Below are 72089 nucleotides of genomic sequence, written 5' to 3' on the forward strand. Positions count from 1 at the left end.
TCATAGAGGGAGTGGCTGGAGAGAGGGGGCGGTACCCGTGCGCCCTTTTGGATGCACCGCCACTGATAAACACATGCATATTCACATACATACATATGCATACATGCACACTCGCATACATGCACACACACATGCATACATACACATACATATATGAACACACACACATACAAGCATGCTTACACATACATACATACAAGCATGCTCACACATACATACATACAAGCATGCTCACACACATACATGCATGCTCACACACATACATGCATGCTCACACACACACATACATGCATGCTCACACACACACATATAAAGACAAATACAGTAGATAGTCTTATAAAAAAAAAAAACGGCAGACATTTACCTTGGCTCTTCCTGCCGGGTACTGCAATGTAGGGGGAGACAAAGAGCACACGCTGTGCTTTCACTTTAGGCTAATGTGAGGAGCTCCCTGCATAGTGCCGATTTCAGTTCGGCTGATGATCGAGGAGCTCCTCTCAGCCTCCCCCCTATCGAAGAGTACAGGGGGCCCTCAAGGGCCCCCTGCAGGAAGGGGCCCGGTCGCCATGGCGATCTTGGTGACCCCTATAATTCCACCACTGTGTCTATGGGAATGTTTGACCATTCTTCCAGAAGCGCATTTGTGAGGTCAGGTACTGATGTGGACGAGAAGACCTGTCTCGCAGTCTCTGCTCTAATTCATCCCAAAGGTGGTTCTATCGGGTTGAGATCAGGACTCAGGCCAGTCAAGTTCCTCCATCCCAAACTCGCTCATCCATGTCTTTTTGGACCTTGCTTTGTGCATTGGGGCACAGTCATGTTCCCACAAAGTTGGGAGCATGAAATTGCCCAAAATGTCTTGGTATGCTGATGCCTTAAGAGTTCCCTTCACTGGAACTAAGGGGCCAAGCCCAACCCCTGCAAAACAACCCCACACCATAATCCACCAAATGATTTGGACCAGTGCACAAAGCAAGGTCCATAAAGACATCGATGAGTGAGTTTGGGGTGGAGGAACTTGATTGGCCTGCACAGAGTCCTGACATCAACACCTTTGAGATGAATTAGAACGGAGACCTTCTCCAACATAAGTGCCTGACCTCACAAATGCGCTTCTGGAAGAATGGTCAAACATTCCCATAGACACACTCCTAAACCTTGTGGACAGCCTTCCCAGAAGAGTTGTAGCTGCAAAGAGTGGACCAACTTAATATTGAACACTAGGGACCAAGACTGGGATGCCATTAAAGTTCATGTGCATGCAAAGGCAGGCATCCCAATACTTTTGGTACTGCTGCATGTCGTACAATCCCACGAACCGTCGTGACTATACATCCGTCCCTTTTAAGCTTGATAGCTGCACTGCGGGGGGTGCTGATGCTTGTGACTGGTGGTCGCGTTGACCACTGGCCACGAGCGATCGTGGGCACAAGAGGCAGAACAGGGACGTGTGTGTGTAAACACACACGTCCCAGTTCTGTGAGGAGAGAGAGACTGTGAGTTCCTACGAGCTAGGATCGCCCCTTAGTGTTAACCCCTTCCCTGCCAGTGACATTTATACAGTAATCAGTGCATTTTTATAGCACTGATCGCTGTATACCGTAATTTTCAATCGACCCAAAAATTTGTCAAAAGTGTTTGATGTGTCCGCCATAATGTTGCAGTCTCAATAAAAATTGCAGATCGCCACCATTACTAGTGAAAAAAAATAATAATAAAAATGGCATAAAACTATCCCCTAACTTGTAGACGCTATAACTTTTGTGCAAACCAGTCAATATACTCTTATTGTGATTTTCATTACCAAAAGTAAGTAGAAAAGTACATAATCAGCCTAAACTGAGGAAAAAATGTGCTTTTTGAAAAAAAAAATTGGGGCTATTTATTGTGTTATAAAATTAAAAAAATAAATAAATAAAATAAATAAATATATATTTATATATTATAAAATATACACATAATATTGTGTTTTTTTTCAAATGTGTCGCTCTTTTTTGGTTATATCGCAAAAAATAAGAAACGCAGATATGATCCAATACCACCAAAAGAAAGCTCTATTTGTGGGAAAAAAAGGACGTAAAAAATGGCCTGGTCATTGAGCAGCCAATTCTTCTGGGGCTGAAGTGGTTAATAAACAACGTTCACAGTAGAATTGTCCTTGGAGTTTTACATCCAGCTTTATCTTTATTGCTTTCACTTTGTGAATATCTGTTGGAAAATAAAACCGCTATATACAGAAATAGAACCGCATGCTGTAAATATACAATGAAAAGGCCTGGCCCCTCGCCCGTCGCCCACTATACATCATTGCACCCCAATGGATTTGCAGTCAGACACCCAACCAAAATCTAGGAATGCTCTGGACACGCAATAAACTTTTCTGACTTTCACTAAATCATTTCCACTCCAATGACTTAACAGCCTTTTTTTCCTCCTCCTGCTGGCTTGTGGTAAGAAAAAAAAATGCAATATATCTATGTTTTTGCTCCATTTGTCAGAAATAAAACAAAAAAACAGATGTGAGAGGTTTTATGAGTAGAGATAACTGGGGTTCTCTCAAGGATCATTTAAATCAAAGTTACTGCTTAAGGAAAAGTGCCGGATTTCTGGCAGGCTGCTTGTCCGGGAGGGAAAAGGCTACTTGAGACCTCTGCTGTGCAAGAACTTGGACAAAACAAACTCATCCACACCAAACTTCACAACATACACTTCATCTAAATATCCACTTACGTGCTACTTTTACGCTCCACAGATGGAAAAAGAAACTTCAAGTGATTAAGGGATTTTTTTTTAACCACCTCAATACCGGGTACTTTCACCCCCTTCCTGCCCAGGCCATTTTTCAGCTTTCAGCGCTGTCACACTTTAAATGACAATTGCGCGGTCATGCTACACTGTACACAAATAAATGTTTTATAATTTTCTTCACGCAAATAGAGCTTTATTTTGTTGGTATTTAATCACTGCTGGGATTTTTCTTTTTTACAAAAAAAAAAAAAAAAAAATATTTCTTAGTTTCTGTCAGTAAATTTTGTAAGTAAGTAATTTTTCTCCTTCACTGATGTGCGCTGATGAGGCGGCACTGATAGGCTGCACTAATGGGCACTGATGAGGCGGCACTGATAGGCTGCACTGATGGACACTGATGAGGCGACACTGATGGGAACTGATGAGGATGCACCGATAGGCTGCACTGATGGGCACTGATGAGGCGGCACTGATGGGCACTGATAGGCTGCACTGATAGGCTGCACTGATGAGGGGGCACTTATGGCCACTGATTAGGTGGCACTGATGAGGAGGCACTAATATGCTGCACTGATAAGCAGCACTGATGAGCACTAGTAGGTGGCACTGGTGGTCACTGATAGGTGGCAGTGGTGGGCACTGATGGCTGGTGCTGGTGGGCAGTACTGATGGGCACTAATAGGAGGCACTTATGGGCATTGATGGGCAACAGTGATGAGCAGTCCCTGATGGGCACTGAAAGGCTGCACTGACTGGCATCATTTATGGGCACTGATTGCTGACACTGATGGGCACTGATTGGTAAAACTAATAGGCACTGATGGGCACTGCTAGGGCTTTTCTGTAATCAGGGGTCAGGCATTGACAATCAGTGCCCTGATTACCAGCCCAGGTCTCCCCTGCGAGGAGATGCCGCTGATCGTCACTCGTTGCCACACACTCTGTCAGTGTGAGGAGAGCCGATTCACGGCACTTCCTTGTTTACATGTGACCAGCTGTGATTGGACACAGCCGATCACATGGTTTCAAGAGCTGTGGCCATGGCTATTTACAGAGATGAGGGTCGTGCCATGTCCTAGCAACACTGCGTGACCCCCGATCTCCGCACTGCATGCCCCCAGGAGGCCCTTCTGGGTGCCGTCATATGACGTCTACCCAGAATGAGAGCCGCACCGTTCCCTCCGTAATGTGACGGTGGGTGAGCGGCAACTGGTTAAATAACAAACATGTCATACTTACCTGCTCTGTACAGTCGTTTTACACAGAGCGCCCCCAATTCTTCTCTTCTCTGTCCCCCCCCCCGCTTATTAGCCCCTCCTTCCTGCCAAGTGCCCCCAGAGCAATTTGTATTCGAGACACCCAAGCAGGCTCATTCACAAGCCACAGCTCTGAGTGTCCATTCACACACAGCCACGGCTTGGCCTTGCCAACTCTCTCTCCTTATTAACTCACTGGCTGTGATCGACAGTCTCAGCCAACCCCTTCCCTGCCAGTGCCATTTATACAGGGATCAGTGCATTTTCTATAGCACAGATTAATGTACTGGTGTCACTGGTCACCAAAAAGTGTCACTTAGAATTTAGATTTGTCCACTGCAATATACCAGTCCCACTAAAAATCGCTGATCACCGCCATTACTAGTAAAAACAATAAAAATTTAAAGGAAAGTCCCTAAACATTTCCCCAATTTTGTAGACGCTTTAACTTTTTTGAAAACCAATCAATTTACGCTTATGGCAATTTATTTTACCAAGAATAGGTGGCAGAATATATATTGGCCTAACCTCCCTGGTGGTTTTCCCAAGTGTGGCTCGAGGTTAAATTTCAGTACCATTAGTGCTTACCCCGAGCCACATCGGGATTGCATTGCAGGATCCTGGTGCGGTATACTTACCTTGCCCCCAGGATCCTGCGTTGTCCCCCCTGCTGTGTCCGTGGGCTCTGTCCTCTGCCCCATGGCTCTCTGTGCTGGGCTCTGCGACGTCCGGGGGCAGAACCTGGTGGCAAATTCAAAAAAGTGAAAAATTATAATACATACAATACCCTGTAATCTTAAAGATTACTGTATGAAATTATTTTGCATCCCTTTTGTCCCCAGTGCTTTGTCCAGTGCCCTGCATGCAGTTTTATATTATATATACTGTTCTTTCTGCCTGGAAACTGGAGATTGTCCATAGCAACCAAAAATTGTCCCTTTACATCAAAAGTGGTTTTAGACCAGCTAGAAAACAGCGATAATAAAATAGAACACTTGCAGAATTGAGCGATAGTGAATCGTGGGAAAATTCATTTTATTATTATTATATTATTATAATTATTTATATATATTATAATTTATGACTTTGTGTTTCAAACTTTATCATACCCGAGATGTCTACTAGACTCTTGTTTGGACAAATTTAAGGGTGTTATATTGCTAAGAATTACAGGCCTACAATATAAAACGCCAAATTTCTATGCAAAATAATTGTACCGCTTTGAGACGCAAAAATCTGACATAATCATATCGCCAGGGAGGCTAAACTGATGAATAAATTCATTTTTTTTATTTATTTTTTGGATATGTATTATAGCATAAAGTAAAAGCAATTGTCAGTTAAAACGACGTAGTGCCATATCGCAAAAAATAGCCTGGTCATTAAGGGGGTAAATCCTTCCGGGGCTGAAGTGGTTAAGGTGAAAAAACCTTGAGGCTTTAGAACCACTTTAAACTCAAGGCCCAGTAATTTCCAGGCACAGTCACATCTAAGGGTCCTTTCACACGGGGCGGATCAGTTCTGATCCGCCCCGTGGATATCCGTTTGCTCAGCGGGGATCACTCCGTCGATCCCCGCTGAGCAGGCAGATGACAGGTCTGTCTCTGCACACTGTGCAGGGACGGACCTGTCACAGCGCCGCTCTCCCCTATGGGAGATCGGATGACGACGGACCGCAGTGCCCGTCGTCACCCGATCCGATCCGCAAACGGATGGAAAAATAGCTTTTTCCTCCGTTACACTTTTTCGGATCGGAGCGGGTCGGATGTCAGCGGACATGTCACCGCTGACATCCGACGCTCCATAGACCTCTATGGAGCACCCGTTCAGGTCCGCCTGAAAAACTGACAGGCGGGCCTGAACGGGACGTCAATGTGAAAGGACCCTTAAGGATATTCCCTATAATCCAGCATTTTTTTTCATGCTCCTATGGCTCCCCCGTCGCCACCTGCACTGCACATGCTCTGTTTTTAGTGAAGGAGGAAGCCAATAACATCCTCCTTTGTGCTATTGCAGTTGATCGTATGAGAGGCGCATTCGGGGGTGAATCGGGATGCAAGCTCTAGTCTGATGTATAGAAACAGAGTGATATCGGACAAATGGCTTTATACCTACCTTCCAACTGTCTCTGATTTCAAGGGACTGTTCCTCCTCCTGAACAATGTCCCTCTGTCCCTCTTTCCTCCTCATGTGTCCCTCATTTTGGTCTGATCTATATAGTTGTATATAAAATGCACTACTTAGATTTCAAAAAGTGTTTCCCAGTGCTGAACCTTTCATCCAATTTCTAAATTGCTGCATTTGTAAATTCAAAAAACAAATATAAAGGAATAGTAGTGGTAAAAAACCACTGGTGAGCTTAACCAATCTTATTTTGCACAACTCTCCTTTAGGGGGGTGTGATGGTGGGGGGGGGGGGGGTCTGGGGGTGGTTACTGTCCTATGCCTATGCTAATAGGTGTCCCTCATTCCCATTTCAGAAAGTTGGGAGGTAGGCTTTATATTCTGCTAAATTACCAAAATGGACAGACCTTCCAAATTTGGTGGATTCAGAAACACACAGAGAAGGCACTTTAATAATTTGATTGAGGAATTTGTCAAATTTGTTGCTTACTGGCCGATTGTTTCTGACACAAACCATACAACATGGCAACTAAATGTCCACAACCGTCCTTTCTGGATTAACATAAGTAAGCAAATAACCATACCAACGTACTGTAAATCACAGCGGTCCAAAAGTGTGAGAAGGGGGTCTTTTGGTGTCCACGTACATAAAGACCTAAGTAAAATCCAACCCCATCTCCACATCTACATCCTATTGGTTTCAGGAATCAGGATGGGTTCAAGAGATGTGCTTCCAACTTCCTCCAGGGGACCAAGCCAACCCCCCCCCCCCCCCCTCATAAGAACCACCAACAACTGGAGAAGGAGGAGCATTATAGCACTGGATAGGCCCAATTTTCAATTCACCAGCTCTACAAAGACACCCCCCAGCCCACTAAGCCAGCCTTTCCCAACTAAGGTTCCTTCAGAGATTGTTAGAGGTTCCTTGAGTAATGATCACATTTTTGCCACCAACCGCATTCGTATTTTTGTGGGGGGGGGGGGGGGGGAATTCTTCCCAATTGCCACAGATGTAAGGAGCATCCTCCCCAGTGACCATCACACTAATGTACCATTAGCCGTAGATAAAGGGATTATTTGCAGAGGTTATTGTGAAATCATACCACCATACTGTCCTATGTTTCCTTTACATTACCATACCTCCCAACTTTTTGAGATGGGAATGAGGGACACCTATCACAAAAAGTATACAGGAATAGGACACACCTTTTGCCACGCCTTCTTAAAGGAGAATTGTACACAAAAACAAGATTGGATAAACCCACAAATGTTTTTTTTACCACTAATATTCCTTTATATTGGCTTTTGGAATTTACAAATGCAGCAATTTCGAAATTGGATGAAGGATTTAGCGCTGAGAAACACTTTTTGATAGATAAAAAGTGCATTGTATATACATCTATATAGATCAGACCGGAATGAGGGACAGAAAGGCATTGCTCCAAATCAGGGACAGTCCCTCGAAATCAGGGACAGTTGGGAGCTATGCATTACATGAAGGTGGGCAGATAGGACATCTTCCTTCTCCAGCTAACCTTTCTGGAATGCCCTTCCAGCCAACATTATCATTCCAACCCCTGTGGCTCCACCCTACCTCAAACTGCCAATCAGGTATTGGTTATATATTTTTGTTTAACCCTTTAAAGTCCACATTTTAAAATGAGTTAGCGTGACTCAACAGTGGAGCAGAATGTTAAAGGGTTAAAAGAGTGGTGGTGGGTTAGAACCATCTGGTATTTTTTGATGTCCATGAACCCATCCGTGGATTTGCCTTCTCTATTTGTCCTGGTGAAAACTGTCACTGGGTCTGAAAGAGAAGGAACAACCAAAATTGTGAGTTGTTACCAGAAATGAAAAGGAGAGTAAGGGCCGGTTCACACAGCGAGGCGATGCGAGGCGACACGGCTCGCCTCGCCTCGCTCCCGCAAGTCGCCCCCGTTCTGTACAATGGAACCGTTCTGAGAGGAGCGACTCGAGTCGCTCCGACTCAGAAAAAAGGTTCCTGTACTACTTCTGGGCGACTTCGGGGGCGACTTGCATTGACTTCTATACAGAAGTCCTCTGCAAGTCGCCGCTGAGGTCCCCGCAGGTCTCCGACTTGCCTCGCCGCGCCTCGCTGTGTGAACCGGCCCTAAATCTTCCAGTGGCAACGCTTGTTACAATGATACACACAGTATCTAAACAGGCATTTCCCTCACTTTGGAGAGACTTCTTCTCCTTCCCTGCAGGGCTGGAATTTAAGGGAAATCTCCCTTAGGCCCCTTTCACACTGGGACGTTTTTAAAAATAGCACCTGTATAGCGCCTGAAAAAAATCTGGCCCCTTTCACTCCAGTGTGAAAGCCGGAGGGCATTTACACTGGAGCGGTGCCCTAGCAGGACGGTGAAAAAAGTCCTGCTAGCCGCATCTTTGGAGCGGTGAAGGAGAGGTGTCTTCACCGCTCCTAAACCGCTTCTACCCATTGAAATCAATGGGGCAGCGCCCTTTTTCGGCTGCTAGCGGGGGTTAAAACTGCCCCGCTAGCGACCACATACCGCTGCTAAAACGACGGTAAAGTGGCGCTAAAAATAGCGCCGCTTTACCGCCGACGCCGCTCCCGCCCCAGTGTGAAAGGGGCCTTATGGTACACAGATGGCAAAGAGTTTTAGTCTGGCCTCAACTTTTGCATTTTTTTAAATACAGGAAAATATTTGTGATTTTCAGTTGAATGAATTCGATTTATTTTTTGGAACAAAAATAGAGAGAAACTAGCATTTCTCTTCAACTGACCAACAGTGACATCTGCTGGCCAGTCTCTGTACTGTATATGACAGATCTTTAAAGGAACAAACCATAATGATATTGTATAGGCATTCCTCCCAACTTTTTGAGATGGGACCGAGGGGCACCTAATAGCAAAACAAGTATGTTGGCATAGGACACACACCCCTGCCAGGCCCCATTAAAGGAGAACTATTTTTAAATAGTTAAACCCACAAGTGTTTTTTGTTTTGTTTTGTTTTTTTACCACTACTATTCCTTTATACTGGCTTTTAAAATTTATAAATGCAGCAATTTAGAAGTTTGATAAATGGTTTAGCACTGGGAAACACTTTTTCAACCACTTCCATATCGGGTCAATTCTGGCATTCCTCTCCTACATGTAAAAATCATAATTGTTCTGCTGGAAAATGACTTAGAATCCCCAAACATTATATATATATATTTTTAGCAGAGACCCTAGGGAATAAAATGGCAGTCATTGTAATATTTTGTCATGTGGTATTTGCGCAGAAATTTTTAAAGACACAATTTTTGGGGGGAAAAAAAACACTTTCATGAATTAAAAATAAACAACAAAACACTAAAGTTAGCCCAATTTTTTTGTATACTGTGAAAGATGATGTTACGCCGAATAAATAGATCCCAAACATGTCACAAGTTAAAATTGCGCACACTCGTGGAATGGCGCCCAACTTCGGTACCTAAAAATCGCCATAGGTGACGCTTTAAAAATGTTTACAGGTTACATGTTTAGGGTTACAGAGGAGATCTTGTGCGAAAATTATTCCTCTTGCTCTAACATTTGCAGCGATACCTTACATGTGTGGTTTGAATGCTGTTTACATATGCAGGAGCGACCTATGTATAGGGTTTGCTTCTGCGCGCGAGCATGTGGGGTCTTTCTTTTAACCACTTGCTTACTGGGCACTTAAACACCTCTCCTGCCCCAACCAATTTTCAGCTTTCAGTGCTCTCACACTTTGAATGACAATTACTCAGTCATGCAACACTGTACCCAAATGAATTTTTTGTCCTTTTTTTCACACAAATAGAGCTTTCTTTTGGTGGTATTTGATCACCTCTGGGGTTTTTATTTTTTGTGCTATAAATGAAAAAAAAAACGAAAATTTTGAAAAAAAAAACGCATATTTCTTTGTTTCTGTGACATAATTATGCAAATTATACATTTTTCTTCATTAATTTTGGCCACAATTTATACTGCTACATATCTTTGGTAAAAATAACCCAAATTAGTGGATATTATTTGGTCTTTGTGAAAGTTAGAGAGTCTACAAGCTGTGGTGCGAATCATACAAAATTGATCACATCTGATGTACTGGTGGCCAATCTCATTTCTTGTGACCCGAACAAGTCAGGAAAGTACAAATACCCCCCAAATGACCCCTTTTTGGAAAGTAGACATTCCAAGGTATTTAGTAAGAGGCATGGTGAGCTTTTTGATGTTGTCATTTTTTTCCCACAATTCTTTGCAAAATTAAGATTTTTTATTTTTTTTATAATTTTTTCCACAAAATTGTCATTGTAATAGATTATTTTTCTCACATGGCATGTGTATACCACAAATGACACCCCCAAAAAAATTCTGCTACTCCTCCTGAGTATTACAATACCACGTGTGGGACTTTTTCACAGCCTGGCCACATAGAGAGGCCCAACATGCAGGGAGCGCCATCACGTGTTCTAAGAGCATAAATTACACATCTAACTTGTTGATTACCTATTACACTTTTGAAGGCCCTGGAGCACCAGGACAATGACACGTGACACTGATGACAGATGGCACTGATACGTGGCAATGGTGACACTTATACGTGGCACTGATGACATGTGGCACTGATGACAGATGGCACTAATATGTGGCACTGATGACAGATGGCACTTATACGTGGCACTGATGACAGATGGCACTAATACGTGGCACCGATGACAGATGGCACTAATACGTGGCATTGATGACACGTGACACTGACAACAGATGGCACGTGACACTGACAGGTGGCACTGATACATGGCACTGATGACAGATGGCACTAATATGTTGCACTGATGACAGATGGCACTGATGACAGATGGCACTTATACGTGGCACTGATGACAGATGGCACTGGGGACAAATGTCACTGACAACAGGTGGCACTGGGGACAGATAGCACTAACAGGTGGCACTGGGGACAGATAGCACTAGCAGGTGGCACTGGGGACAGGTAGCACTGGGGAGGATGGCACTGGGGAGGATGGCACTGGGTGAGGATGGCACTGGGGTGGATGGCACTGGGGTGGATGGCACTGGGGAGGATGGTACTGGGGCGGATGGAACTGGGGGAGGATGGCACTGGGGGAGGATGGCACTGGGGGAGGATGGCACTGGGGGCAGATGGCACTTTTTTTTTTTCACTTACAGCCGCTGCAGCCGTTCATCTCTCCCTTCTCACACACTGTCTGTGTGAGAAGCGAGAGCGGCGCTGAGAGATGATCTCATATGTTTACATATGAGATCATCTCTCATTGGATAGGCCGAAAGACGGCTTCAGAGCAGACGCCATCTGCCGGGAGGCCGTCTCTGGACGTCCTCCTGTTTACTTCCGCAATGCACGCTCCCAGGAGCGCGCATCGGGGAAGTTCTGTGCTGGCCGTGTCCCTCAGACACAGCCAGTCACAGATCACTGTAATCGGCCAATCACAGCGGCCGTTTACAGCGATCTGTGACTGGCTGTGTCCGAGGAACACGGCCAGCATAGAACTTCCCTGATGCGCGCTCCCGGGAGCGCGCATTGCGGAAGTAAACAGGAGGACGTCCAGGGACGGCCTCCCGGCAGATGGCGTCCACTCTGAAGCCGTCTTTCGGCTATAGGGCGGGCGTGAAGCGGTTAAAAGAAATAATAATTATTGTTTACATTTTTGATATTTTTTATGTTTACACTTTCACTTTAATTTTTATTTTATTTTTTATCACTTTTATTTCTATTAAAAGGAATGTAAACATCCCTTGTAATCACTTGTAATAGGAATAGGATATGACAGATCCTCTTTACAGAGAGATCTGGGGTCTATAAGTCCCCAGATCTCTCTGTAGCGGCCATAACCCTTTGCACAGCGGCCTTGACTTATTGGGCTTACCGGTTACCTCCGCTTGGCTTGTTCTTCCACGTCTAGGGGTTCCCAGGGTTGATACCCAACAACTTTGGACGCTGACACCAATAAAGTCCTTTTGAAAGGTTTTATTTTGCAGGGGTAACATCCAACAACACAGTCTTGTATAGGAACAGAGGGCAAGGGTGAAGAACTCAGGCACCTTGAACTGCAGACATAACAAAGTCTCTAATACCACCCAGAGAGTAGCCACTCACAACTGGGCGCTTCAAAGCTGAACAGATCTCTAACCAGAGATCATGGCAATCAGCACGTTGATTCAGAACTTGTAAAATCCTCTGACCTTGAACAAGTTGTAACTGAAAGTGAACAGGAACCTTTTTCCTCAGTACCTGGAACGTTCTCTGTCTCCTTGATAGTACTGGAAAAAGTGTGGATTTGTCAATGTCCTTCCCAACTCAGTAACCAGGCACTTCTCAGGATGCCACTTGTCGGCCCTCCTCCGAAGAGTCCTCCCCCGGTCACTTTCACGAGCTGCTTCTCCAAGCCGAGAGCACACCCGGACACCTTGAATCCTCCTTCAGTTACTGTGCCTCGGACCAGCCGGGTTCCGAGACTCGGGAACAGACGGATCCCTACCCCAGACCAGTCGGGTTTATTGGGGGTAACCGACAGAAGCATGTTGCGGGATGTCGTGACCGGGACCCCTCGCGGGACTACCCCGGTCTTGAAAACAAAACCAGACCACACGGGCCTCACAAACTCCTACTGAACACGTGACCTCAGCATCTTAAGTACCCTTTCCCAGACTCCTCAGCGGGGCCCGGCACACCCACTGACTGGTTCTGAGGAAGCTGATACTCAAAACGTCCAACCAGGCCTGGTTCTGGCTTGTCATGTGCACCTCACTGTACACATGACCAAGCAGAACTCACACAGCCCAGCCAAACTGATGTCAAAGTTAACCTACATAATTAACCCTCAGAACTCCACTACTGTTCTGAGGCAAAAAACTAAATTTACACACGAATGACACTTTGTCAAAAATGTCATCCGCTACATCTCCTACGCTGGAAAGCCTGTGATCAAAAAAAATAAAATAAAATCAATCAGGCTGGTCAGTACAAGACTTAATTTACATCTGACGGCACCTGAATGATGTCATGACGTCACTTCCGGCCTCTGAGGGTCATAGAGATGGACCATCTGGTCTGCAGTCAGCTCTATGGTAAGCCACCATTCCCGGTGTCCCATCATATAAGGTCCCCCATCAGATAGTGTCCGCTGTGTACTGCGCATGCGCAGTACACAGCAACACAGATTCCGAAAATATCTGAGGATGAACGGTGCCTGCGCCGTGAGTCCAGGTTCTAGCCCCACCATCCAAGTCGACATAGAGTAGGAATAAAAAAGAGCCGAGCGCAGCGAGGCCGAGCTCGAAGTGTGGCGAGCGAAGCTCGCCCGCGAGGGGCCCTCTAATTTTCACAACCCTATGTCCGCTTGGATGGTGGGGCTACCATCTCCACTCATGGCGCAAGCGCCGTTCAGCTTTGGAGATTTTACGAAGCTTTTTCTGCCCCGTACTGCGCATGCGCAGTACGGGGCGGACACCATATGATGGCAGAACACTATCTGCCAGAGCACCGGCAGTTTCATTCTCTGGCTCACTGATTGCACATGCGAGCTGGGAGTAACACCGGAGGGCGGTGGAAGGAAGGGGTCATCCCATCCCACTGCCGGTAAAAGCAATCCAGAAGCTAAACAGCTGCTGTGAGGGTTTTTATTTTGCAGGGAATCGCTGGCTGAAAAAAACAATATCATAATGATGCCTGCAGCTGCAAGCATATTTCAGATATCTGCACTCAAATTCCAGGACATCATATGATGGTTCATAGCGCATTTTATATACAACTATAGAGATCAGACCAAAATGAGGGACAAATGAGGAGGAAAGAGGAACAGAGGGACATTGTTCCAAATCAAGGACAGTTGGGAGCTACTGTATGGGGACCATAAAATCATTTATTTAAAACTGAATTTAACTTGGTATCAGGTTTTTGCAGTCCTTGTATAAACGGTCTGGAGAGAGAAGAAGCAGGGTTATGTAGCCATGTGCGGGTTGCATGCCAACCTTGTGCTCTGTGGTTGAAATGTGGGGAAGAACTTCAGATTTTTAATCTTTAACTGCCCGACCAGACTGTGTACATTCAGCCCTTCTGGGTACCCTACCATGGGGTGAAGACGTGCTGAGGACATTCGATATGGCTCTGAGCCTGTCCTAATCAGCATACCTGCAGCGGTCTGCTCCAAAATTCACTGGTTCTGGGACCATACCCCAATGCCGCCCAGCATGCATTGGTTTCAAAAAGATTCTTCCATGTACATAATCAGGAGTAGAGGGAAGTTCATGCCAATGATGGCTTTGGGCATTTGCATTAGTAAAGCATCATTAAACACAAAATGTTAAGGCCTCATGCACATTGGGAATTTTTACAGGTGCTGTTTTTGGCGTAAGGCATTTTTTTCTACAGCCAGTAAAGTCCCCAGCATGTTATCCCATGTGCCCATGCACACATAGGCTGCTATCAGCGTTTTTTTGGCAGTGATGTTTTCAGGCTGGAAAAAAAGAACCAAGACCTACTGCATTTGAAGCAGAGGTTTTCAGCTGTAAAACACAGTATAACGTGGCAAAACTTCGCTATCCAGAGTTTTTTAGCCTCCACCTTTTGTGGGAGTATAGCTTTGCTAAAAAATGCTTAAAAAAAAACACATGCCAAAACGTTGGGCGAATTCTAAAAAAAAAAAAAAAAAAAAAAAAAGATTTAGGCGCCATTTTGGATGAAGAGTATCTGCCAGGAGGAAGTGAAGCATCTCTTCTCGTGACCAGCCAGTGCATGGCCAAGAAATATGATGCAGATGCACAGACATGAGATCAGGAGGTGCATGCTGGGTAGCCAGCTGCACCAAATTGCAGAAAGAAAGACAAGAGGGCTTCAGATGGCCAAAACAGCGATGGACCCTGCCTGCTTCCGAGATCAGGTTCGTTTTTCATGATTATAAACAAAACAAGAAGGACCACATTACTGACAGTATCCAAATGTAACATAGTTACATAGTACGTAAGGTTGAAAAATACATAAGTCCATCCAGTTCAACCTGTGGTGTGTGCATGTGTTTATGTTAATAGTAAATCGTATACCCCTGCATGATGTGATCGCTAAGATTAGTATCTAATATTTTTTTTAAACTATTGACACTCCCTGCTGTTACCACTGCTTGTGGAAGAGAATTCCACATCCTTACTACTCTGACAGTAAAGAACCCCCTACACAGATTAAGGTTAAACAGCTCCTCTTCCAATTTCAGTGACTGGCCGCGTGTCTTATTAAATTCTCTTTCACAGAAAAGTTTTTTTCCCCCATGCTAGGGTCACCAGTAGGGATGAGCTTCGTGTTCGAGTCGAACATACGTTCGACTCGAACATTGGCTGTTCGTCCGTTCGGCGAAGTCCGAACATTTTGGTCCGTTCGCGCCAAATTCGTGTGGCGCTCACGGCCCACAATGCACTGCGATGGCGCAGTGCATTGCTGGCTCATGATTGGCTAAGCATGCACTGTGACCCCGCATGCTTGGCCAATCACAGCGCCAGCAGCGAGGAGAGCCACGATTGGCCACAGGCAGGATGCCTGTGGCCAATCATAGCTCAGGCTGTGTAGTGCACGCTCCACACTATATAAGGCCGCCAGCGCGGCGGCCTTGTGTAGTGTGTTGGCGTCTGAAGCAGTGGGTGTTCTGTGTACCTTCAACACAGTACACACCGATCGTTTTCGGCCGATTTTCGATCTTGCTGTTGTGTAGTGGTTATTGTCTGCGTGCCCTGACCGCAGTATACACCGCTATGCTCACCTCACCTATATAGCTAGTGATCTATCTTTAATAATAGAGCTTGCAGTCAGTAGTGTTAGGAGATAGTGCGTGCTGTCTGCGTGCTCTGTACCCAGTACATACCGCTATATCCACCTACATAGCTGTTCTCTATTTGAGCCCACTTGCCATCTGCAGGAGTTATTGGAAGTTGTGTGTGCTTCCAGCACAGCACAGTATACATCTGTATATACCCCTTTATCTCTGGTGTTCTATAATAAAGGCATCTGCAGGAGTTAGTGGGTGTTCTGTGTACCTTCAACACAGTACACACCGATCGTTTTCGGACAATTTTCGATCTTGCTGTTGTGTAGTGGTTGTTGTCTGCGTGCCCTGACAGCAGTATACACCGCTATATTCACCTCACCTATATAGCTAGTGATTTATCTTTTATAATAGAGCTTGCAGTCAGTAGTGTTAGGAGATAGTGTGTGCTGTCTGCGTGCTCTGTACCCAGTACATACCGCTATATCCACCTACATAGCTCTTCTCTATTTGAGCCCACTTGCCATCTGCAGGAGTTATTGGAAGTTGTGTGTGCCTCCAGCACAGCACAGTATACATCTGTATATACCCCTTTATCTCTGGTGTTCTATAATAAAGGCATCTGCAGGAGTTAGTGGGTGTTGTGTGCCTCTAGCACAATATACACTACCCAACTGCTTTTTTACCCAACTCCCTTCAGGCCATTACCATGTCTGGAAGGCCAGCAAGGAGAGGCAGACAGGCACGAGCCGATAAAAGAGGGCAAGCAGGCTCTGTGTCTAGAGACAACAGTGCTGGTCGTGCGGTGCATTGTCATCAGCACGTGGCCATGGGACACGCTTGTCCTTCTTTTCGGCAGCTGGACATGTTGAACCGCAACATGCCAACGACTTGGTAGAGTGGATGACCAAGCCCTCTTCATCTTCCTCATCCTCTCTCACCCAGTCTCAGGGTACTAGCAAAGCAGCTGCCAACGCATCGTCTTCCCTCCTCTCAATGTCATCATCAGTGACTCCTTCCCTAGACCCACCACGTCCTCCTGAGGAGTCTCCTGAACTCTTTGAGCACAGTGTTGGGTACATGCTCCAGGAGGATGCCCAGTGTTTTGTGGGCTCTGATGATGACACTCAGCTAGAGGAAGGCAGTAGCGTGAGCGCAGAGAGAGGGGATGCTCAAGAAGGACAGCAATCTGGCAGTCATGTTCCACAAGCTGCAGCATACTGCCAGGTTTGCTACAACGATGAAGAGGGAGGGGATGATGAGGGCACTGACTCCACGTGGGTGCCTGGAAGGAGAGAGGAGGAGGAGGAGGAGGCACATGTCCAACGAGGCAGGATGCCCTCCGGGGGCCAGCTTAGGGGCAGCACACCGACTGAATCACACCGCAGAGCTCCGCCTGTGCAGAGCGCTGCCTCTGCGCGTTATTCTAAAAGTTCTTTGGTGTGGGCCTTTTTTGAGATGAGTGCATCAGATCGCACCGCTGCTATTTGCAACATATGTCTCAAGCGTATCTCACGTGGCCAAAACATCAGCCGCTTGGGCACCACATGCTTGACCAGACATATGTTGACCTGCCATGCAGCTCGTTGGCAAGTGTACCTCAAAGACCCACACCAAAGAACAAAGCGGACCTCTCCTTGCTCCTCATCAGCTGGCATCTCCAACCCCACTAGACCTTCAGTCCTCTCTGAAACCTGCTCTGAGAGGAATGAAGGTGTAGAATTAGGTGTGTCACAGCCAAGTGCTTCCGGGAACTCTGGTAGCGGTACACCCACGTCCGATTATAGCAGGCAAATGTCCCTGCCCCAGCTGCTGGACCGGCGAAAGAAGTTCACTCCCAGCCATCCACATGCCCAGCGGTTGAATGCTAGCTTGGCTAAATTGCTAGCACTTCAACTAATGCTTTTTCAGTTGGTAGACTCGGGCCCCCTTCCGTGAGTTTGTACAATGTGCGGTTCCTCAGTGGCAGGTCCCCAAACGCCACTTTTTCTCACTGAAGGCGATTCCGGCTCTCTACCGTCATGTGGAAGGCAATGTCCTTGCCTCGCTGGACAGGGCGGTCAGCGGTAAGGTGCATATTACCGCTGACTCATGGTCCAGCAGGCATGGACAGGGACGTTACCTGTCTTTCACGGCCCATTGGGTCACTCTTCTGGCAGCTGGGAAGGATGCAGGAAAAGGTGCAGTAGTGTTGGAGGTTGTTCCGCCACCACGCCTCCAAAATGCTACTATTGGTTGTGACACACCTCTCTCCTCCACCCCCTCCTCTTCTTCTTCCTCCATGGCCTCTTCCAGTGCTCTGTCCTCAGAACCAGCGGTGCTCCGTAGGCTTTCCAGGGGCTACGCAAGTACGCAGGCAAAACAATGCCATGCTGTGCTTGCGCTGGTTTGTTTGGGGGCCAGGAGCCACACTGGGGCGGATGTTTTGTCAGCTCTGCAGGGGCAGGCTGAGAGGTGGTTGACGCCATGCCAGCTTAAGCCAGGAATGGTGGTTTGCGACAATGGCACCAACCTCCTCTCCGCCCTCCGACAGGGACAACTGACCCATGTGCCCTGTGTAGCTCACGTCCTTAACCTGGTGGTGCAGCGGTTCTTGGGCAGGTACCCCGGCTTACAGGATGTCCTGAAGCAGGCCAGGAAAGTCTGTGTGCATTTCCGCCGATCATTTAATGCCTGTGCTCGGCTGGCTGAGCTCCAAAAGGAGTTGAACCTGCCCAAGAACCGCCTTATATGTGACATGCCCACCAGATGGAACTCAACATTGGCCATGCTGCAGCGGCTGCTAACGCAGCAGAGGGCCATCAATGAGTACCTGTGCGACTACGGCACCAGGACAGGGTCAGGGGAGCTTGGTTTTTTCTCACCACGCCAGTGGGGCATGATCAGGGATGCATGCACTGTCCTGTCACCGTTTGAGGAGGCCACAAGGATGGTGAGCAGTGACAGTGCATGCATCAGTGACACTGTACCTCTTTTCCACCTCTTGGAGCATACGCTGCGTGGAATAATGGACAGGGCACTTGAGGCAGAACAGAGGCAGGAAGAGGAGGACTTCCTTGCCACAAAAGGCCCCCTTTATCCAGACAGTGTTCCTGCTGTGCCACCCATCACACAGGAAGAGGATGAGGAGGAGGAGGAGGAGGATGATTGTGTCAGCATGGAGGTGGAGGCTGGCACTCAGCATCAGCAGCAGCAGCAGCAGTCTTGTAGGGATGATTTACAGTCCCAAGAAACACGTGGACTTGTACGTGGCTGGGAGGAGGTAGCTGCGGATCATGTTGTCCTTAGTGACCCAGAGGACTCCGGACCGAATGCCTCAGCTAACCTACGCTGCATGGCCTCCCTGATCCTGCAAAGCCTGCGGAAGGATCCTCATATTCTTCGGTTCAAGGAGAGGGACCATTACTGGCTGGCCACTCTCCTTGATCCACGGTACAAGGGTAAGGTTGCCGACCTTATCTTGCCATCGCAGAGGGAGCAGAGGATGAGACATCTCCGGGAGGCCTTGCAGAAAGGTCTGTGCAACGCGTTCCCAGAGACTGGGAGGTTACAAACTCCTGGTCCTGGACAACGTGTTGCTGAGGCATCGGTCAGAAGGAGCGGTGGAGAAGGTGGCCGTCTGACTGATGCTTTCAGACAATTTTTTAGTCCGCAGCCCCAAGGTATGATCGGTTCCAGCACCCATCGCCAGCGTCTGATTTACATGGTGCAGGAATACCTAGGGGCAAGGTCAGACTTGGACACATTTCCCACCGAAAATCCTCTGGCTTACTGGGTCTTGAGGATGGATCACTGGCCAGAGCTTGCACAGTATGCAATTGAGCTACTGGCCTGTCCTGCATCCAGCGTTCTTTCGGAACGCACCTTCAGTGCTGCTGGTGGCTTTGTTACCGATCACAGGGTGCGCCTGTCCACCGAATCAGTTGATCGACTGACCTTCATCAAGATGAATCAGTCTTGGATCACCCACAGCTACCAAGCAGCTGAAGCTGATGTAACAGAATAATTTTTTTGGAAATATCACATCCCTTCAAGACTGCCTATGCTGATGCTGAGTGACTGTCCTGTTATGTTGATTGTCTATCCTCTTCCTCCTCCGCTGATATGTTGGAAGAACATTTCTGGTTCTGGTTGATGCCATCAGCCCAATTTTTCTGCCCCTGTTTAACAGGGGCGTTTAAGTACAATTTTTGATGCAATGCTTTGCAGCAGGGCTAATTCCTGCAATCAAACAAGAGTATATGGGAGAGGTTGCAGTGTGGTGGCACCAGCACCAGTGCCTAAGGCCCAATTTTTCTGCCCCTGTTTAACAGGGGCGTTTAATTACAATTTTTGATGCAATGCTTTGCAGCAGGGCTAATTCCTGCAATCAAACTAGAGTATATGGCAGAGGTTGCAGTGTGGTGGCACCAGCACCAGTGCCTAAGGCCCAATTTTTCTGCCCCTGTTTAACAGGGGCGTTTAATTACAATTTTTGATGCAATGGTTTGCAGCAGGGCTAATTCCTGCAATAAAACTAGAGTATATGGCAGAGGTTGCAGTGTGGTGGCACCAGCACCAGTGCCTAAGGCCCAATTTTTCTGCCCCTGTTTAACAGGGGCGTTTAATTACAATTTTTGATGCAATGCTTTGCAGCAGGGCTAATTCCTGCAATCAAACTAGAGTATATGGCAGAGGTTGCAGTGTGGTGGCACCAGCACCAGTGCCTAAGGCCCAATTTTTCTTCCCCTGTTTAACAGGGGCATTTAATTAAAATTTTTGATGCAATGCTTTGCAGCAGGGCTAATTCCTCCAATAAAACTAGAGTATATATGGCAGAGGTTGTAGTGTGGTGGCACCAGCACCAGTGCCTAAGGCCCAATTTTTCTGCCCCTGTTTAACAAAGGCGTTTAATTACAATTTTTGATGCAATGCTTTGCAGCAGGGCTAATTCCTGCAATAAAACTAGAGTATATGGCAGAGGTTGCAGTGTGGTGGCACCAGCACCAGTGCCTAAGGCCCAATTTTTCTGCCCCTGTTTAACAGGGGCGTTTAAGTACAATTTTTGATGCAATGCTTTGCAGCAGGGCTAATTCCTGCAATAAAACTAGAGTATATGGAAGAGGTTGCAGTGTGATGGCACCAGCAGCAGTGCCTAAGGCCAAATTTTTCAGCCCCTGTTTAACAGGGACATGTAATTACAATTCTTGATATAATATTTCACAGGAGGGCCCCTTCCTGTGCCCACCCAGAGTAATGGTGAGGACTTATAGTGTTGTGGCACCAGCACCACAACCACCAAAGGTCAATTTTTCTACCACTGTTCAACAATGGCATGTAATTACAATTCTTGATATAATCGTTCACAGCAGGGCGCTCCAGCGCCCACCAAGAGTTACTTTGAGGGCTTGCAATGTTGTGGCAAAACCAACACCTTGTTCCGCCATTTCTGCAGAGCATATAGGGCAGGCCCCTACTTTCAAACATCCAATTTACAAACATCTCCTACTTGCAAACGCAAGGAGACAACAGCAAGTGAGATGAAAAAAGATGGACGACAAAACAAATTATACAGGGGTGATAACCCTTCCCTATGTTTTCCAAAAAGCTTAAAAATAGTTTTTTTGACTGGAGCTACACTTTAAAAATGTACCAGTTGAAAATTACAAACAGATTCAACTTAACACAACAAACCTACACAGTCCCTGTCTTGTTTGCACCGCCTGTATACTGCTGTTCTGAGTATATAGGGCCTGGGGGCCACACGCATTTCCTTTTTTTAATATGGGTACAGGGTTCCCCTTAATATGCGTACAAGACCCAAATAGGCTGGTAATGGGCAGGGAGGGCTACCCATGCCATTTTTCTCAATGATTTTCAACCATATTGCAGGAACCAGATATAACATTAAAACCGCAAGCAGTTTTAAATGGTGTTATTTCCGTTTAATGTCATTTTGTGCAGGGACTGTTCTAAACATGGGAAACACGTGGCACTTCACAGGCATACTACAGACACCCCCCAGGAACCATATTTAAAGGAATATTTCACTTTTTTTTCACTTTAATCGTCATTAAAATCAGTGCTCCCGCCAAAACGGCCATTTTTAAAAACATTTTAGGCATTGACCCATGTCCCCTGGGGCAGGAGCCAGGTCCCCAAACCCTTTTTAGGACAGTATCTTGCATATTAGCCGTTAAAATTAGCACTTTTCATTTCGAACGTTCGAGTCCCATAGACTTCAATGGGGTTCTAAAGTTCGTTCGAATTTGGGGTCCGTTCGAAAGTTCTGGTGCGAACGGAACCGGGGGGGTGTTTGGCTCATCCCTAGTCACCAGTATGGTATTTGTACATCACTGTCATATCCCCTTTCAAGCGTCTCCTCTCCAGAGAGTTCATTGCTTGTAGTCCCTCTTTTAGCTTTGATGCCCTTCTCTGAAGCCTCTCCAGTTCCAGCACATCCTTTTTAAAAGACTGGTGCCCAGAACTGGACAGCATACTCCAGGTGAGGGCCAGACCAGAGTCTTGTAGAGTGGGAGAATTATCGTTTTATCTCTGGAGTTAATCCCCTTTTAACCACTTGCCGACGCTGCGCGATATATGTCGGCACAATGGCAGCGGTGGGCAAATGGGCGTACCTGTACGTCCCCTTTAATTGGCAGGGTTAGCAGGCGCGCACGTGCCGTGTACACGGTGACCATGCACGTGGGACCGGCAGACTCTATGTCCGCCGGACTCCCGGCGATCGTGTCACGGAGCCTCAGAATGCGGAAGTAAACAAGGCATGTCCCCATTCTGGCTTGTGTCATGACAGAGATCACTGCTCTCTGTCATCGAGAGCAGTGATCGCGGTCATGTGACTAGTAGCCCACCCCGCCCCAGTTAGAATCACTCCCTAGGACACACTTAACCCCTTCATCGCCCCCTAGTGGTTCACTGCCAGTGTCATTTACACAGTAATCAGTGCATTTTTATAGTGACCACTACTCCATACTCATACTTTTAGACCCCATTCACACCTGAGCGTTTTGTAGCTTGAAGCCGGAAGCTACAAAACGACCAATCCGTGACTGCTGCCCCTCTCTGCCAATCCCTTCACTGGCTTCCCCTACCCCATCGTGTAAAATTCAAAATGCTAACCATCACATACAAAGCCATTCACAACATCGCCCCCATCTACATCACCAACCTCATCTGCAGATATCACCCAAATCGTCCCCTCCACTCCTCCCAGGACCTCCTTCTCTCTAGCTCCCTTGTTACCTCCTTCCATGCTCGCCTTCAGAGCTTCTCCAGAGCCTCTCCCATCCTCTGGAACTCCCTGCCCCAGTCTGTCTGATCAGCCCCTACCCTGTCCACCTTTAGGAGATCCCTGAAAACTCATTTATTCAGGGAAGCCTATCCCACACCCACCTAACAACTACTGTCCCTGAGCCACCCCCATCAAATCATTCTCTGCAGCTATTACCTTTTTTGTACCACCACCCCCTCCCTTTAGAATGTAAGCTCTACGAGCAGGGCCCTCCTGTACCTTTTGTATTGAACTGTACTGTAATTGTGTTGTTCCCCCCCCCTATACATTGTTAAGCGCTACGTAAACTGTTGGCGCTATATAAATCATGTATAATAATAAAATAATAATAACAAAAAGTAAAAAGTATTGTGTTTTTTTAAAAATTGTCTCTCTATTTTTGTTTATAGCACAAAAAATAAAACCTGCAGAGGTGATCAAATACTACCAAGAAAGCTCTATTTGTGGGAACAAAGTACGTAAATTTTGTTTGGGTGCAACATCGCACGACCGCGCAATTGTCAGTTAAAGCGACGCAGTGCCAAATCGCGAAAAAGTGCTTTGGTTAGGAAGGGGGTAAAATTTTCCGGGGGCTGAAGCAGTTAATGCATGCCAATATTCTGCTGGCTTTGGTAGCTCCAGCTTGGTATTGCATGCCATTGCTGAGCCTATCATGGGACTAGGACCTCCAGATCTTTTCCTATAATGGATTCTCCCAGAATCGTTCGTATTTTTAGCACCCAAATGCATTACCTTACATTTTTCAACACTAAACCTCATTTGCCCACCCCAAATGTCAATATAGAGTGAAGGTCTGCTTCAAGTCAGAACTCTTGTTGGGGTCAGTGACTCGACTTTCTGAAGGAAAGATAAAGACAACAGTAACATTGATATAATTGATGTTTCATGTCATATTTAGTGTATAAACTCTACACTGTGTGAACAGGTTCTAATGCCTGGTACACATCATGAGATTATCGGACGAATGATCATCCGTTTTTTTTTTTGCATGCTAATCTCTTATGAAAAAGAGTTTACTAAAGTTATAAAAATTCTGTAATGTGTTGTGTATTTGTATCATATTTTCATATGACACCTGTATTTATTAAACGAAAATGCATTAAAATGGACAGGCCAGGACAGACATGGAATGGAAGGACAACCACACTCTCTTGTACCACTAGGGGGCACTCGACCCAATGGCTGGTCTATCATAGAGAATAGTACAGAGCTGTGAAAACGAATGGAAGCGTTTGGTGCAACAAGTGCCCTACAGGTATGGGAAGAGCAAAAATGCATATATTTAAAAGCAGATCATTTGTAATTATGGAATGGTGTTCATGGACTGCACAGTTTATTTCTTTTTAGGTGAATTAACAGGTTTCTGAAAACAGGTTAAAGGAAACGTGTACTGTAGGCTGTAGCCTATCATTGCTGAACCCCTTCTGTAAATGCCAGTTCCCTGACTGTCACAACCTTCTGTACCTTCTGGGAGCAAGGACGCAGATCAAGAAAGTCAGAGTAAAGTTGATCTGTATAATTGTTGCTGATCAATTCCTCCAACAATACTAAATCAATTAAATGAGCATGATGAGCTATGATTAAGCGCCATTAATAGTGCGAAACGCGTCAGTTATCATCTGTAACCTGTGTTGCTCAATTAATGTATGGACTAAGTCTTGTCAATAAAGGCATTATTGGAGTGCGGCCATTCTCTTCTCACTTTTTGCCATTAACTTTGCCAAGCCGCCACCCTTCATCTCCTAAATACAGGGACGGTGTGAATACAAGTTACCACCTGGAGTGTTAACTGTTCTAATCGATATAATTGTTGTGGATCAATTCCTCCATCAATATCAAAGCAACTAAATGAGCAAGATAGCCAAGGAACTTCTGCTGCATCAAGAATGTAAAGCTGACAAACATTATTTTTACATCATTTAAAAAAAAACACATAACTTGCTTCCTTTTCTTTCTTTTTCTTTATTTCTTTTTTTCTTTCTTCCCTTCCTTTTTTCACTCTCTATCGCTCTTCTTTCTGTGTTTTTTTTTTCTTTCTTCTCTCTCCCTCTCTCTCCTCTTTCTTTCACTCTTTCTTTCCTTCTTTCTTTCTTTCTTTCTTTCTTTCTTTCCTTCTTTCTTTCTTTCTTTCTTTCTTTCTTTCTTTCTTTCTTTCCTTCATTCCTTCTTTCCCTCATTCTTTCTCTCCTTCCTTCTTTCTTTCCTTCTTTCTCTTCTTTCTCTCCTTCTTCTCCTTATTTCTCTCTCCTATAGTGTGCATCCAATAGAGGGCAGTACAATCATGATGTGTGCACTGACCCATTCTAAAACCAGTAAGTTTATGATGTGATCAGCCTAAAGAAACCCAAACTGCACTCCACCAAAACCCTTTAATCTGCAGCACTCACTTTCTAAATCTATAGGCATCTACAGTAAAAAAGTATTCATACCCACTGAAATTTTCCACATTTTGTCATGTTACAACCAAAAACATGAATGTATTCTATTGGGATTTTATGTGATAAACCAACACAAAGTGGCACATAATTGTGAAGTGGAAGGAAAATGATATATGGTTTTCAACATTTTTTACAAATAAATATCTGAAAAGTGTGGCATGCATTTGTATTCAGCCCCCTTTACTCTGATCCCCCTAACTTAAATCTAGTGTAACCAATCGCCTTCAGTAGTCACCTAATTAGTAAATAGAGTCCACCTGAATGTAATTTAATCTCAGTGTAAAAACAGCTGATCTGTGAGGTCCTCAGAGGTTTGTTAGAGAACCTTAGTGAACAAAGAGCATTATGAAGGCCAAAGAACACACCAGACAGGTCAGGAATAACGTTGTGGAGAAGATTAAAGTAGGGTTAGGTTATAAAAAAAATCTCAAACTTTGAACATCTCACAGAGATTGTTCCATCCATCATCCAAAAATGGAAAGAGTATGGCACAACTTCAAACTTACCAAGACATTGCCGTCCACCTTAACTGACAGGCCGGCCAAGGACAGCATTATTTAGAGAAGCAGCCCATGGTAACTCTGGAGGAGCTGCAGAGATCCACAGCTCAGGTGGGAGAATCTGTCCACAGGACAACTATTAGTCATGCACTCCACAAATTTGACCTTTATGGAAGAGTGGAAGAAGGTTCACTGGTTAGGTGAGACCAAAATTGAACTTTTTAAAGAAAAACACTATGTGTGGCTGAAAACTAACATTGCACATCACCCTGAACATACCATCCCCACATCATGTTGTGGGGATGCTTTTATTCAGCGTGGACAGGGAAGCTGGTCAGAGTTGATGGGAAGTTGGATGGAGCCAAATACAGGACAATCTTACAAGAAACTGGGGTGCAGGTTCACCTTCCAACAGGACAACGACCCTAAACATACAGCCAGAGCTACAATTGAATGGTATCGATCAAAGCATACTAATGTGTTAGAATGGCCCAGTCAAAGTCCAGACATAAATCCAATTGAGTATCTGTGACAAGACTTGAAAATTGCTGTTCACAGATGCTCTCCATCCAATCTGACAGAGCTTGAGCTATTTTGCAAAGAAGAATGGGCAAAAATGTCACTCTCTAGATGTGCCAAGCTGGTAGAGACATCCCCAAAAAGACTTGCAGCTGTAATTGCATTGGTGGTTCTACAAAGTATTGATTCAGGGGGGGCTGAATACAAATGCAGGCCACACTTTTCACATATTTCGTTGTAAAACATTTTGAAAACCATTTATTGTTTTCCTGTCACTTCACAATTATGTGCCACTTTGTGTTGGTTTATCACATAAATTCCCAATAAACTACATTTATGTTTTTCATTGCAATAAGTTTTTATTAAAATTTTTGTGAGTTAACAAAGATATACCTACATACATAGTATTGCAACATTCCGGTTTACAGTATAGAGTAGAAGCATATGATGACTAACGTGGGATATAGAAAGCAAAGAAAGATACAAAAAGAACAAAACCGCATCACACCTGGGTCACCAGTACAGTAGTCAGGGGGTAACATGGATTACCTGTGTATCCAGTAGGTTCCCCATTATGAAGAGGAGACCCTCCCTTTGGCACCCCTAGTGGGTACTCACTGTGCCTAGAGAGGGAAAACCTCCACCTTCCCCTGGTTCGGTAATCAAATCTGGTGAAGCCAGTTGCGCTGCCTAAGCATATGAATAATACGTCATGTAGGCAATTGAGAGAGAATGATGGATGATTAACATAAGAGAGTTTTAGAGAGTAAAGAATAAAACAAAGATAGAATTGATAAAGGATAAATAGAACAAAGGAAATAATAAAGTGATAAAATAAAAATAACACATTTTGCTATATGTCCTTTCACAGGTCTAGGTTATTATAAAGCAATAATCATATCAGTTTAGTATTAGTAAACCAGTCAGTCCACCTTTTCCAACTTTCCCTGGCCGCAACAAGCCTGCCCTGGGTTGACGCAAACAGGGTTTCATACATGGCATGCGTGTCAGTAATCCTGATGATTTCTCCTAACGTTGGTGCGTTATGATCTTTCCAGTGGCGCATTAGAGCCAGTTTAGTACTCAACATAATATGGGAAACAATCATTCTGGCGGGTTTGGGTATTTGGTCTACGTTTAGAAATAAGATGGCCAGTGCCGGGTCAGCGGGGATGTGAATCTGCGCTATTTGTGAGCATAAGTGGAATACTTTGTTCCAAAGTGTTTGTATTTTAGGACATTCCCAGAGGATATGGTACAGGGTGCCGGGGTGGTTACATTGCCTCCAACAAAGTGGAGAGGCATTGGGGGCAAATTTGGAAATCCTATATGGAGTAATGTACCAGCGTCGCAGTATTTTTTTGCGTCAATTCCCAAAGGTTGATACATTTAGTGGATGCGTAAGCTGTTCGCAGCGCTGTTTGCCATTGGGCTTCTGTGAATGTCTCCCCTAAATCCCTCTCCCAAGCACTAATATTAGATGTCTTGCGGAATGTCAGTTTGTCATTGAGGGCATTATAGAATAGAGATATTCCTTTCAAGTTAGTAGAGGGTTTGGTGAGATATAAAACAATCTTCCAGGGGAGTTGTATGTCGGAGAGATGGTGTGATTGGAGAAGATGCCTAATTTGGATGTATCTATAATTATCAGAATCTGTCAGCCCATATTCAATTTGTAATGTGCAAAATGTTTTCATTGCTGGTCCTATCATAAGATCCTCAATAAATGTGATACCCTTTTCTTGCCAATGAGATATTTGCAGTTGGGGATGAGTCCACTGAGACTGCTGAGAGGAATTTTTAAAGTAGAAGTAGGGGTGGTAAAAGTTTGTGTAAGGAGTATCCTCCAAGCTCGTAAAGATGCTACGATAGAGGGGGCCAAGGCTGTGACGCGGGATGTGTTGGCTACGTGTGTCAGTAAATAATTGTATAAGCTAGTGTTGGGGATTTGGCATTCTTCAAGTTCCTGCCATCTCGTTTGGGGCGAATCTGGGAACCACGTCCTCAGCTGCGCTAGTATGGAGGCAATGTAATAGTCATAGATCAGTACATTTCACCTGGCTTTTTTCCCTTTCCACAAAAATTTGTTTATCGCAGCTTGTACCTCAGTAAAGTATTTAGTGGGGATGGGGATAGGAAGGGACCTGAATAAGTAGAGTAGTTGGGGTAAAATTATCATCTTTATCGCTGCTAACCTACCGGACCAGATAAGTTCTGTTTTGTCAAGGGCTTGCAGCTTGGAAGGTAGGGATTTAAGAAAGGGAATGTAGTTGTTGGTGTATAGGTCGCCAGTGGTGGGGGTCAAGGTGATTCCCAGGTATTCTATGCCCTTCTCACTCCATGTATAGGGAAACCGTGCACTAATTCTCGACTGCATGTCCCTGTCCACACCCAATCCCAAGAAATAAGATTTGTTCTCGTTAACTTTATAATAAGACAGCGTACCAAATAGTCTCAGAGTGTCATGAACCGAAGCCAAGGAATTTTCAGGATCTGTAAGCATCAAAATAATGTCATCTGCGAACAGGCTGATCGTGTGTTCCGATGAATGAGTCTTAAACCCAGCAATATTGGGGTGGGATCGTATATATTCCGCCAGGGGTTCTAATATTAGATTAAAAATTAGTGGGGAGAGTGGACACCCCTGGCGCGTCCCATTCGATATTGGGAAGGGAGTAGAGAGTATACCCGAAGTATATACCTTAGCTGAAGGGTTTGAGTATAAAGCCATTATAGCCGATAGGATCATACCGGAGAATCCAAATTTGGTTAGGACTGCATTCATATACCCCCAGTGGACCCTGTCGAAGGCCCCAATGCAAGGAGCAGAGAAGGCCCCCGTCCAGCGCCAGCCAGATGGATGATATTTGTCAATCTCCTCATGGCATCTGAGGTCTGACGCCCCTTTGTAAACCCAGTTTGGTCGCGGTGTATTAAACAGGGAAGAATAGTTATCAGCCGGTTTGCGATAAGTTTAGCATAGACTTTCACGTCCGTGTTTAGTAAGGATATGGGACGGAAATTGGCCGGTGTGTCTGGAGTTTTTCCTGGCTTCGGCAAAGTCACTACGATAGCGCTCAACATTTCATGTGGGAAGGAGGAGGAAGCGGCGGCAGCATTAAACACTTCTGTCAGACAAGGTAGTAGAAATGATTTAAACACCTTATAGTATTCTCCGGAGAATCCGTCAGGACCAGGAGATTTTGAGCTGGGGAGTGAGTCAATTGTTTTGAGAATTTCTTCTAACGTAAAAGGCGTATTGAGTCGGTCCAGATGATGTGAGGAGACAGTAGGCAAGGATAGCTGTTGTAAAAAGTCATTGATCAGGGAGGGCGTGGGCTGGACAGTGGCAGTATCATCCTTTAAGTTATAAAGGGAACCATAATAGTTACTAAATGCGTTGGCAATGTCTTGTGGATGCAACAGCTTTTGTTTGTTAGTGGGATGAATGATGTAAGGGATTTTTGATTTTAATCTATGACCTTTAAGTTGGTGTGCAAGTAATTTCCCTGCCCTATTGCCCTGTGTGTAATACGTCATCTTTAGCCTTTTTGTCTGTTTTTCAAAAGAGTCCAGTAGAAGGAGTCTCAGGTCATGTCTCAATCTATTGAGCTGTTCAGTCAGAGATTGGGATGTGTCTCGTTTATTTTGAGATTCTAAGTCACGGATCTTGTCAGTAACTTCACGTATCCTCTGCTGCCGCCGCCTCCTCTCCCCAGCTCCCAATTTTATGAAAATTCCCCGAATATATGCCTTATGGGCATTCCAGAGCACAAACTTGTTAGGCATCGAGGGCCCGTTGAGGGAGAAAAATTCCCCCAAATGGTCCTCGATTTGCGACCTATACTCAGGCAATTGCATAAGGTAAGATTTCGCCCTCCAAAGAGGAATGGATTCAAATGTAGAAGAGTTTTTTAACGATAGCGTGATAGACGCGTGGTCTGACCACGTGATGGTGTTGATAGATGCCGATATTGCTTTGGACAATGTGTGTTGGTCGACCAAGAACAAGTCTATTCGTGAGTACGTATAATGAGGGGCAGAAAAATAAGTAAAGTCTCGTTCAGTCGCGTGTAGGCATCTCCATACGTCATAAACATCCTCACTGTGCAATGTACTACCCAGAGATGTGGGTAGGCGTTTAGAGTTGGATGTCGTGTCAATGGACGAATCGGGTACGACATTAAAGTCACCACATAGTACCATCGAGCCTCTACTGCATTTTCGGGCCTTCTTCATAATTTTGTGAAAGAAATAGATTTGCCGGGTGTTAGGAGCGTAGACATTTACAATGGTGTAAGTCGTTTGATTAATATCGCATACCAAAATCAAATAGCGACCCTGTGGATCTGCAATTACCGTATGTAGATTGAAAGCAACAGAGTCCCTGATTGCAATCATGACTCCTTTCGTTTTAGAGGTGGCATTCGCAAAAAAGGTGTGTGGGAATTTCTTATGCTTGCAGACCGGTGCCGCATGTTGACAAAAGTGTGTTTCTTGGGCGCAGAGGATATCTGATCCATTGGATAATGCTTCCTTCCACATGGACTTCCTTTTCATGGGGTGGTTGAGACCCTTGGTATTGATAGATAAAAAGTTAATGGCCATGGGGATGGACGTAGGTTGAGATCAGTGCAGGCTCTGTACACATAAAGAGAAGGCAGAAATTTCCCCCTAGAAGTGTCAGCAGGGGTGAGGTGACCGTTCCGTGGAACGTGTACTCACAGTTAAGCCGAGGTTGAGAACTTTCTGTGGGCTGTGTTTGAAGCTGTTCGTGGAAGCCGCTATCCGTGCGATGAACAAGCATTCTTGAGGTGAGCTGCCGGTTCGTCAAGTGCTGGCAAAACTCCGGAAGTAGAAAAAATAAAGGCAGATTAAGTGAAGGAAAAAAAACAAAGAAAATCCAACTTTTACAAACATAACTGAGAAAACGAAAACCATTATGCATGGTAAGTTTCAACATAGGTCCAAGACAACCCTCAAGAGGGAAGGGGTGGATCGTATGCAACCAAATGTTGCTCAGGTGAATCGGGGTAAAAGTTCAGGCCTAACGGTTGTCCTGCCTCCCCGTCGGGAGGAGAGATGACCCCGTTAACATAAAGTCAAGCATGTGAGCTGGCATTTTGTGGCGTCACTGTTTCCAGTCTGGGCTGGGCAGCCGGCGAGTGGAGGCATTCGCATTATTATCTTTAGCGTCAGGAAGGATCTTCCAGTCCCTTAGCAAGGCAAGACCTTTATCCAAAGAGTCTATGACAAACAAACGTTCCTGGTAAGTAATCGTGATTTTGGTGGGATAACCCCAACGATAGGGGATATGGTGGTTCCGCAGCACTTTTGTGATCGTGTTCAGGTTTCTTCGCTTTTGCAATGTATGCTGGGACAGGTCAGCATAGAACTGCAGGTGTTGGTATTGAGGTGGAAGCTGCTCCTGTTTGCGAACGTATTGCATCAGTTGCTCTTTTGAGTAGTAAAAATGCATACAAAGGATCACATCCCTGGGGATTTTGTCTGGGAGGTAGGCTGGTTTTGGCAGCCGGTGTATCCTATCAATAGACAATTCAATGGCGGAAAGATTGGGTAGAAGAGAGGCAAACAGGTCAGCGGCATAGGAGCGTAATTCGGAGGTTTGGATGGATTCAGGAATACTTCTAATCTTGAGGTTGTTCCTCCTAGACCTGTCTTCGATGTCAGCCAGCTTGTCTCTTACCCAGGTTGATTCCCCTTCCTGCATTTCGTGAGCATCCACCAAGTCATTTATGGTGGAGGCAAATTCCCCCATCTTGCCTTCCAGGTGATCTACTCTGTCTTCCACTTTCCTCACAGCTCCACTAAGCCTGTTCATGCAGCCCATCATGTCAGCCTGGAGCGTGCTTCTCAGTGACACTAGCATGTCCTTCAGTACTGTATCCAGCACTGGCTGATTGGTAGTAGGGTAGTTGGAAATAGAGTCATGGAGCTCCCTGGTGTCATCCTCAGAGTCTGCCGCCGGGCTCAGCGCGGGGCTGCATCCAGAGCCATCTAGCTTTAACTTTGCTTTTGCTGGGCTCCCCGAGGGAGAGGATGCTGATGGGGAGGCCTGGTCGCTATAAGAGTCCAGATTTTTAGGGGATGAGGTATTAGTGGGCAGTTTCAGCTTGTGTTTGGCAGTCAATGAGGATGGACGGTCAGCGCCATCTTGCCTACCGTTATGGCGCGGTTGTAGGAAGAAATCTGTAAGCCGTTGTGGCTTCGACGAGCCTTTTCGCTTGCCCATCATGCTCTCCGGGTGTGCCCCTCTCAAAACGCCAGGTATATGGAGGATAAACGGTGTCCTGTTAGCCGCTTGTCGCCGTTGTATCTACGGGGAAGCAGGAGCTCTGGAATCAGACGTCCATTCGGTTCCGCTGCAGGCCACGCCCTCCCCTACATTTATGTTTTTGATTGTAACATCACAAAATGTGGAAATTTTCAAAGAGTTTGAAAACTTTTTCAAAGCACTGTATATCATCTCTGTCATCACAAATCCAAAACACATATGGTTTATTCTATATTTAAGCCTTGTGCACAAATACCACATTTGTAGCTATGTAGGTTTTTTTGTGATATCTGTACACAGGTGTGTTGTTGTCTAGGGCAGTGGTCATCAACCCAGTCCTCAGGACACACTAAAGCTGGCCATACACCTATAGATTATCTTCAGATTTTCTATGGTTAGATGGAAAAAGTGGGAGATTCCTCCATCCACACAGTTTAGTGAACATGCAGAACTCTGTTGCACTTTTTCCATCTAACCATAGAAAATCTGCAGATAATCTATAGGTGTATGGCCAGCTTTAGAGACCAGGTTTGCAAGATAACTGAAATACATCACAGGTGATATAATTTGCTGCTCAGTGATTGCAGTATTCCAGTCTGCATCTCCCCAAAGTAATACATAAAACCTGGCCTGTTAGTGGGCCCTGAGGACAGGGTTGATGACCACTGCTCTAGGGTATAAGGCACGAAAAAAATTTTCAACACTGAGTGGCACAGTGGTGTAGTGGTTAGTAATTTTGCCTAGCAGTAAAGGGGTCGCTGGTTTGAATCCTCACCATGATACTACAAGCCTGGCGTTTGCATGTTCTCCCTGTGCTTGTGTGGGTTTCCTCCAGGTACTCTGGTTTCCTCCCACACTCCAAAGACATGCTAGTAAGTTAATTGGACCCTGTCTAAATTGGCCCTAGTATGTGAGTAGGGATGAGCCGAACAGCCCCAATTCGGTTCGCATCAGAACTTTCGAACGGACGGCAAATTCGTACGAACGTTAGAACCCCATTGAAGTCTATGGGACTCAAACGTTCGAAATAAAAAGTGCTAATTTTAATGGCTAAAATGCAAGAAACTGTCCTAAAAAGGGTTTGGGGACCTGGCTCCTGCCCCAGGGGACATGGGTCAATGCCTAAAATGTTTATAAAAATGGCCGTTTTGGCGGGAGCACTGATTTTAATGACAATTAAAGTGAAAAAAAAAGTGAAATATTCCTTTAAATATCGTGCCTGGGGGGTGTCTATAGTATGCCTGTAAAGTGCCACGTGTTTCCCGTGTTTAGAACAGTCCCTGCACAAAATGACATTTAACGTCATTTAAAACTGCTTGCAGTTTTAATGTTATATCTGGTTCCGGCAATATGTTTGAAAATCATTGAGAAAAATGGCATGGGTAGCCCCCCTGCCCATTACCAGCCCCTTTGGGTCTTGTACGGATATTAAGGGGAACCCCCGTACCCAGGCCCTATATACTCAAAACAGCAGTATACAGGCGGTGCAAACAAGACAGGGACTGTGTAGGTTTGTTGTGTTAAGTAGAATCTGTTTGTAATTTTGAACTGGTACATTTTTAAAGTGTAGCTCCAGTCAAAAAATCTATTTTTAAGCTTTTTGGAAAACATAGGGAAGGGTTATCACCCCTGTATAATTTGTTTTGCCGTCCGTCTTTTTTCATCTCACTTGCTGTTGTCTCCTTCCGTTTGCAAGTAGGAGACGTTTGTAAGTTGGATGTTTGAAAGTAGGGGCCTGCCCTATATGCTCTGCAGAAATGGCGGAACAAGGTGTTGCCACAACATTGTAAGCCCTCAAAGTGACTCTTGGTGGGCGCTGGAGCGCCCTGCTGTGAATGACTATATCAAGAATTGTAATTACATGCCATTGTTGAACAGTGGTAGAAAAATTTACCTTTGGTGGTTGTGGTTCTGGTGCCACAACACTATAAGTCCTCACAGTTACTCTGGGTGGGCACAGGAATGGGCCCTCCTCTGAAATAGTATATCAAGAATTGTAATTACATGCCTCTGTTAAACAGGGGCTGAAAAATTGGGCATTGGGCTGCTGGCACTGGTGCTGGTGCCACAACACTGCTACCTCTCCCATATACTCTAGTTGTGGTGCAGGAATGAGCCCTGCTGCAAAGCATTGCATCAAAAATTGTGATTAAATGCCCTAGTTAAACAGGGGCAGAAAAATTGGGCTGCTGGCACTGGTGCTGGTGCCACGACACTGCAACCTCTCCCATATACTCTAGTTGTGGTGCAGGAATGAGCCCTGCTGCAAAGCATTGCATCAAAAATTGTAATTAAACGCCCCTGTTAAACAGGGGCAGAAAAATTGGGCTGCTGGAACTGGTGCTGGTGCCACGACACTGCGACCTCTCCCATATACTCTAGTTGTGGTGCAGGAATGAGCCCCGCTGCAAAGCATTGCATCAAAAATTGTAATTAAACGCCCCTGTTAAACAGGGGCAGAAAGATTGGGCTGCTGGCACTGGTGCTGGTGCCACAACACTGCAACCTCTCCCATATACTCTACTAAAGGTGCAGGAATGAGCCCTGCTGCAAAGCATTGCATCAAAAATTGTAATTAAACACCCCTGTTAAACAGGGGCAGAAAAATTGGGCCTTAGGCACTGGTGCTGGTGCCACGACACTGCAACCTCTCCCATATACTCTAGTTGTGGTGCAGGAATGAGCCCTGCTGCAAAGCATTGCATCAAAAATTGTAATTGAACGCCCCTGTTAAACAGGGGCAGAAAAATTGGGCTGGTGGCACTGGTGCTGGTGCCATTACACTGCAACCTCTCCCATATACTCTAGTTGTGGTGCAGGAATGAGCCCTGCTGCAAAGCATTGCATCAAGAATTGTAATTACATGCCATTGTTGAACAGTGGTAGAAAAATGTACCTTTGGTGGTTGTGGTGCTGGTGCCACAACACTATAAGTCCTCACAGTTACTCTGGGTGGGCACAGGAATGGGCCCTCCTCTGAAATAGTATATCAAGAATTGTAATTACATGCCTCTGTTAAACAGGGGCTGAAAAATTGGGAATTGGGCTGCTGGCACTGGTGCTGGTGCCACAACACTGCTACCTCTCCCATATACTCTAGTTGTGGTGCAGGAATGAGCCCTGCTGCAAAGCATTGCATCAAAAATTGTGATTAAACGCCCCAGTTAAACAGGGGCAGAAAAATTGGGCTGCTGGCACTGGTGCTGGTGCCACGACACTGCAACCTCTCCCATATACTCTAGTTGTGGTGCAGGAATGAGCCCTGCTGCAAAGCATTGCATCAAAAATTGTAATTAAACGCCCCTGTTAAACAGGGGCAGAAAAATTGGGCTGCTGGCACTGGTGCTGGTGCCACGACACTGCGACCTCTCCCATATACTCTAGTAGTGGTGCAGGAATGAGCCCCGCTGCAAAGCATTGCATCAAAAATTGTAATTAAACGCCCCTGTTAAACAGGGGCAGAAAGATTGGGCTGCTGGCACTGGTGCTGGTGCCACAACACTGCAACCTCTCCCATATACTCTACTAAAGGTGCAGGAATGAGCCCTGCTGCAAAGCATTGCATCAAAAATTGTAATTAAACACCCCTGTTAAACAGGGGCAGAAAAATTGGGCCTTAGGCACTGGTGCTGGTGCCACGACACTGCAACCTCTCCCATATACTCTAGTTGTGGTGCAGGAATGAGCCCTGCTGCAAAGCATTGCATCAAAAATTGTAGTTGAACGCCCCTGTTAAACAGGGGCAGAAAAATTGGGCTGGTGGCACTGGTGCTGGTGCCATTACACTGCAACCTCTCCCATATACTCTACTTAAGGTGCAGGAATAAGCCCTGCTGCAAAGCATTGCATCAAAAATTGTAATTAAATGCCCCTGTTAAACAGAGGCAGAAAAATTGGGCTGGTGGCATCACTCAGAACCAAAAATGTTCTTCCAACATATCAGCGGAGGAGGAAGAGGATTGACAATCAACATAACAGGACAGTCACTCAGCATCAGCATAGGCAGTCTTGAAGGGATGTGATATTTCAAAAAAAATTATTCGGTTACATCAGCTTCAGGTGCTTGGTAGGTGTGGGTGATCCAAGACTGATTCATCTTGATGAAGGTCAGTCGGTGGGGAGGCGCACCCTGTGATCGGTAACAAAGCCACCAGCAGCACTGAAGGTGCGTTCCGAAAGAACGCTGGATGCAGGACAGGCCAGTAGCTCAATTGCATACTGTGCAAGCTCTGGCCAGTGATCCATCCTCAAAACCCAGTAAGCCAGAGGCTTTTTGGTGAGAAAGGTGTCCAAGTCTGACCTTGCCTCTAGGTATTCCTGCACCATGTAAATCAGACGCTGGCGATGGTTGCTGGAACCGATCATACCTTGGGGCTGCGGACTAAAAAATTGTCTGAACGCATCGGTCAGACGGCCACCTTCTCTACCGCTCCTTCTGACCGATGCCTCAGCAACACGTTGTCCAGGACCAGGAGTTTGTAACCTCCCAGTCTCTGGGAACGTGTTGCACAGACCTTTCTGCAAGGCCTCCCGGAGATGTCCCATCCTCTGCTCCCTCTGCGACGGCAAGATAAGGTTGGCAACCTTACCCTTGTGCCGTGGATCAAGGAGAGTGGCCAGCCAGTAATGGTCCCTCTCCTTGATCCGAAGAATACAAGGATCCTTCCGCAGGCTTTGCAGGATCAGGGAGGCCATGCAGCGTAGGTTAGCTGAGGCATTCGGTCCGGAGTCCTCTGGGTCACTAAATACAACATGATCTGCAGCTACCTCCTCCCAGCCACGTACAAGTCCATGGGTTTCTTGGGACTGTACATCATCCCTACAAGACTGCTGCTGCTGCTGATGCTGAGTGCCAGCCTCCACCTCCATGCTGACACAATCATCCTCCTCCTCCTCCTCCTCATCCTCTTCCTGTGTGATGGGTGGCACAGCAGGAACACTGTCTGGATAAAGGGGGCCTTGAGAGGCAAGGAAGTCCTCCTCTTCCTGCCTCTGTTCTGCCTCAAGTGCCCTGTCCATTATTCCACGCAGCGTATGCTCCAAGAGGTGGACAAGAGGTACAGTGTCACTGATGCATGCACTGTCACTGCTCACCATCCTTGTGGCCTCGTCAAATGGTGACAGGACAGTGCATGCATCCCTGATCATGCCCCACTGGCGTGGTGAGAAAAAACCGAGCTCCCCTGACCCTGTCCTGGTGCCGTAGTCACACAGGTACTCATTGATTGCCCTCTGCTGCGTGTGCAGCCGCTGCAGCATGGCCAACGTTGAGTTCCACCTGGTGGGCATGTCACATATAAGGCGGTTCTTGGGCAGGTTCAACTCCTTTTGGAGCTCAGCCGGCCAAGCACAGGCATTAAATGATCGGCGGGAATGCACACAGACTTTCCTGGCCTGTTTCGGGACATCCTGTAAGCCCGGGTACCTGCCCAAGAACCACTGCACCACCAGGTTAAGGACGTGAGCTACACAGGGCACATGGGTCAGTTGTCCCTGTCGGAGGGCGGAGAGGAGGTTGGTGCCATTGTTGCAAACCACCATTTCTGGCTTAAGCTGGCGTGTCGTCAACCACCTCTCGGCCTGCCCCTGCAGAGCTGACAAAACATCTGCCCCAGTGTGGCTCCTGTCCCCCAAACAAACCAGCGCAAGCACGGCATGGCATCGTTTTGCCTGCGTACTTGCGTAGCCCCTGGAACGCCTACGGAGCACTACTGGTTCTGAGGACAGAGCACTGGAAGAGGCCATGGAGGAAGAAGAAGAGGGGGGGGTGGAGGAGAGAGGTGTGTCACAACCAATAGTAGCATTTTGGAGGCGTGGTGGCGGAACAACCCCCAACACTACTGCACCTTGTCCTGCATCCTTCCCAGCTGCCAGAAGAGTGACCCAATGCGCCGTGAAAGACAGGTAACGTCCCTGTCCATGCCTGCTGGACCATGAGTCAGCGGTAATATGCACCTTACCGCTGACCACCCTGTCCAGCGAGGCAAGGACATTGCCTTCCACATGCCGGTAGAGAGCCGGAATCGCCTTTCGTGAGAAAAAGTGGCGTTTGGGGACCTACCACTGAGGAACCGCACATTGTACAAACTCACGGAAGGGGGCCCGAGTCTACCAACTGAAAAGGCAGCAGTTGAAGTGCTAGCAATTTAGCCAAGCTAGCATTCAACCGCTGGGCATGTGGATGGCTGGGAGTGAACTTCTTTCGATGGTCCAGCAGCTGGGGCAGGGACATTTGCCTGCTATAATCGGACGTGGGTGTACTGCTAGCAGAGTGCCCGGAAGCACTTGGCTGTGACACACCTAATTCTACACCTTCATTCCTCTCAGAGCAGGTTTCAGAGAGGACTGAAGGTCTAGTGGGGTTGGAGATGCCAGCTGATGAGGAGCAAGGAGAGGTCCGCTTTGTTCTTTGGTGTGGGTCTTTGAGGTACGCTTGCCAACGAGCTGCATGGCAGGTCAACATATGTCTGGTCAAGTATGTGACACCCAAGCGGCTGATGTTTTGGCCACGCGAGATACGCTTGAGACATATGTTGCAAATAGCAGCGGTGCGATCTGATGCACTCGTCTCAAAAAAGGCCCACACCAAAGAACTTTTAGAATAACGCGCAGAGGCAGCACCCTGCACAGGTGGAGCTCTGCGGTGTGATTCAGTCGGTGTGCTGCCCCTAAGCTGGCCCCCGGAGGGCATCCTGCCTCGTTGGACATGTGCCTCCTCCTCCTCCTCTCTCCTACCAGGCAGCCACGTGGAGTCAGTGCCCTCATCATCCCCCCCTCTTCATCGCTGGAGCAAACCTGGCAGTATGCTGCAGCTTGTGGAACATGACTGCCAGATTGCTGTCCTTCTTGAGCATCCCCTCTCTCTGCACTGCCTTCCTCTAGCTGAGTATCATCATCAGAGCCTACAAAACACTGGGCATCCTCCTGGAGCATGTACCCAACACTGTGCTCAAAGAGTTCAGGAGACTCCTCAGGAGGACGTGGTGGGTCTAGGGAAGGAGTCACTGATGATGACATTGAGAAGAGGGAAGACGATGCGTTGGCAGCTGCTTTGCTAGTTCCCTGAGCCAGGGTGAGAGAGGATGAGGAGGATGAAGAGGGCTTGGTCATCCACTCTACCAAGTCTTCGGCATGTTGCGGCTCAACATGTCCAGCTGCCGAAAAGAAGGACAAGCGTGTCCCATGGCCACGTGCTGATGATAACGATGCACCGCTTCCACAACCAGCACTGTTGTCTCTAGACACCGAGCCTGCTTGCCCTCTTTTATCGGCTCGCGCCTGTCTGCCTCTCCTTGTTGGCCTTCCAGACATGGTAATGGCCTGAAGGGAGATGGGAAAACCAGCAATTGGGTAGTGTATATTGTGCTGGAGGCACACACAACACCCACTAACTCCTGCAGATGGCAGATGGCTCAATTAGAGAAGAGCTATGTAGGTGGATATAACGGTGTATACTGCGGTCAGGGCACGCAGACAGCACGCACAATCTCCTACAACTGACTGCAAGCTCTATTTAAAAAGAGCAAGATAGCTAGCTATATAGGTGGATATAACGTTGTATTCTGCGGTCAGGGCACGCAGACAGCACGCACAATCTCCTACAACTGACTGCAAGCTCTATTTAAAAAGAGCAAGATAGCTAGCTATATAGGTGGATATAACGTTGTATTCTGCGGTCAGGGCACACAGACAGCACGCACAATCTCCTACAACTGACTGCAAGCTCTATTTAAAAAGAGCAAGATAGCTAGCTATATAGGTGGATATAACGTTGTATTCTGCGGTCAGGGCACGCAGACAGCACGCACAATCTCCTACAACTTACTGCAAGCTCTATTTAAAAAGAGCAAGATAGCTAGCTATATAGGTGGATATAACAATGTATTCTGCGGTCAGGGCACACAGACAGCACGCACAATCTCCTACAACTGACTGCAAGCTCTATTTAAAAAGAGCAAGATAGCTAGCTATATAGGTGGATATAACGTTGTATTCTGTGGTCAGGGCACGCAGACAGCACGCACAATCTCCTACAACTGACTGCAAGCTCTATTTAAAAAGAGCAATATAGCTAGCTATATAGGTGGATATAACGGTGTATTCTGCGGTGAGGGCACGCAGACAGCACGCACAATCTCCTACAATGGACTGCAAGCTCTATTTAAAAAGAGCAATATAGCTAGCTATATAGGTGGATATAACGGTGTATTCTGCGGTCAGAGCACGCAGACAGCACGCACAATCTCCTACAACGGACTGCAAGCTCTATTTAAAAAGAGCAAGATAGCTAGCTATATAGGTGGATATAACGGTGTATTCTGTGGTCAGGGCACGCAGACAGCACGCACAATCTCCTACAACTGACTGCAAGCTCTATTTAAAAAGAGCAAGATAGCTAGCTATATAGGTGGATATAACGGTGTATTCTGTGGTCAGGGCACGCAGACAGCACGCACAATCTCCTACAACTGACTGCAAGCTCTATTTAAAAAGAGCAAGATAGCTAGCTATATAGGTGGATATAATGGTGTATACTGCGGTCATGGCACGCAGACAACAACCACCACAGAAGAGCAAGAACGCAAAATCGGCCGATAATGAACGGTGTATACTGTGTTGAAGGTACACAGAACACCCACTAACTCCTACAGACGCCAACACACTACACAAGGCCGCCGCGCTGGCGGCCTTATATAGTGTGGGGCGTGTACTACACAGCCTGAGCTATGATTGGCCACAGGCATCCTGTCTGTGGTCAATCATGGCTCTCCTCGCTGCTGGCGCTGTGATTGGCCAAGCATGTGGGGTCACAGTGCATGCTGGCCAATCATGAGCCAGCAATGCACTGCAATGGCGCAGTGCATTGTGGGCCGTGAGCGCCACAAGAATTTGGCGCAAACGGCCCATAACGTTCGGTATTCGCCGAATGGACGAACAGCCGATATTCGAGTCGAACATATGTTCGTCTCGAACACGAAGCTCATCCCTATATGTGAGTTAGATAATAAGCGCCTTGAGGGTAGGGCCTGATGTGAATGTACAATGTATATGTAAGGCGCTGTGTAAATTGATGGCACTATATAAGTACCTTAAATAAATAAAAAACACAACCACACATGCATACTTCCTAACATATGCCCACATATCAGTCCTTAAATATTGCAAAAATATGAAATATTAAAAAAAAGTAAACATTTTACATAGAATTTACATAGAATTCCTCTGCACCTGGTGGACTTAGATACAAAACAGCCCTGGAGAAATAACTATATGTTAAATGATTGGTATGTTTTATATGCATTCTATACCATGTCACCACACCGGACCGAGCCCTTCTTATATAGAAGAATATTTTTAAAGCGGATTTCCTGTCGTTTTGTGTTTATTAAAAGTCAACAGCTACAAAAAGTGGATCTGTCAACTTTTAATAAACACACACTCACCTGTCCCACGATGCGGCCACCCAAATCCTCGGTTCTCTTCCTCACCTCTCCCTTCATTTTTCTTTCTTTCTTCCTCTTTCTCTCTCTTCCTTTTTCTTTCTTCCTCTCTCTCTCTCTCTCTCTCTCTCTCTCTCTCTCTCTCTCTCTCTCTCTCTCCCTTCCTTTTTCTTTCTTCCTCTCTCTCTATCTACCTTTTTCTTTCTTCCTCTCTCTCTCTCTTCCTTTTTCTTTCTTCCCCTCTCTCTCTGCTTTTCTTTATTTCTTCCCCTCTCTCTCTCCCTTTCTTTCTTCCTCTCTCTCTCCATTCCTTTCTTTCTTCCTCTCTTTCTCTCTCCCTTCCGTTCCTTCTTCCTCTCTTTCTCTCCCTTCCTTTCTTTCTTCCTCTCTCTCCCTTCCTTTTTCTTTCTTTCTTCCTCCCTCTCTCTCCCTTCCTTTCTTCCTCTCTTTTTCTCCCTTCCTTTCTTTCTCCCTCTCTCTCTCTCCCTCTCTCTCTCTCCCTTCCTTTCTTTCTCCCCCCCCCCCCTCTCTCTCTCCCTTCCTTTCTTCCTCTCTCTCTCTCCCTTTCTTTCTTTCTTCCCCTCTCTCTCCCTTCCTTTCTTTCTTCCCCTCTCTCTCTCTCCCTTCCTTTCTTTCTTCCCCTCTCTCTCCCTTCCTTTATTTCTTCCCCTCTCTCTCTCCCTTCCTTTCTTTCTTCCCTTCACTCTCTCCCTTTCTTTCTTCCTCTCTCTCTCCTTTCTTTCTTCCTCTCTTTCTCTCCCTTCCTTTCTTTCTTCCTCTCTCTCTCCATTCCTTTCTTTCTTCCTCTCTTTCTCTCTCCCTTCCGTTCCTTCTTCCTCTCTTTCTCTCCCTTCCTTTCTTTCTTCCTCTCTCTCCCTTCCTTTTTCTTTCTTTCTTCCTCCCTCTCTCTCCCTTCCTTTCTTCCCCTCTTTCTCTCCCTTCCTTTCTTTCTCCCTCTCTCTCTCTCCCTCTCTCTCTCTCCCTTCCTTTCTTTCTTCCCCCCCCCCTCTCTCTCTCTCTCCCTTCCTTTCTTCCTCTCTCTCTCTCCCTTTCTTTCTTTCTTCCCCTCTCTCTCTCCCTTTCTTTCTTCCCCTCTCTCTCTCTCCCTTCCTTTCTTTCTTCCCCTCTCTCTCCCTTCCTTTCTTTCTTCCCCTCTCTCTCTCCCTTCCTTTCTTTCTTCCCTTCACTCTCTCCCTTTCTTTCTTCCTCTCTCTCTCTCCTTTCTTTCTTCCTCTCTTTCTCTCCCTTCCTTTCTTTCTTCCTCTCTCTTTCCATTCCTTTCTTCCTTCCTTTCTTTCTTCCTCTCTTTCTCTCTCTTCCTTCCTTTCTTCCTCTCTCGCTCCCTTCCTTTCCTTGTTGCTCTCTCTCTTCCTTTCTTTCTCCTTTTCTCTCCCTTTCTGTCTCTCTCTCTCTCTATTTCTTTATTTCTTTCTCTTTCTCTCTTTTTATTTCCTTCTTTTTATTTTCTAACTTTCTTGCCCTCCCTCCCTTTCTTTCTTGCCTGCTCTCCCTTACTCTCTCTCTCTCTCCCTTCCTTTTTCTTTCTTCCTCTCTCTCTCTCTCTTCCTTTCTTTCTTCCCCTCTCTCTCCCTTTCTTTCTTCCCCTCTCTCTCCCTTTCTTTCTTCCCCTCTCTCTCCCTTTCTTTCTTCCCCTTTCTCTCTATTTCTTTCTTCCTCTCTCTCTCTCCCTTTCTTTCTTCCTCTCTCTCTCCCTTTCTTTCTTCCCCTTTCTCTCCCTTTCTTTCTTCCTCTCTCTCTCCCTTTCTTTCTTCCCCTCTCTCTCTCCCTTCCTTTCTTTCTTCCTCCCTCTCTCTCCCTTCCTTTCTTCCTCTCTTTCTCTCCCTTCCTTTCTTTCTCCCTCTCTCTCTCCCTCTCTCTCTCTCCCTTCCTTTCTTTCTCCCCCCCCCCTCTCTCTCCCTTCCTTTCTTCCTCTCTTTCTCTCAATTTCTTTCTTTCTTCCCCTCTCTCTCTCCCTTCCTTTCTTTCTTCCCCTCTCTCTCTCTCCCTTCCTTTCTTTCTTCCCCTCTCTCTCTCTCCCTTCCTTTCTTTCTTCCCCTCTCTCTCCCTTCCTTTCTTTCTTCCCCCTTCTCTCTCCCTTCCTTTCTTCCTCTCTTTCTCTCCCTTCCTTTCTTTCTCCCTCTCTCTCTCTCCCTCTCTCTCTCTCCCTTCCTTTCTTTCTTCCCCTCTCTCTCTCTTCCTTTCTTTCTTCCCCTCTCTCTCTCCCTTCCTTTCTTCCTCTCTTTCTCTCCATTCCTTTCTTTCTCCCTCTCTCTCTCTCTCTCTCTCTCTCTTTCTCTACCTTCCTTTCTTTCTTCCCCTCTGTCTCTCTCCCTTCCTTCCTTTCTTCCTCTCTCTCCCTTCCTTTCTTTCTTCCTCTCTCTCCCTCAGCCTTCCTTTCTTTCTTCCTCTCTCCCTTCCTTTCTCCCTCTCTCTCCTTCTTTCTTTCTTCCTCTCTCTCTCTCCCCCTCCTTTCTTTCTTCCTCTCTCTCTCCCCCCTCCTTTCTTTCTTCCTCTCTCTCTCTCCCTTCCTTTCTTTCTTCCTCTCTCTCTCCCCCCCTCCTTTCTTTCTTCCTCCTTCTCTCTCCCTTCCTTTCTTTCTTCCCCTCTGTCTCGCTCCCTTCCTTTCTTTCTTCCTCTCTCTCCCCCCTTCCTTTCTTTATCCTTTTCTCTCCCTTACTGTCTCTCTCTCTCTCTCTATTTCTTTCTCTCTTTTTCTTTCCTTCTTTTTATTTTCTTACTTTCTTGTCCTCTCTCCCTTTCTTTCTTGCCTGCTCTCCCTTACTCTCGCCTATAGCATGTATCCACTAGAGGGCAGTACAATCATAATGTGTGCACTGGCCCATTCTAATAACCAGTATGGATATGATGAGATCATCCTAAAGAAACCCAAACTGCACTCCACCAAAACCTTTAATCTGCAGCACTCACTTTCTAAATTTATAGGTATCTATATCATCTCTGTCATCACAAATAATAAAAAAAAATGATTTATTCTATATTTAGGCCTTGTGCACATATATCATATTTGTAGATATGTCGTTTTTTTTTGTCACATCTGTACACAGGTGCCTTGTCTAGGGTATAAGGCAAATAGCTGAGTAAAGATCCATAATGCAGCGATGCCTTCAAAGTCATAAAAAAGAAATAGAATAGTTTATGTCTAAGTGCAAACGATAAAAACAGAAAGATAAGACTTTATTGCCATTATATACATCCAACAAGACTTCTCAAGGTACTCTTTACAACAACAATATTGCACAAAAGAAAAAAAGTTTTTCTTGTCAAATTTGTTTATTGAATTTTAACAAGTAGTATACATAAGTACATATGGTGGCAGCAAAATAAAAGATTACATATATGGTAATAATATTGAGTTGTAGTTCCAACATAAACTAAAAGTAGTTTAACCTTTTCATGACTAAGCCTATTTTTGGAATTTGGTGTTTACAAGTTAAAATCCATATTTTTTGCTAGAAAATTACTTGGAACCCCTAAACATTATATATATATTTTTTAGCAGAGACTCTAGAGAATAAAACGGCGATTGTTGCAATATTTTATGTCACACAGTATTTGCGCAGCAGTGTTTTAAACGCAACTTTTTGGGAAAAGGGACACTTTCATGAATAATAAAAAAAAAAAACAGTAAAATTAGCCCAATTTTTTTGCGTAATGTGAAAGATAATGTTACGCCGAGTAAATAGATACCAAACATGTCACACTTTATAATTGCGCGCACTTGTGGATTGATGACAAAGTACGGTACTTAAAAATCTCAATAGGCGACGCTTTAAAATTTTTTTACGGTTACCAGGTTAGTGCTAGAATTATTGCTCTCGCTCTGACGATCGCGGCGATATCTCACATGTGTGATTTGAACACCGTTTACATACGCGGGCGCGACTTCCGTATGCGTTTTCTTTGCTTCGCGAGCTCGCGGGGACGGCGAGCGCTTTAAAAAAAAAATTTTTTTTTTTTATTTTTTTTTTTATTTTCAAATGACTAAATTGTTTTAAAAAAATTTTTTTATCACTTTTATTGCTGTCACAAGGAATGTAAACATCCCTTGTGACAGTAATAGGTGGTGACAGGTACTCTTTATGGAGGGATCGGGGGTCTAAAAGACCCCCCACCCCTCCTTTACACTTCAATGTATTCAGATCTCTGAAAACGGCGATTCTGAATACCGGATATTTTTTTTAAACCGGCGCCATTGACAGCCGAGTAAACGGGAAGTGACGTCATGACGTCGCTTCCGTGTTTACGATGAGGAGACTGGAACGAAGCCGATTACGGCTTCATTCCAGTCCCTGCCCAGCAGCCGGAGGCAGCGGAATTTTAATCGGTGCTCCCGATCGAGCGGGAGCACCGGTAACAGCGGCGGGAGGCGGCGGGAGGGGGGGACGTCCCCTCCCGCTCCTCCGGCATAACAGCCGAGCGGCTTTTAGCCACATCGGTTGTTATGCCTGGATAGCCAATCGCTTGCTGAAAAAAAACAGTACCAGGATGATGCCTGCAGGTGCGGGCATCATCCCGGTATACCCCCCGGAAGCCGAGTACGCACATCTGCGTACGCTCAGCGGGAACAATTTTAACATGGATCTAATTACTCATATTACTGTATAAGAGGGTATAAAACCAACTTAGACCAGGTTAATATAAGATGACCTCAGTTAAAAAAAAAGGGGGGGAATCTTAAAGTGGTTGTAAACCCACTTTTTGGACTTCTGCCTATAGGTAAGCCTAGAATAAGGCTTACATATAGGTAGTGGAAATACCTCCTAAATGTGTGCCATTTAGGAGATACTTCACTTCACTTGTAGTCCGTCGAAAATTCCTACAGCGCATGCGCGGGGAAGAAACAAAACGAAGTGCCGTTTCTTCTCTAACCTGTGCCGTTACAATTGGTATAATGATAACCAAGGAAATAAAAGTTCTCGTACCAGAACTATATAAAGAGTAAATTTAAAGAAGAGAGAGAGAATAGGGGGAAAGAGTAGAAGAGAGAAAGAAGATAAAAGAAAAAGTAATCTTATGTAGGAGAAAAAATAGATAGGGAAGAAAGAAATGAGAGGTAGTAGGGGTCCCCGGGGTTATACATGGTAATAAACACATACCCTGAATGCAGAGAATGGAAGTATAAATCAAGATTACCAAGGTCTTCATAGGGAAGCATCAAAATTGGAAGGTGAAAAGTGAGTCACCCAGGGATTACAATTATTCTAAAAGTTGGATATTTTATCTTGAGTTATAGCCTCTGTTTTGGCATGGATCATTGCTTGATTGATTCTATTTTTAGTTTCAGCAATTATTAAGGACGGGGATTTCCAAGCTTTTGCAATTGTTTGTTCCGCGGCTGTAGTGATCTGTAATAAGAGTTTAAAATTGCTATTGTAGGATCAGGATTGATAGGGATTTCAAACGGTGTTGGAATCATAAGAAATACATCTTTCCAGAAATTTTTTTGCTACCGGGAAATCTCACCAAGTATGGAGATGTGATCCAAGATCACCACAGCCACGAAAACAAGATGGAGAATAATTTGGCGCATATTTCGCAATTCTGACAGGGACCAAATACCTCTGTGAGTGTACTTTATAATTTGTCTCCAAGGCAGCTATATTTTGTGAGGATGACTTAGTTGTTGTGATCAAAATCTTATCCCAATCTGCTGCTTCCAATGAAAACCCAAGATCCATTTCCCACTTAGCCACATATGATGGTGGGTCTGAGTTGGGTTTAGTAATAAGCAGGGGCGGACTGACCATTTGGCCACTCGGGCACTGCCCGAGGGCCCTGGGCCACTAGGGGGCCCCATCAGCATTGCCAGCCTCAGTAAAACCAGGGACAGTATGTAGAAATATCCCCTACTGACATCCTTTTGGTCTAAAAATCCAGAGATTATAGCTGCCCCACCTCTCCAGTACCTTCTCAGCCAATAGAAACATGTCTGTGTATACTGTGTGATTGTATACTGTGTGTGTGTGTATACCATGTGGCCCCATAATCTCTGATTGCCTGGGGGCCCCATCATCTCCTATTGCCCGGGGCCCTATGAGTTGTCAGTCCACCCCTGGTAATAAGATGAGTGTAAAGAGTTGAAATAAGTCTCTTAGTGCGTGGGTCAGGTGTACATATATTTTTAAAGCACATTCATTTATCTAAATTAATTCTTCCTTGTATATAGGGCATCATTTTTTTTTAATCTGAAGATACTGAAAGAGCTCTGAATGAGGAAGTTTGTGACTTTCACATAAGTCAGGAAAGTTTTTAATGAAGTAGAGGATACTAGTTCACAGAGTTGAGTTAGATTAGTGGAGGTCTATGCTTTAAAAGATTTACGGGAAGATCATGTAGGATAGAAAAGTGGATTTTTAACCGCTTTGCGCCAGCCCTATAGCCGAAAGACGGCTACAGAGCGGACGCCATCTGCTGGGAAGCCGTCCCTGGACGTCCTCCTGTTTACTTCCGCAATGCGCGCTCCTGGGAGCGGGCATCGGGGAAGTTCTGTGCTGGCTGTGTCCCTCGGACACAGCCAGTCACAGATCGCTGTAAACGGCCAATCACAGCGGCTGTTTAAGGCTGGGTTCACACTGAAGCGATGCAGGAACGCCGCGAATACGCGGCGGGTTCCCGCATCGCATGCTTCCCGCCGGCAGTTCACACTGCCCTATGCGGACTGCTGGGAGTGTCAGTGAAACCTTAATGACACCCCCAGATCAGTTCGCATATCGCAGTGTGATCTGCAAACTCGGACAGGAATCGGATCGCATGGTGTGAACACCCATGCGATCTGATTCTGCTGCGGACCAAAAAAAGGGTCCTGTGCAAATTTGGAGCGGGTGCGATGCGAATTCAGCCATACTATCTGTATGGCTGAACTCGCATCGCACAGAGATCGGATGTGATTTGCACTGCAGCGCGGTGCGAATCACATCCGGGTCTCCTAGCCGCAGCAGTGTGAACCCAGCCTTAAGCGCGATCGGCCTATCCAGTGCCACTATCTAGTCCTATCTGTCCCCAGTGCCACCTGTTAGTGCTATCTGTCCCCAGTGCCACCTGTTGTCAGTGCCATTTGTCCCCAGTACCATCTGTCATCAGTGCCACGTGTAAGTGCCATCTGTCATCTGTGCCACGTGTCATCAGTGCCACATAGTGCCATCTGTCATCAGTGCCACATATTAGTGCCATCTGTCATCAGTGCCACGTATCAGTGCCATTTGTCATCAGTACCACCTGTCAGTGTCACGTGCCATCTGTTGTCAGTGTCACGTGTCATCAATGCCACTTATCAGTGCCATCTGTCATCAGTGTCACGCGTCATCGGTGCCACGTATTAGTGCCATCTGTCATCGGTGCCACGTATTAGTGCCACGTATTAGTGCCATCTGTCATCAGTGCCACGTATTAGTGCAATCTGTCATCAGTGCCACGTATTAGTTCCACATGTCATCAGTGCCACGTATAGGTGCCATCTGTCATCAGTGCCACGTATAAGTGCCATCTGTCATCAGTGCCACATATTAGTGACATCTATCATCAGTGCCACGTGTCATCAGTGCCACGTATAAGTGTCATCATTGCCACGTATAAGTGCCATCTGTCATCAGTGTCACGTGTCATTGTCCTGGTGCTCCAGGGCCTTCAAAAGTGTAATAGGTAGTCAACAAGTTAGATGTGTAATTTATGCTCCTAGAACACGTGATGGCGCTCCCTGCATGTTGGGCCTCTCTATGTGGCCAGGCTGTGAAAAAGTCCCACACATGTTGTATTGTAATACTCAGGAGGAGTAGCAGAATTTTTTTGGGGGTGTCATTTGTGGTATACACATGCCATGTGAGAAAAATAACCTATTACAATGACAATTTTGTGGAAAAAAAATTAAAAAAATAAAAAATCTTAATTTTGCAAAGAATTGTGGGAAAAAAATGACAACATCAAAAAGCTCACCATGCATCTTACTAAATACCTTGGAATGTCTACTTTCCAAAAAGGGGTCATTTGGGAGGTATTTGTACTTTCCTGACTTGTTCGGGTTGCAAGAAATGAGATAGTCCACCAGTACATCAGATGTGATCAATTTTGTATGATTCGCACCACAGCTTGTAGACTCTCTAACTTTCACAAAGACCAAATAATATCCACTAATTTGGGTTATTTTTAACAAAGATATGTAGCAGTATAAATTGTGGCCAACATTTATGAAGAAAAATTTATAATTTGCATAATTTTGTCACAGAAACAAATAAATATGCGTTTTTTTTTCAAAATTTTCGGTCTTTTTTCATTTATAGCGCAAAAAATAAAAACCCCAGAGGAGATCAAATACCACCAAAAGAAAGCTCTATTTGTGGGAAAAAAAGTACAAAAAATTAATTTGGGTACAGTGTTGCATGACTGAGTAATTGTCATTCAAAGTGTGAGAGCACCGAAAGCTGAAAATTGGTCTGGGCAGGAACAGTGTTTAACCACTTGAGACCCGCGCTATACCCGAATGACGGCTACAGCGCGGACCTCCTTTGCCGGGACTACGTCTATTGACGTTGTCTCGTGCACGAGCGGCCTGCGTGCCCCCTGAGGGGCGCGCGCGGCGCGCTCTGTGATCGGCGAGTCTATGAGACTCGCCTCATCACCGATCCGAGCAAGGGGTCGATCCCGACCCCTTATCACGTGATCAGCTGTCAGCCAATGACAGCTGATCATGTGATACAACGGAGCCGGTAATCGGCTATTATTCCTCCTCGCGCTGACAGCGCGAGGAGAAAAAAAAAGAGCCGATCACCGGCGGCCGTGATCGGGACATCAGTCCCGATCACGGCCAGCCCTGCCAGTGCCCACCTGCCCCCTGCCAGTGCCACCTCAATAAAAAATAAGTGCCCCCCGTCAGTGCCACCCAGCAGTGCCCATAGTGCCATCCAGCAGTGCCCACAGTGCCACCCAGCAGTGCCCACAGTGCCACCCAGCAGTGCCCACAATCTGCCTCAACAAAGGTGCTGCACCCCAGTGCCACATATCCGTGCCCATCAGTGTCATCTACCAGTGCCCATCAGTGCCCATCAGTGCCGCCCATCAGTGCCCAGCAGTGCCACCTATCAGAGCCACCTATCAGTGCCACCTATCAGTGCCCATCAGTCCCATCTATCAGTGGTACCTATCAGTGCCCCTTAGTGCCACCCACATGTGCCACCCATCCGTGCCACCCATCCATGCCATCTTATCTGTGCCCATCTTTGCCCATCAGTGCCGCCTTATCTGTGCCCATTGGTGCCGCCTTATCTGTGCCTATAAGTGCCGCCTTAACTATGCCTATCAGTGCCCACCAGTGCAGCCTATCAGTGCCCACCAATGCAGCCTATCAGTGCCCACCAGTGCAGCCTATCAGTGCCGCCTCATCAGCGCACTTCAATGAAGGAGAAAAATGACCTGGTTGCAAAATTTTATAACAAACTATTAAGAAATTATAAAAGAGGTATATGGGGAGATTGTAGTCCATTTACTAATTTAAATCTATCCCACATGGCTAATGTATGATTAGTTATAGGATTATTGAGTTGTTTTTTTTTACAGCCGAAGGAATTAGACCATACGAGGTTGGTTATTGAGAAAAAACGTTTTTTAAAAATATGAAATATTTTTAAAAAGTTAAAATTTGACATACAATTCCTAAAACTCGGCATTCGGTGGACTTATAGGCAATACAGGCCTAGGGAAAAAAAATATATACTTTAAGTGATTAGTGTGTGTTAGAAGTGTCCTATATCATTTCCCTGACAGCAACATGGCAAACACTAGACACAGGGCCAGTGCTTGACTATTTTATGCCCTAGGAAAGACTAGCACCCCCCTCCCCCCACCCCCCCCCCCCCCCCGGGTGTCTACAACAGCGTCAGACAGAGCAGACTCACTAGGCAGTATAGTTTCGCCTAGGTCCAGAGACCTGGTGGTGTCCACTGTCCTCCTACGCCTCCTCAGCTGTGCCTGCCTCATCTAACTCTCCGCTATCCTCCTCTGAGTCCTCAGCTGTGCCCGCCTCATCTGGCTCCCCACTGTCCTCCTCCGCCTCCTCAGCTGTGCCCACTTCGTCTGGCTCCCCACTGTCCTCCTCATCAGCTATGCCACCCTTGTCTAGCTCCCCACTATCCTCCTCCGAGTCCTCAGCTGTGCCCGCCTTGTCTTGCTCCCCACTGTTCTCCTCAGCTATGCCCGCCTCATCCGGCTCCCCACTGTTCTTCTCCGCCTCCTCAGCTGTGCCCGCCTTGTCCGGCTCCCCACTATCCTCCTCTGCCTCCGAGTCCTCAGCTGTGCCCACCTCTTCTGGCTCCCCACTGTCCTTCTCCGCCTCCTCAGCTGTGCCCACCTCGTGCGGCTCCCCACTGTTCTTCTCCACCTCCTCAGCTGTGCCCACCTCATCCAGCACCCCACTTTTCTTCTTTGTCTACTCAGCTGTGCCCATCTCGTCCGGCTTCCCACTATCTTCCTCCGTCTCCTCAGCTGTGCCCACCTCGCCCGGCTCCACACTGTCCTCCTCTGCCTCCTCAGCTGTGTCCATTCTTCAGCCCCTCGTGTTCCCCAGCCAGGCTAGAGGGGAAGTCAGCGGCTGTAGCTGCGCCCCCTAGGTAGCAGTGCACCCTAGGAAGCTGCCTGGAAGCTGTCTGGTTGACTAGACATGTGTGAATAATTTTGTTACGAAAATTCAGATGAAGTTTTAATTATTTGGAGATTCAGAGGTATCCCGAATCAGAATAGCATCAAATTTCAACAAATCCAACATAAATTATAACAAAACAACTGTTTTTTTTTCTATATGGTTTATAGATGTAAACATTTATAGATCTTTATTACGTTTGCAATTTGGTCAGCTTTTGATACTGGATGATGTCCTTTAATTGTTTTATCTGTATTGTCTTTGTTTTATAAAAGACAATCTAATAAAAAAATGTAAATTATAAAAAAAAAAGAATTATAACGAAACAAAAAATTAATTTGGATCTGAAATAATCTAATGACATAACAAATGATCTGAACTGATTCGGATCCAATTCCTTCTTTATTTTGCATTAACATTTTTCATTATTTAAAAAAAATGCGCTGCATATGAAATGGAAACATATTGCAATAAATACAGTATGGTATAAAAGTGAAATAAAATGATGATTCCTACTTATTGTGTTTGGGTTGGATGGAGACGGAGGAGGATCCATCAGAATCTCCGTATCATAACATAACCAATGGGAAAAAAAATATATTTTTATATTTTTCCATCCATTTCCATTTGTTATGTTATGATTCAGAGATTCTGATGGATCCACCTCTCGCCCAATTCAGCCCAAACAGAGTCCATAAGTAATCTCTCGAAAAAACAAATGAACGGGTTAAAACAAATATAGCCAACCCCTAGTATGTGTATGTATGAGTGTGAGTTAGGGGCCTTATGCCGCGTACACACGTAGCCGACTATCCGACGTACTTAGTCTGGCGGACTTCCCGTCAGACTGTCCGTCGGACTTTCCAATCGGGCTACTTGCCCACACACGGCACTTGCCCACACATGCGGGTGACAGCGGCGACAGAAGACCAGGGCCACCGCCTGTAAAAGAGCTATAAGAAGGCGCTGTGGCCCGGCAGAAGAACCGAAGAGGGGGACAAGACCCCCGAAGTCGGAAGAAGGGCGGCGGCGAGGAAGAAAGCCGTGCTCCTCCGCTAGCAAAAGAGCTACAAGAAGATAGCGGAGGAGTCTGGCAAGAAGACCCCCCCCCCCCTGAAGACGGAAGACCCCCGGAGCTGTGCAATAAACTATTTTATCTGGTGTGTTGTGTTTTTTTTGTACTTTATTTTACAGGTGAATGGGTAGGGGTACATTGTACCCCATACTCATTCACATAGGGTGGGGGGGCCGGTATCCGGGGCCCCCCTTATTAAAGGGGGCTCCCGGATTCCGATAAGCCCCCTCCCGCAGACCCCGACAACCAACGGCCAGGGTTGTCGGGAAGAGGCCCTTGTCCTCATCAACATGGAGACAAGGTGCTTTGGGGTGGGGGTGCCGCAAGGCCCCCCCCCTTTTCCAAGTCACCCCCCATGTTAAGGGCACGCGGCCTGCTACGGCTCAGGAGGGGGGGGGGGCGCTCGCTCGTCCCCCCTTTCCTGGCCGGCCGGGTAGCGTGCTCGGACAAGGGTCTGATGTGGACCTGGGGGGGACCCCCACGCCGATTTTTTCCGGCGTTGGGGTTCCCCTTTAAGTCCATACCAGGTGGCGGGGCCAGCGACGTCTCCTTCGCGGGCCCCGCCTACCTGGAGATGCGCTCGAAATGAGCGGACTTTCCTCCGGGGCGGGAAAAGTCCGCTCATTTCAAAAGTACGGCGGACTGGCATACACACAGCCGGATTGTCCACCGAAATGCGAGTCCGGCGGGAAGATTGGAGTGCAAAACTACTTTCTAAGTCCGCCGTACTTTCGGGTCAAAGAAGTATGCCGGAGGCTACACACGGGGGGGGGATTGTCCGGTGGACTTCAGTTTGCCGGACTTTTCCACCCGATTGTTTGATCGTGTGTACGCGGCATTAGATTGTAAGCTTCTTGAGGGCAGGGACTGATATGAATGTACAATATATATATATATATATATATATATATATATATATATATATATATATATATATATATATATATATATATAATATTATTATTATTATTATTATACAGTATTTATGTAGCGCCGACAGTTTAGGCAGTGCTTTACAACATTAGGGCAGACATATACATACACATATATATATATATATATATACACATATATATATATATATATACACATATATATATATATATATATATATATATATATATATATATATGTATATATATAAAGTGCTGCGTAAATTGATGACACTATATAAGTACCTATAATATTTATAATAATAGCCAATCAAAATAACTTCCGAAATACAAATCGATTCAGAACAACAAATATACGAAACTAATTCCGAAAACAAATAATTTTAACATAACGAATATGGCGAAACAAATGAATCCGAAACTAAACAAATGTTCCTGCCATGCACATCTCTTGCAAACACATTGTAATCTGTATGGGATGGATCACTACCAATGGCTTTTGCCTGCTTTTTAAATCGGCTGGCATATGCTGTATTCAAAAATTGTTGCATCCATACCTTTATCGGCTGCAGGGCGTGGAATAAGGACCGAGCACTTCTTATCCCACGCTCTGCAGCCCATATACCACACTACAGTGCAGTGGAGAAGAATAATCTTAATTATGCAAAGATAAAAATTTACCCGAATCCTTAAGAGTAATTAATCCCCCCTAGGAAAAATAATCTTTTACATTTTTTTTTCACTACAAAACAAGTATTTTGAGACCATGACATCTCCCATGTGCGTGAGCCCTAATTGGCTGCGTATAATATCTTTATTTTATTTTTTTTAAGGTCTACTATATATACCAGCAGGGGGCAGTCAAAGTTTGCATTTTCATACAATGCATTACCAAAAGTATTGGGACACCTTCCTTTACACGCTCATGAAATTTAGTAGCACCCCAGTCTTAGTCCGTAGGGTTCAATATTGAGTTGGCCCACCCTTTACAGCTATAACAGGAGTGTGTCTATGGAAATGTTTGGTCATTCTTCCAGAAGCGCATTTGTGAGGTCAGGCACTGATGGTGGACGAGAAGGCCTGACTCAGTCTCCGCTCTAACTCATCCCAAAGGTGTTCTGTCGGGTTGAGGTCAAAACTCTGTGCAGGCCAGTCAAGTTCCTCCACCCCAAACCCACTCATCCATGTCTTTATGGACCTTGCTTTGTGCACTGGTCCAAATCATTTGGTGGAGGGGGGATTATGGTGTGGGGTTGTTTTGCAGGGGTTGGGCTTGGCCCCTTAGTTCCAGTGAAGGGAACTCTTAAAGCGTCAGCATACCAAGACATTTTGGACAATTTCATGCTCCCAACTTTGTGGGAACAGTTTGGGGATGACCCCTTCCTGTTCCAACATGACTGCGCACCAGTGCATAAAGGAAGGTCCATAAAGACATGGATGATCGAGTTTGGGGTGGAAGAACTTGGCTGGCCTGCACAGAGTCCTGACCTAAATCCAATAGAACACCTTTGGGATGAATTAGAGTGGAGACTGCGAGCCAGGCCTTCTTGTCCATATCAGTGCCTGACCTCACAAATGCGCTTCTGGAAGAATGGTCAAACATTCCCATAGACACACTCCTAAACCTTGTGGACGGCCTTCCCTGAAGATTTGAAGCTGTTATAGCTGCAAAGGGTGGGCCACCTCAATACTGAACCCTACGCACTAAGACTGGGATGCCATTAAATTTCATGTGCTTGTAAGGGCAGGTGTCACAATACTTTTGGTAATGTAGTAGTATATCTGTGCACCAAGTCCAGTAAATATGCAGTACAATTGCTTCCCTCTTAAAAATGCTGGTAACCTGGCTACTGTCCTGAACTGCAATACTCACTTTTCCTGATATACTAAATAAGTAATCAACAGGGACAAAAAAATTATTTTCCTTTTATTTCATGAGTAATGCTGAATTAATATGGGACTTGTGGTTTCATAAATTGTAGAAACTGTAACTGAATGACACTTAGCCCTTGTTCACATTGACTGCAGGTTTGAAACCGATCGATTTCAAAGCTACGCGTCAGTGCGACTTCGGGTGCGACTTGGAAGCCGTGCGATTTCATGCACAGATATCAATGCAAGTCGCACCCGAGATCGCCAAAAGTAGCGCAGGAACTTCTTTTTCAAATTGATGCAGCACCATAAAGTTGACGTTGCATAAATTTGAACAGTGCGATGACCGGCAATAGGATGTGACTTGTCATGGGATTTGCCCCAATGTGAATGAGGGCTTAGTCTGCTTTGAGCACTATATCATGTGTATCATAAATAGCTAGAATTGGGGGGGGGTTATGCATCACTTGTTTTGTTTTGCTTAGAATAAAAAGATCATGATTCTCGCGGCGTAAAATCTTTCACATTTTGCAAAAAAAATAAAATTGGGCTGACTTTACTGGTTAGTTTTTTTTATTTTTTTTATTCATTAAAGTGTAATTTTTTCCCAAAAAATTGCATTTGAAAGACCGCTGCGCAAATACAGTTTGGGGTATATATATATGTTTGGGGGTTCTAAGTAATTTTGTAGCAAAAAAAAAAATTTATTTTAACTTGAAACAAACAAATGTCAGAAAAAGGCCCCTTTCACACTGTCGCTCAGGTCCACCTGTCAGTTTTGTCGGTGGACCTCAACGGGCCCTCCATGATAGTCTATGGAGTGACGGATGTCAGCGGTGACATGTCCTCTGGCATCCGACCCGATCTGCTAAAAGCAGACGGATGGCCCTACATTCGCATCCATCCCTGGCGGATCGGTTTGGATGAGATCTGATGAAAACGGACAAGCTGTCAGTTTTCGTCTGATCCCTCCATAGCAACCAGCGGCACACGACAATCCCCTCCCCGCTTACTCCTGCGCTTGTGAAGAAGGCGTTATTGGTATAGCATGGTAGGACTTTTGCAACAAAAAAAAAGGGGGGAGGGGGAAATACAGAAGATGATTGTGCATATCCCGCTGCCTAAACTAACCAGGGAAGGCCGAGTGGAAGAAAAGAGGTGAAAGGCGCGTGATCAAACACTAGGATCAAGATGATACAATGTATTCATGTACAAAATAGACAAATGCATATATAAAAAAGTTCCTACGTTTTTCATAAAAGCTGGGTTACAAAATGTACCCAAAGACTGACGCGTTTCGGGGGAATTACCCTCTTCATCAGAGTAGACCAACATGAAAGGAACAGCTAGTTGGGAGGTATGTCACATGGTAAGTGATTAGTTCTCCTTAGCTCTAGACCTGTCCACATCCCAGTGCTCTAGACAGAATACATATGAAATGTGTGTATAGTACAGAGCATGTTTTAAAAGTTGGGGTTGTGTGCTACACAATACAGACCAGAGACATATAATTAAATTAGAAATTGGTATGTTAAAATACATAAAAAAACATAAAAAACCTGTCATCCGCCGGCTCAGCGGAGATCAATAGAGAGAGCACCCGCTGAGCTGGCGGACAGAGGCGGACTCCGCGGCAGCGGATCCGCCTCATGAGAATGAAGCCTAAGCGGTTAAACTTCCCTCATTTACACACCAAAGTTTATTCCTTTGATCTAAAGGACAAATTGTTACAATGTTTATACTTAAGTTCCACTGCTAAAGAATGTTGTGATTCTTGGCAGACTGCCAAGACTGTATTTTCTTTTTCCTTTCTTTTGACAGCTGTCGACTTTAGCAGAGCAGAGAGAATTCTCTGCATAGAAAAAAAATTGGGAAATACTTTGTCAAGATCGCAACAGGGAAAAAAAAAATCGCAATAGCGATTCTTAACGATTAATCGTGCAGCTTTAATGTACATGCGATTTTTTCATTTTTATTATTCTTAATAAATTTGCAAAGATTTCAAACAAACTTCTTTCACGTTGTCATTATGGGGTATTGTTTTTAGAGTTTTCAGGAAAATAATGAATTGAATCGATTTTGGAATAAGGCTGTAATAATAAAATGTGGAAAAAGTGAAGTGCTGTGAATACTTTCCAGGTGCACTGTATACTGTGACCAGAGCAGTATAATGTCATCATAGCCTTTAATCTGCTCCATCTTGGCCATGTAGATTTCCAGCCCACCTCTGCAGGCTTGTCATCGCCTGACCTCAACCAGAGGCTTCCTATAACCATTCTTATCACTACAAACCAACATTTTCTCCCGGTAGCTGATCTAATGCTCAGCACACTGACCTCTAACTTATAGCAAGCACTGTAATCTGTCTCACTTATTGATTTAGTCATTTAGTCTCTTAGATAAGATAAAATATTTTATTTATAGCTGTGTCCAAACATAGTGAAACTTAATTCATTCTGCAAGAGTCACACATTCTCTATAGATAACTAGTGATGGCCGAACGGTTCGCCCGGCGGTCGTTTCGCGGCGAATTTCCGACTTTCGCCGTCCGCGGGTTCGAACGCCTTTTTCCGTCGTTCGCCCCGGCGGACTTACGTGTTTAATGTATACAAGAACTTTAACCTTTCGTGACACGTTTATCATGTGTTACAGGACAACCAATTGAGACATGACAGCTCATGGACACTTGGACATTCCCCCTAACCTATAAATACACCCGATCCGGTGGCCATTTTACATTCTTTCTTCTGTCACTGTAGGGAAAGGATCCTGTGTGGAGTAGGGACAGAGAAAACGCTAGCTATTTGGTACACAAAAGTTCTTTTCAGGACTGGTATAGGTGTTAGGTCAGCAGCCTGAGTTTCTTTTGTCAGTTTAGATAAAGGGACAGAGCGCTGTATGCTGCTATTTTAGGGACAGCTCAGCCAGATTAGTCTTTCTTCATCATCATCATCATCATCATCATTAGCTGTTACTATCAGGTCCACAAAAGAGCTGTTCCAGCTAATCGTTCCAGCCTACTCTTTTTTGCCAATTTGTATAGGGACAGGCAGGAAGCAGTGTGTCAGGCAGTGAGGATAATTTTAAAGACTTGCTGTTACTATTAGTTCCACAAAGGTTCTTTTCAGGACTGGTATCAGTGGTACGGTAATAGGCTTGTACACGTATAATATTCTTTCTTCCAAATATAGAAAGAATATTATACTTGACTGCTGCCCTTCTGCTGCAGTCTGCTAATCATTCACAACTCACTTGTTCCACAAAAGTTCTTATAAGGACTGGTAACTTGGTCTGTCTAGGGTGCTACGGTACATAGGCTTGGGTGCGGTACAGTCTGCTGTTCTGTAAGGACCGCTATCGGTCCACAATAGATAGGGTTGCCGTGCACTACTGCTGACCGCTGCCCTATACTGCAGCAGTCCTTCAGCGGTATAGGGACTGACGCACAGTCTGCTAAACACTAATACACAACCTGCTTGGTCCACAAAAGTTCTTATAAGGACTGGTAACTTGGTATAGGGTGCTACGGTACATAGGCCTGAGTGCGTTACAGTCTGCTGTTCTGTAAGGACCGCTATCGGTCCACAATACATAGGGTTGCCGTGCACTACTGCTGACCGCTGCCCTATACTGCAGCAGTCCTTCATTGGTATAGGGACTGACGTACAGTCTGCTAATCACTAACACACAACCTGCTTGGTCCACAAAAGTTCTTATAAGGACTGGTAACTTGGTATAGGGTGCTACGGTACATAGGCCTGAGTGCGTTACAGTCTGCTGTTCTGTAAGGACCGCTATCGGTCCACAATACATAGGGTTGCCGTGCACTACTGCTGACCGCTGCCCTATACTGCAGCAGTCCTTCATTGGTATAGGGACTGACGTACAGTCTGCTAATCACTAACACACAACCTGCTTGGTCCACAAAAGTTCTTATAAGGACTGGTAACTTGGTATAGGGTGCTACGGTACATAGGCCTGAGTGCGTTACAGTCTGCTGTTCTGTAAGGACCGCTATCGGTCCACAATACATAGGGTTGCCGTGCACTACTGCTGACCGCTGCCCTATACTGCAGCAGTCCTTCAGCGGTATAGGGACTGACGCACAGTCTGCTAAACACTAACACACAACCTGCTTGGTCCACAAAAGTTCTTATAAGGACTGGTAACTTGGTATAGGGTGCTACGGTACATAGGCCTGAGTGCAGTACAGTCTGCTGTTCTGTAAGGACCGCTATCGGTCCACAATACATAGGGTTGCCGTGCACTACTGCTGACCGCTGCCCTATACTGCAGCAGTCCTTCATTGGTATAGGGACTGACGTACAGTCTGCTAATCACTAACACACAACCTGCTTGGTCCACAAAAGTTCTTATAAGGACTGGTAACTTGGTATAGGGTGCTACGGTACATAGGCCTGAGTGCGTTACAGTCTGCTGTTCTGTAAGGACCGCTATCGGTCCACAATACATAGGGTTGCCGTGCACTACTGCTGACCGCTGCCCTATACTGCAGCAGTCCTTCATTGGTATAGGGACTGACGTACAGTCTGCTAATCACTAACACACAACCTGCTTGGTCCACAAAAGTTTTTATAAGGACTGGTAACTTGGTATAGGGTGCTACGGTACATAGGCCTGAGTGCAGTACAGTCTGCTGTTCTGTAAGGACCGCTATCGGTCCACAATACATAGGGTTGACGTGCACTACTGCTGACCGCTGCCCTATACTGCAGCAGTCCTTCATTGGTATAGGGACTGACGTACAGTCTGCTAATCACTAACACACAACCTGCTTGGTCCACAAAAGTTCTTATAAGGACTGGTAACTTGGTATAGGGTGCTACGGTACATAGGCCTGAGTGCAGTACAGTCTGCTGTTCTGTAAGGACCGCTATCGGTCCACAATACATAGGGTTGCCGTGCACTACTGCTGACCGCTGCCCTATACTGCAGCAGTCCTTCATTGGTATAGGGACTGACGTACAGTCTGCTAATCACTAACACACAACCTGCTTGGTCCACAAAAGTTTTTATAAGGACTGGTAACTTGGTATAGGGTGCTACGGTACATAGGCCTGAGTGCAGTACAGTCTGCTGTTCTGTAAGGACCGCTATCGGTCCACAATACATAGGGTTGACGTGCACTACTGCTGACCGCTGCCCTATACTGCAGCAGTCCTTCAGCGGTATAGGGACTGACGCACAGTCTGCTAATCACTAACACACAACCTGCTTGGTCCACAAAAGTTCTTATAAGGACTGGTAACTTGGTATAGGGTGCTACGGTACATAGGCCTGAGTGCGTTACAGTCTGCTGTTCTGTAAGGACCGCTATCGGTCCACAATACATAGGGTTGCCGTGCACTACTGCTGACCGCTGCCCTATACTGCAGCAGTCCTTCAGCGGTATAGGGACTGACGCACAGTCTGCTAAACACTAACACACAACCTGCTTGGTCCACAAAAGTTTTTATAAGGACTGGTAACTTGGTATAGGGTGCTACGGTACATAGGCCTGAGTGCAGTACAGTCTGCTGTTCTGTAAGGACCGCTATCGGTCCACAATACATAGGGTTGCCGTGCACTACTGCTGACCGCTGCCCTATACTGCAGCAGTCCTTCATTGGTATAGGGACTGACGTACAGTCTGCTAATCACTAACACACAACCTGCTTGGTCCACAAAAGTTCTTATAAGGACTGGTAACTTGGTATAGGGTGCTACGGTACATAGGCCTGAGTGCGTTACAGTCTGCTGTTCTGTAAGGACCGCTATCGGTCCACAATACATAGGGTTGCCGTGCACTACTGCTGACCGCTGCCCTATACTGCAGCAGTCCTTCATTGGTATAGGGACTGACGTACAGTCTGCTAATCACTAACACACAACCTGCTTGGTCCACAAAAGTTCTTATAAGGACTGGTAACTTGGTATAGGGTGCTACGGTACATAGGCCTGAGTGCGTTACAGTCTGCTGTTCTGTAAGGACCGCTATCGGTCCACAATACATAGGGTTGCCGTGCACTACTGCTGACCGCTGCCCTATACTGCAGCAGTCCTTCATTGGTATAGGGACTGACGTACAGTCTGCTAATCACTAACACACAACCTGCTTGGTCCACAAAAGTTCTTATAAGGACTGGTAACTTGGTATAGGGTGCTACGGTACATAGGCCTGAGTGCGTTACAGTCTGCTGTTCTGTAAGGACCGCTATCGGTCCACAATACATAGGGTTGCCGTGCACTACTGCTGACCGCTGCCCTATACTGCAGCAGTCCTTCATTGGTATAGGGACTGACGTACAGTCTGCTAATCACTAACACACAACCTGCTTGTTCCACAAAAGTTCTTATAAGGACTGGTAACTTGGTATAGGGTGCTACGGTACATAGGCTTGAGTGCGGTACAGTCTGCTGTTCTGTAAGGACCGCTATCGGTCCACAATAGATAGGGTTGACGTGCACCACTGCTGACCGCTGCCCTATACTGCAGCAGTCCTTCAGCGGTATAGGGACTGACGTACAGTCTGCTAAACACTAATACACAACCTGCTTGGTCCACAAAAGTTCTTATAAGGACTGGTAACTTGGTATAGGGTGCTACGGTACATAGGCTTGAGTGCGGTACAGTCTGCTGTTCTGTAAGGACCGCTATAGGTCCACAATAGATAGGGTTGACGTGCACCACTGCTGACCGCTCACCTATACTGCAGCAGTCCTTCAGCGGTATAGGGACTAAGAGTTTTGTCACAGGGTCATTTAAAAAATGACATGCAGAGGAAGAGGCAGGCCCTTCCGCAGGGGTGGTAGGGGTAGGGCAGGAGCAACAGGCTTGAGCCAAAGTGGGAAGTTGCAGAAGGTGCGTTCAATTACTTTAAAGGATGCACCAGACTTGGTTGAGTGGCTCGCTCAGCCTTACTCTTCTGCACCCTCCTCATCCTCTCGATCTGCACCCTCTTCTTCACTCTCTGCTATGTGCACCCCCAAAGACACTACCACCAACAACACGACCACCACCACCACCACCACATACCTTCCGCTTGAGTCACTGGAATTATTTTCCGATCCATATCAAGAGGACATTTCTGATGCGCAGCCACTCTTGGTATTGGATCAGGAAGAGGAGGTAGCAACAAGCGCTACTCAGCAGTCTGACGCCAGTACCCAGATCAGCCCAAGGAGGAGGTTGGTCCCCGGTGTTGCTGCCTACTCTACTTATAGCGGTGGGGAAGGTGACGTTGATGATGACGTGTCTAGTGATGTCACGTGGGTGCCCACAAGAGAGGAAGAGGAGGGGAGTTCAGAGGGAGATATGGACCAGCAGATAGGGAGGAGAAGCAGCAATGACTTACATTGCACAGCAGGGACAAAGCAGACTGCAAATGTATCAGGAGCGAGTCATCGACCATGTACGGTCACATCTGGCGCTCCCAGGACACCGGCACATGGCTCCGCAGTGTGGGCTTTTTTTAACGTGTCCGCTGCTGACAATAGCGTTGCCATCTGCAATCTTTGCAGTCAACGCGTTAGTCGCGGTAAGCCCAATACTCACCTAGGGACGACCGCCTTAAGAAGGCACATGAGCAGCCATCACCGAGCCCAGTGGGAGCAACGGAACACACAAAGCCACACTGCAGGCTCTCACCGTCCAGCCTCGTCTTCTACTTCTCCTTCTCCTCTCTCCTCACAATTGTCCTCCACTCCACCTTCCATCACGCCAAGCTCACATTTTTCTGCAAAAAGGCAGGCTTCCGTGGGCCTAATGTTTGAGCGTAAAAAAATGATGACGCCGGATAACCCTCTTGCCCAACGGTTGGCGGCTGGCTTGTCAGAACTCATAGCCCGCCAACTACTGCCATATAAACTGGTGGACTCGGAGGCCTTTCGCAAATTTGTGGCCATTGGAACACCACAATGGAAGGTCCCAGGAAGGAAGTATTTCTCAGAGAAGGGCATCCCAGAGCTATATGGCCATGTTCAGCGGCAAGTGAATGTATCTCTGGCACACAGTGTCGGTGCCAAGATACATCTGACCACAGACACGTGGTCTAGCAAACACGGGCAGGGAAGGTATATCAGTTTTACTGCCCACTGGGTGAACCTTCTGACGGCCGTCAAGCATGTAACCCGTGGCACCCGTGTAGATTTGGTTTTACCGCCACGGATTGCATGCAGGCCTGACTCTTCTTCTCCTCCTCCTACTCCATCCTCCTCCCTCTCCTCCTCAGCTGCCTCCTCCTTTTCCGCTGCTAGCGTCTCTTCCACTGCACCGCCCAAGCTCCCCAGAACCTATTCCACATGCCAGGTGAGACGTTGCCATGCCGTGCTGCGTCTGTTGTGCCTGGAAGCAAAGAGCCACACTGGCCCGGCACTCCTTTCAGCTTTGCGTTCACAGGCAGATGAGTGGCTAACACCGCTCAATTTGACAGTTGGTAAAGTGGTGTGTGACAACGGTGCCAATCTGCTTAGCGCATTGAAACAGGGCAAAATCACGCACGTGCCGTGCATGGCACACGTCTTAAACTTGGTCGTGCAGCGATTCCTTGTCAAATACCCTGGGGTCCAGGACATCTTGCGGCAGGCAAGGAAAATCTCGGCCCATTTCAGAAGATCTTACACGGCCATGGCTCGCCTTGCTGACATTCAGCGGCGACACCATCTGCCGGTCAGACGTCTTATTTGCGATTGCCCGACGCGATGGAACTCAACCTTCTATATGCTTGATAGGCTGCTCCAGCAGAAACGTGCAGTTAACGTCTACCTGTATGAACTCTGCGAAAGAAACGGTTCTGGGGAGCTGGGTTTTTTTTCACCGCGCCAGTGGCTGCTCATGCGCGACACATGCAGACTTCTGCGGCCATTTGAGGAGATCACCAAACTGGTCAGTCGCAGCCATGGCGCCATCAGTGACATGGTACCTTATGCCTTCTTTCTGGAGCGTGCATTGCGTCGTGTCATTGATCAGGCTGTGGAGGAGCAGGAGCGGGAAGATGAGGAAGTCGCAATGCTGGATGAATTCCCAGGGGGGGCTACTCTATCTGAGACAAGTCAACAACAGGAGTCTGATGAGGAGTCAGAGGAGGATGGTGCCGGGGCGGATGAGCAGGAGCAAGAAGAGCATGCTTTAAACCTTTCTGGGATCCCTGTTGTGCGAGGATGGGGAGAGGAGAATGAAGAGGACGACATTATCCTGGATGATGAGCAGGAGCCAGGCCACCACACCGCTTCCACTTTAGTGCAAATGGGGGCCTTCATGCTCCAGTGTTTTAATAGGGACCCCCGTATAAAAAGCATGAGGGTCAAGGACCAGTACTGGGTGGCAACGTACTTAGACCCCCGGTACAAACACAAAATGGCGGAAATGTTACCGCCGTCGCAGAGGGCTGTCAGAATGCAGCACTTCCAGGCCTTGCTTCGAGAAATGCTGCATTCTGCTTTTGCGTGCGCTGGCAGAGGAGCAATTCCCACTCCCAGAGAAGGATTTGCGGGTACCAATCCAACAGCGCCTGCAAGAAGAGGCCGGTTTGAAGATGTGTTGGTGACTTCGGATATGAGGTCATTCTTTCAGCCGACCCATCGACAGGTGTCATCCGGATCCAGCATCAGGGAACGCCTAGACCGTCAGGTGTCCGACTACATTGGGTTAACGGCCGATGTGGACGCTCTGAGGAGTGATGAACCCCTAGACTACTGGGTGGGCAGGCTTGACCTCTGGCCAGAGCTTGCCCAATTTGCAATCGAACTGTTGGCTTGCCCCTCATCCAGTGTCCTGTCCGAAAGGACGTTCAGCGCAGCAGGGGGGATTGTGACCGATAAGCGTACTCGCCTAGCTCACCACAGTGTTAACTACCTCACATTTCTAAAAATGAATGAGGCATGGATCTCGGAGGAATTCAACACATGTGATCAGTAGACCATGTATATGTCTATAAACAATTTTTGGAATCAAGCACACAGACCTTCTTAATTCATTTGGCTCACTTCCCTGACCCAAAAAAGCACACCGTACTATATGCCCCTACCCTCCTCTTTGAAGAGGTTGAGCGGTGTCATATTTCTACTGGGGCTGCTTATTATGAGGGGTTCCCACCATCCCTGTGCTGTGCTGACTTCCTCCTGGGTGTTCTTATTATGAGGGGCTCCCACCATCCCTGTGCTGTGCTGACTTCCTCCTGGGGGTTCTTATTATGAGGGGATCACACCATCCCTGTGCTGTGCTGACTTCCTCCTGGGGCTGCTTACGGTGCTGCTGTCAGCGCTGTATGTCACGGAGCTGCTGTCAGCGCTGTATGTCACGGAGCTGCTGTCAGCGCTGTATGTCACGGAGCTGCTGTCAGCGCTGTATGTCACGGAGCTGCTGTCAGCGCTGTATGTCACGGAGCTGCTGTCAGCGCTGTATGTCACGGAGCTGCTGTCAGCGCTGTATGTCACGGAGCTGCTGTCAGCGCTGTATGTCACGGTGCTGCTGTCAGCGCTGTATGTCACGGAGCTGCTGTCAGCGCTGTATGTCACGGAGCTGCTGTCAGTGCTGTATGTCACGGAGCTGCTGTCAGCGCTGTATGTCACGGAGCTGCTGTCAGCGCTGTATGTCACGGAGCTGCTGTCAGCGCTGTATGTCACGGTGCTGCTGTCAGCGCTGTATGTCACGGAGCTGCTGTCAGCGCTGTATGTCACGGAGCTGCTGTCAGTGCTGTATGTCACGGAGCTGCTGTCAGCGCTGTATGTCACGGAGCTGCTGTCAGCGCTGTATGTCACGGAGCTGCTGTCAGCGCTGTATGTCACGGTGCTGCTGTCAGCGCTGTATGTCACGGAGCTGCTGTCAGCGCTGTATGTCACGGAGCTGCTGTCAGCGCTGTATGTCACGGAGCTGCTGTCAGCGCTGTATGTCACGGAGCTGCTGTCAGCGCTGTATGTCACGGAGCTGCTGTCAGCGCTGTATGTCACGGTGCTGATGTCAGTGCTCTGTATTACGGTGCTGCTGTCAGTGCTCTGTATCTCCTGCACCCTCTTGTTTGCCTACCCTGGTCCCTGACCTTCCCTCTCCTCCATTGCCTTCATTAGCTCCATAGTCCTGAATTGTCAGAACAATTTCCCAAATAAAAAAAAAATGCTTGTAGTTATCGATCCCAAATTCACCTCATACATGTATTATGCTATTGTCCAGGTGGTGGGACTACGTGCTACCCCCTAATAATTACCCCGTGGCCGCAAATTCGACCTAAAGGTTTGCGAAATTCGCCTCCCATTGAAGTCAATGGAGCCCGCGGCGAACGGTCGTTTTCGCGAACGTTTGTGCCCGTTCGCGTTTCGCGTTCGCGAAACGTCCCGTCGGAAGTTCGTCCATCACTATAGATAACATCATTGTTTAAGCAACGACAAGAGTTTTTTTCCCCCAAATCTGTGCTGTAAACCAGCAAGATCCAGTTCCCTTACTTCACCTCAGTGTAGGAGCTTCCTGTAATAAAGACCGGTCACTGCTGCCCTCTCTCTTTGTGCAGGGGGACTGGTCTTGTCTCCGCCCCCCTCCTGTAGTTTTTTGCAGGCAGCCTGTAATAGGTGGAGCCTGCTGGGTCCCTCCCACAGCTCTGACCTCTGCTCGGGCTCTGTACAGCACAGATATGTACAGTCAAGACCAGCACAATCCCTGTACAGCGCACATTACCTGATATTAACCACTTAAGACCATTTGGCTGGCAAAAGACCAGAGCACTTTTTTGCGATTCGGCACTGCGTCGTTTTAACTGACAATTGCGCGGATGTGTGACGTGGCTCCCAAACAAAATTAATGTCCTTTTTTTTCCACATGTAGAGCTTTCTTTTGGTGGTATTTGATCACCTCTGCGTTTTTAATTTTTTGCGCTATAAACAAAAATAGAGCAACAATTTTGAAAAAAAAAACGCATTTTTTTTTACTTTTGGCTATAATAAATATCCCCAAAAAATATATAAAAAAAAAAATTTTTCTTCAGTTTCGGCCGATACGTATTCTTCTACATATTTTTGGTAAAAAAAAATCACAATAAGCGATTATTGATTGGTTGGCACAGAAGTTATAGCATTTAAAAAATAGGGGATAGTTTTATGGCATTTTTATTAATAATATTTTTTTACTAGTAATGGCGGCGATCAGCCATTTTTGTTGTGGCTGCGACATTATGGTGGACACATCGGACATTTTTGACACATTTTTGGGACCATTGTCATTTATACAGCAATCAGTGCTATACAAATGCCTGTGTAAATGACACTGGCATTGAAGGGGTTAACCAGGAGGTGGCAGTGTAGGGGTTAAGTGTCCTAGGGGCGTGCTTCTAACTGTTGGGGGCGTGGCTGTGATTTACAGATTACTGATCTCTGCTCCAATCACAGGGAGCAGAGATCAGTGTCACTTGTTGCTAGGCAGAATGAGGAGATGCTGTTTACATCGGCATCTCCCTGTTCTTCCTCCCCGTGAGACGATCGCAGGCATCCCTCTGGTGATAGAGTCCGTGGGACCCACAGTCTGACTCACAGGGGTCCCGACCGGCACGCACACACGATGGCACGGCGGCAATTTTAAAGGGAAGTACCTGTATGCCCATTTGCCTGTCTGTGCCATTCTGCCGATGTACATTGTCGTGCGCTGGTCGGGAAGTGGATATATACATGCGGCGGTCAGCAAGTGGTTAAAGGAATGCGCTTCATTGAATCTGACCCTCTATAATATACTGTACAGCGAGCACTTTTATGAGATATGAGTTACATAATCCGACCCTCTGTAATATATGACGCATGCTCTGTGATGTTAACCACTTCAGCCCCAGAAGATTTACCCCTTAATGACCAGGCCATTTTTTGCGCCGCTTTAACTGAATAATTGTGCAGTTGTGCGATGTTGTATCCAAACAAAATTGACGTAATTTTTTTCCCAAAAATAGAGCTTTCTTTTGGTGGTATTTGATCGCCTCTGCGTATTTTATTTTTTGCACTATAAACAAAAAAAAAAGACAGACAATTTTGAAAAACAAACAAGATTTTTTTACTTTACTCTACAAACAAATGTCTTCATCAGTTTAGGCCAATATGTATTATTCTACATATTTTTGGTAAAAAAAAAAATGACAATAAGCGTATATTGATTGGGTTGCGCAAAAGTTTTAGTGTCTACAAAATAGGTAATTTATTTATGGCATTTTTATTATAATTTTTTTTTTTTACTAGTAATTGCAGTGATTAGCGTTTTTTAGCGGGACTGCGACATGACACAGATCAGACACGTTTTTGGGACCAGTGACATTTATACAGCGATCAGTGCTACAAAAATGCACTGATTACTGTATAAATGACACTAGCAGGGAAGGAGTTAACTCTAGGGGGCGATCAAGGGGTTAAATCTGTTCCCTGGGAGGTGTTTCTAACTGTGGGGGGGGGGACTAACTGGAGGAGGACACAGATTGCTGTTCCTAATCACTAGGAACGGATGATCATCTACATTGACAGATCACCGTTCTGGCTATCTGTGGAGCAATTACGGGTGGCCGGCGGTTATAGCGGCCCCGCCACTCGCATCAGCTCCCCCGCCGTGCAGCAGGAGCCTGCCTGCTATAGCTTTTAAAGGGGCCAGCGAACAGCTACGGTGGGATCAAGCCGACCTGCTGCAGTATAATGACAGCGACTGGTCGACAAGCGGTTAAACACATCACATTATCACAGAATCTGCCTGAAAGTGCTCATGGGACATGTAGTCCGACCGCCAGGCAATAGGAAGAGATGATGTGTGCTGTCCTTGTCAGAGAGTGAGGGGGAAGTGCACAAGGAAGATGGAGGGGCACATATTTCAGGCAAATTAAAGTTCACAAAGATTTTCCATCCTTTGTATCAACTGGGGCATTTAGGGAACACACGCATTGGCACCAGCATGCAGATTGCAAAGTCAGCAGTCTTGCCGGCTGTGTGGGAAACGTGCACCTCTGTGAGCACCTCCAGCGGCCCTGATTTGCTATCATCGGCGGACCGGGACACCTATATAGATTATTTTGCATGTGAACAGATATGTACTGTGAGTTCTAACATTTTTTAAACTGCCCACTAGATGGCACTTTTTCCTTTCTGTACACACTCACTCGCAGGAGCAGTGGGGAAAATCGCCTTCGATTCGGATAGGAATCGCACCACATTCCTGTTTAAATCCTATTCCACTTTTTGTGCAGTGCAGTTTTCACCATTTTTTTTTGTATTGATGCAAATCATAGCATATCGGTACTCGGTATCAAAAGTATCAGTACTCCTACTCACCAATAACAAAACAATATTGGTACAACCCTAGTTATAACCCCTGTTCGTTTTTTTTTTTGTCATCTGTGACTTCCCTTCACTTAATAACAAATATTCCGAAACAAACACAACCTGCAAGCAAATCCCTTCAAAAGTTGGGAATTCCTTGTTGTCTCCAGAACTAGTGTCCCCATTGGATGATTTCATCTTTATTTCTGTTCTGGTGACAACCCAAAATTTAGAATTTTCTTTCACTTTCACTGATAACAGTAAACAGAACAATTAGAAGGAACTGCAATTCCCTAATGGGAACATTAATGAAATGAAAACCTGACAAGAGATCTAATCCCTCTTTACTGTCAATCATAGTTAGAAGGTAGCAGGGTTGAGCTGTGCTCTGTGTGTCTATGGGCACACAAACTTGGCTCGAGAGCGAGCCCATGCGAGTGACTCCATAGCAAGCAGCTTGCTTTGGTAGGTACTCGGTGAGGAGGATAGAGGCAGGAGTGCTGGCAAGGGACTCGAGAAAAGGAGGATGGTTTTGGACAGTGCAGGTAAGTATAAAAAAAATCTATTTTTAAACCACTTAAGGACCGAGCCTCTTTTTGAGATTTGTTGTTTACAAGTTAAAAACAGGATTTTTTGCTAGAAAATTACTTAGAACCCCCAAACATTATAATTTTTTTTCTAACACCCTAGAGAATAAAATGGGGGTCACTGCAATACTTTCTTCACACCATATTTGCGCAGCGGTCTTACAAGCACACTTTTTGAGGAAAAAAATACATTATTTGAATTAAAAAAAAGACAACAGTAAAGTTAGTCCAATTTTTTTTTTATATTGTGAAAGATAATGTTATGCCGAGTAAATTGATACCCAACATGTCACGCTTCAAAATTGCGCCCGCTCATGGAATGGCGACAAACTGTTACCCTTAAAAATCTCCATAGGCG

The sequence above is a fragment of the Lithobates pipiens genome, unplaced genomic scaffold (genome assembly GCF_037356315.1).
Source record: "Lithobates pipiens isolate NorthernLeopardFrog02 unplaced genomic scaffold, aLitPip1_a1.2 Scaffold_13, whole genome shotgun sequence".
In the NCBI taxonomy this organism is placed as follows: domain Eukaryota; kingdom Metazoa; phylum Chordata; class Amphibia; order Anura; family Ranidae; genus Lithobates; species Lithobates pipiens.